Source organism: Neodiprion fabricii, chromosome 1 (genome assembly GCF_021155785.1).
Source record: "Neodiprion fabricii isolate iyNeoFabr1 chromosome 1, iyNeoFabr1.1, whole genome shotgun sequence".
Lineage (NCBI taxonomy): Eukaryota > Metazoa > Arthropoda > Insecta > Hymenoptera > Diprionidae > Neodiprion > Neodiprion fabricii.
In genome coordinates this window covers 11,821,758-11,893,846 of record NC_060239.1, presented here as the reverse complement: position 1 = coordinate 11,893,846, position 72,089 = coordinate 11,821,758, and the positions used below count along the sequence as shown (strand labels likewise).

General features: G+C 37.1%; 1 protein-coding gene and 1 long non-coding RNA gene across 2 annotated transcripts in view; one reads left to right on the top strand and one right to left on the bottom strand.

The window, feature by feature from the left end:
- Nucleotides 1-4,590, top strand: part of LOC124182154 — a 9,870-nt gene extending 5,280 nt beyond the window's left edge. The window contains exons 3-4 of the long non-coding RNA XR_006870702.1: nt 4,055-4,172; nt 4,302-4,590. This is a non-coding gene — a long non-coding RNA (uncharacterized LOC124182154). The remainder of the gene's footprint in view (nt 1-4,054; nt 4,173-4,301) is intronic.
- A 10,940-nt stretch (nt 4,591-15,530) lies between these two features.
- LOC124179831 (neuropeptides capa receptor-like) lies at nt 15,531-69,302 on the bottom strand. The gene is made up of 6 exons (XM_046564619.1): nt 68,465-69,302; nt 40,134-40,224; nt 38,169-38,368; nt 34,856-35,098; nt 31,664-32,012; nt 15,531-19,387 (listed from the first exon to the last, which is right to left on the bottom strand). Exons 1-6 carry the CDS (start codon nt 68,736-68,738, stop codon nt 19,147-19,149), a joined length of 1,398 nt encoding a protein of 465 aa, XP_046420575.1. The 5' UTR covers nt 68,739-69,302; the 3' UTR covers nt 15,531-19,146.
- Nucleotides 69,303-72,089: the final 2,787 nt, after the last annotated feature.

Genomic DNA, 72,089 nt, shown 5'->3' with positions numbered 1-72,089 from the left:
TAATTGTTAAGACTGTGAAAAAAGACAAATTTTTTTCAAAAACGCACTTAACTTCAATAGTTGTTAATCAGAACAACGTCAAGAAAATGCACGCTGCTATAACACTGTCTTAGTCTGAAATGTCACGAATCCAACAGAAGAAGGCAGTAAAATGACCATTACTGTTTTTTTCCACAGTAAATACAGATGAAAAAATATAACCATAACACGTATTAAAGAATAAAAAGGCAGTACTTATATATCTCTTTCAAAGGATAAAAGCAGTACAATTTGAATATTACTGCTTTCTTACTTTGAGAAATAGACTTGCTGCTTTTATACTTGGGAAATGTAATTGATTCAAAATATTTGTCCCACTTAAAAAAATTACTATCATATTGAAATAACGTTTTTAATGGAATATTTTATCACTCATACATAGGAAATCGTTAAAAAAACAGATTAGCACTGGAATTTTAAAAAAGCAGTAAGTGAACTGTACTGCCTTTTTGCTAAGTACGGCAGTATAGCCTATAGAAATCTATATCGCAATTTTCTTAAAGTGTAAAGAAAAACCGTTGAAGGTTCTATTCAGTAAAATTTTTAATATTGATGAGCGTATGAACATTTTTTTTAAATTCAATTAGGATGAAAATAAGTCTTGTATATGGAAATAGGACGAACGATCGTACGGTATTAGTATTTTAGAATGGAAAATCGAAATTGTGACATTTTTAAAGTTGTTTTACAAAATCATTATCCGCATAACAAAATCAATCATCGAGCATGTCAATATTGATAAGTATTAACATAAAGAACAAGAATATAAATATTTAACGTCGTGTTTACAACAAGGTAGTTATAGCATTCCGGCTTACAGTATGTAAGGATTATTAAAAATCAGGATCAAATAAATCAAGCAGGACAGAGATGGTAATGGTAAATGTCGTAACAATTATCCCGACGTTCACAGTTCGGCCTTTCCTGATAAAAGTCCGTCTCGGACGATACAGAAATTCCTCTTTTCAATAACACACGGGTACATAATTTTTTTTTTTTTGTTTGTACAATAGTATTCGTCAGCATACAGAAGTATTTTACAGCTTTTACAATTCGGGTGTAATTTTTACGGAAATCTTTTGCTAATACAACGTCGCCTGCTACAAAATTTGTTACATTAGTTCCTTTGAAATTTTCTATTTCTTTTTCTTCCTTTAACGTTACAAATTCGTCTACGTTGGGGCGTAGCAGGTCGAGCGGCGTTCGCATTTCGCGATTGAACAATAATTTCGCTGACGATTATCCGGCAGTGGTAGGTATGCTTTGAGCTACGGTACACGAATAAGAATTTTTCAATTGCAGCTTGAATATTTACATAATCCTGATTTACCATGGCTTTAATTTTTCATTTGAAAGTTTTTACAAAGTTTTCGGCGGCGCCGTTGGTCGCTGGATGGTAAAAAAAACTAAAAAAAACGCGATTTTTTGCATAAAATTGTTAATAAAAACGTTACAAATAATAAAGTCGAGTGAAAAACATCTCACTATATCATATGGAACTATTTTACAAACAATGGCGCAGCTGGTTTTCTTCTAACACTTTTTACATGAAAAAATCTCTGTAGCTTGGCCTGAATACCTATGTATCGTAACTGCACGGAAAAAAAAATTCAGCTCGTGGAACTAAATATTAGATAGTTAGTTGTAAACAGTTCGTCGAACTAAACGTTCTGTTATTGGAAGAGCACTGCATGGTTCGTATAACTGACTGTTAGTCAGCTGTCATAGCTGTACGTTGTTCAGCTCTCTCAGCTAAACAGCTTCGTTCGAAGAGCTAGACCAGAATTTTTCGGCTCCGCTCACAGCGCTTATTATTAAATAGTACAATTATATTGCTGTTAGTATTATTTTTCATCATTATTATCATTATTTATTCAGTGTCATTTACATATTTCAATGGACTATTCAAACAATTATCTATCAACTGTATTTAAATCATACTCATGAAATTTGAAGGTTATGAAATATGTCAACGCACCAGAGCACAGCGCAACTTACAGCTCTTAGAGCAAAACCATTCAGCTGTGAGAGCTGAACAACTCTTGCAGCTATCAGAGCTGACTAATATATAGTTGCTGTAACTACAAGATAGACCGTAGAGTGCGTATAGTTACTGGAGCTGTAGAATACAGCTCGCCGAACAGAATTTTTTTTTCCGTGTGCTTTGCTCGAATTGTCTACAATATACTGCACGCTTGTTATAGATTCGGGCAAAGCAGTTATCATGCATAGGTATTTGAGCGAGTCGGCAAGCTCGACGTAATTAAATATGGCCCCTCGCTGGAAAAATGCTACATGCAGCAGCTGCGTCAAACCTGATGGAGGTATTAAAAAGAACTCTCCTCATTCCGATATACGTGTCTGCGAAAATTACTGTATCGTCCGCGTATGCCAGTAGTAACACCTCTGGCACGTGATAAATTTAGTCTCCTCTTATATTCTTTCCCATCGGGAACCTTCCAGGATCTGCCATAATACAGATCGGACAGTAGCGGCGAGAGCATTTCCCCTTGCAAGAGACTGCATTTGACTGAATATCAAATGTCTAATGTCGAGATTCGAATGTAAAGAGCTGGATGGCTAAGAGGCAGATCGATCTGCCAAGGTGAAGCTTGTACTTTGAAGCAAACAACACGTTCAGTCGAAATAGAAAATCAATCTGGTCGAGGATTGGTCCTCGGATTGATACTGTTGTAATGTCAGTGCCCTTCATTGTCGATTCATTGTCGACAATTTGCGATCAACTACAAATAAGTTGAGCGTACCATTTTCTGAATAATCACTTCGCACTGGCTGTTTCTGTGTGCGGATCGAGTCACTCAATTTAGTAAAAATTCTAGCAATATCTACGGGAATATTCGATAAGAAAAAAATAAAAATAAAAAAACGTTGACAACGGCGAACATCGTTCAATTTAGAGTAAAAATTTCCTAAAAAGTGTTGCTTCTCATGGTTCTGAATGTAATATTTGGTTGCCAGCAGAGCAGGAATCTCATATTCAGTGGCAAATTTTGTTAAAAAAAGGCTTTCATTGAATTGCGCTTTGATTACGTAATACGGAATTATCGATTACGTTGTCGTACGAATGTAAGGATTGGATGAAAGAATTCCGGTCGGGTCTCTATCTTGAACCAGAGAAACCTGCTATTCCTTCGAGAATGTACGGGTGGCGTAACATCTGCATGAAAATTTAAAAGACGAGAAGCAACCGTTTGAGAAATCTCCGGCAATGTTCCAAGCCGACAATAGTGATCACGAATGAAGCCTTATTGCCAAACGGGTCTAATTTTATTGCTAAACGGGACCCCGGGACGTACATATTAATGTTTTTCGGTATCGTAAGTCAGAGAACTTTGAAAACTCGTTTACGTTTCGACACTTTGAGGAGGGGCCTTCTCAGAAGCTAGGCATACATGAAACTTGAATCGAAGAAATACAGCCTTAGAACCAAATGATGTCCTGGAAGAATATTCATCGTCATTGATGAATTGGTCTCCTAATAGTAACTAATAGAACCTATTACTCGTACTAATTCGGCTGTGAAATTTGTGTGCAGTACACAGGCATTGTGAAATTAGGAAGTGGTATCAAAAAGTACGATTCGTTGCCAGGCATGAAGCAGTTCGCGGTTGGATCGTCGTAACATTAAGCACAAGATTTTTATTTTCTTTCAAAGCGTAACAGGTCGGATTTATGCCAATTCAACAATTCAATATAAGTTAAAAAATGGCTCCGCAAATCTTGACCTCGGATCTGAAAGTACTTAATTTTGTCAATAACATGTCTCATGTCGTGATCCAAATCCGCGGTTTTACTTGCGATACAAATTTACAGGACTGGTAAAGTTCCAAGTACTTTATTTGAAACTTGAATGGGATACCTTTGCCAGCGACCGCGGTTTCGCCGACTTCGACTCTGATACTTATCACTACACTACGCTCTTTCTCTTCGTCAAATATAATCGCATATTGATATAAGAACGATGTATATAATCACAGCTTCTTTCTATCCACAGCCGTCGTTGTGAGTGCCTGATACCGGAAGAGGACTGCGTGAAAGACAATAAACGCTTGAATTCTTCTATATGTGCCTGTGTGTAACAGAAATTTTGGATAGAGCGGTAAATGAAGCAAGTGGGTACCAGGTTTTTGGAGTCATTCGTTTATTTCACACTTGTCAGCTCTGAATGAAAATTATATACTCAGCGAGTTAGTACCGACAATGAATTTTTTGATGACTGAAATTTTTCCTTTTCTTTTCAGTATACGTTATGTTCCGGAAGTCACAGATCAAAAAAGTCGACGGTTGGCAGCCATTTGGTGAGGTGAACTTGATTTTGGGAACATTCCATATATTGTCGAGCCACGATTGAAAAAAAATTGCCCAACCAACTTGACGTTGATATTTGAAATGGTTAAAAAGGTACTAACAATAGGATAACTACTACGAAGGTTAGGGATTAGGTTTGAAAAGGGCGCAACCAGCGATTTTTCGACTAAAGACAATCCTGCTAACGTGTCTCAACAGTTTTAACATTCGGGTGGCATACTATATATACAAGTAGGTATATTATCCAGTAACTTTTGTCCAAATAAAATGTAGGTCATATTTTTTGTTCCGTAAGTGTTGAAATCGATGAATTCACTTTTTTTTCTACGCATGAAGCTTATTCGTGTTATATGAGACATGTTTCAGCACTTGCGACAAATGCCTCTCGATGAATGTACATTTTTGCTCAATTAAAACCAGTTACGCGTTCTTATTACATTGCATCAGCGTGCAGCTCAAGTGTTTGGTTCAACAGCGAATACAGTATAATGTAAATGCTTTATAAGGTACTGCTAAGTATTTTACTCCACAGATGCGTATTTGTATTGCATCAAAACTTTTTTCCTTTACATCGTACCAGGTTTAAGTTGAGTACCAGTTTAATTACACAGCAATAATTATCATAGAATTTTATTCTCGAATGATACATTATGACTTTTTCGGAGCCCCCTAAGCCAGAGAACTGAGTTGATGTTAGTTTCCCATGTCAATATTTTGACAACGTTTCAGTCTCACAAAAATATATTTTCTCTACCCAATTCTTCTAAGAAATACAATGTTCAAACAATCCTTACCTACTTCAACCCCTAAGATTTGTACTCCTTCACCCCTTATTCTTAAGCTTGGCCAATGGTAATATTTTTAAGAAACCACAACAAATATTAAATATTATATTAATTGTATTGATTAAATAATAACATGGCATAATAATTATTATTGTAAACAATTTTTTACCACTACTCAAAATCCCTTCACAATCTCATCGTCACCAATAACAAAAACTCTCAGCAATTTTCAATACAGTCGTGCAAATAAGCATCATCTCAATTTTTTAATTTAAACATTTAATCTTACCCAAGTACTTCTTGTAACATCAAGATTTTGAAAATTAAAAATACTTATTTTTTGCATCTATTTCAATACATCCATCCGCCAACAATACTATCGTGAATCCGTAAAAATGTTATTCAATATTTAATAATTTCGTAATATATTTACTACTCTAGCACTATCGTGAACCGTCGATACTTCAGAACTTCCGCCCAACTTGGTTAACGATGGAGTGGATGACGTAATGGTCTGCACCAGGAGTCCAGGGCTGTTACTCAAATACTCAGCCAATCGTATTCACGATCAATCCACCATTGAGTTACCCAAAGATACCAATGTGTTTTTTGTAGGCTCAAAAGGTAGGCAGAGTCGAATTATCGTTGGTAATTTTCAGCTGTAAATTGCTGTGTTCATTCGAAAACGAACACGTCACTGGTATGTTTGGTCGATAACGGTAGATCCGCTCTCTCTTTTTAACATATGAACTCGAGGAGAGCAGAATATCGATAGTCGGTATGTTTGTCAGCTCTGCCATTAAAATAGATCGCGTACTGATCTGTTATTGATAATTGGCCTGACTCAGTAGGTAATAATAATGCCGATACCAGTAAGGCCAGCCGGTCAGTATGGATTCTGCAGTGCTGATATGGAATATTTTAGTCTTCTCTTATCTCGTGCAACTCGTGCTTATGATGGATAAAATAGTAAATTTGGATTTACCTCGGACTAAAACCTTGCTATATCTCCTTTAATCAACCGTCACTGCCGAGACCTAATCTCATGCAGCGAACCCCTCACCCACTCTCCAAGTTGCCTGGTTTGTACAAAATATTACTTCAAGCTAGTGTTGATGTTCGAACTATAAACGCATTTGTGTATATTTCACTCACTGAAATGAAGAGAATGGATGTCACATAGCGAGTTATGTTTTAACCAGTTCATGACATATATACCAGTCCAAGACACCAAGTTCATTGATATCGATAGAATTTAATACATATTACTATTTTGTATCTAAGTTTTGCTTGAAGTGGGATGCATGTAACAGCAATCGTCTAAACCGATTCCAAAAAGTTTTGTTCATATCACTTTTACTTGCTTTAGTCAACGAAAATCAATGGTTATCTAAAAGAATATCTCAACACGTATGAACACGTGTAACTGTCAATAATAAAAAATACTCAAACAAGTTTTGGTCAATCTCCCTATTTTTCCGATCCACTAACAGCAATTATACAGGTCTGCGTTTCTTTTTTTATTCTAAAAATTCTTTTACTGGAATGTTAATATTCGTGAAACTAGTTCTGAACTTAATATGAAAACGATATTCATATGATATACATCAGGTAACATTCAACAGATTTAGATGCAACTGTCTTTAAACGGAAAATGGGTGCAAACTTACACGTTGAATGAAATAAAACTACTTATATCTAAAGTTTTGATAACATCGGTCAATAGTGGTTTTTTTTTGCCCTTGATATTTGAATAGTTTTAGTAAGATTTGATGACAACGACTGTTTGGTGACTGACGTTTGGATATCGCGCCGTAGTAGTTTCTCAAGATCGCCGCGTTCTATCGGCTCATGGCAGCACTGACGCCTGATTTTCGCGGACAAGTGCGCAGGCGCGCGAGCGAATTTGTAGCAGTCGTCAGACCGACGCGCTTCGGAAAACACGTTCTCGACAAGGCCTAAGGCCGATACACATCCAACCTAACGAGCTTGACGAAAACAGTTCTTGTCACAGAGATCGAGAGAACGGCGACGGCTCGAGATTCTCCGATTCTTTGACAATGAACTTCTGACCGAGGGGACGGCAAGAGCTTGAAATCCCCCGGTACAGATACACGAAAATAAAGCGAAAAACAACGTATCATATACGCGAGATTGCGATGGAGTGAGTCAGACGAGCGATGTACGTTTACATCAGGTCGATTTGATATCCGTTCGCGCGGTTGGCGAGAGAGGGTTTGAATATGCACGGTTGGAGGAAAAGCGCAGGGTGGTAGATAACTAATTCCACCTTCGGTATTTTCGTAAGAAGAATAACACTTTTGTTCGCAAAGACTGATCTCGATTACAACGTGTGTTGAGTCCGCAAGCGATACGCGTATCGTCGCGTAGCCAGACGAATCGTATCTATCCGGTGTGTGAACGAGGCACAGAGAGTCGAAACCGAACTCTCCTATCGAATGGGTGATCGGTTAATCACCCATGAGTAGACTAGTGTAAGTGTGCGACGTTGCAAAATATCGGCGCACGGCCCGAACAATATCATGTAATGATAGGATGTACAGGTAAGGATAATATGTGTAAAATAAGATCGTTAGCACGTCATGGGTTTTTATGCCTCAGGCTTTTCCCGTATGAAGGAATAAATGATATTACGGTTCGACAGCTCAATCACTGCGAGTTCTCATTCACAATAGACCTAGAACTCCCATCCTTGATCATTGAAACCAATACGAAAATTCGAAGTAACTTCAAATTGAAGAAGCTTCCACCATACAACGACCCTAATACAAGAGTGAGCGTAGTTTTTTGAAATCGGCTTTGGTTATTTTTTTCATCGAAAATTTCATACATGATTTAAGAAAGCAATATTAAATGAAAAATTCCTTTTTTTTATTACCTAAGATTTGTCAAAACAATACTACATGGGTCAACAAAATTTTTGTTTTTCTCGTTGCCCGGAATTTTTTCTCGAATATTGGTATTTGAGAACGTAGAATTTCGGAATAACATCAGGATCATATTAGAAACTATCCCCCCCCCCCCCGTACAATACAACGGTTATATGAAAACTAGCGCCAATCTAATGTAAAGTGAACTTTCAGACTTATAATATGTACAGCCCAAGTTTTTATAGTTGCTTAACATTTCTTGGACAATATGTTTATAATTATGATCTTTAACGTTGCCTAACAATTTAGAAACAACAGTTTTGAACGAATTCCAGGCATCCTTTTCTGAGTTAGCCATGACATTCTCAAAGTCTGAATCTTCATATCAACGAAGTAGACATGGATTTACTATATATTAAACCTTTGAACGTGACAAAAATATTTATTTTAATAGAGTTATTCTGAGAAGCGTATCTCTCCGTGTATACATATGAATAACAAAAAATCATGATGTGATACGTGAGAACGGAATTGACATTCTGAAACAGCGGACCAAAATCTATATATACATGCGATTTACAAGTATTCAGAAAACCTAGTCATCGCGGATCTGTGTTACAGTTGTAGTGTTCTAGCCAAATTTTAAGGGAAACGAAAAATTGTTGATGTACTTCGTAGGCAACAACTTTTACTAGTATATGCAAACTTGAAATTTGCAATATCTTAAAATATGATTTTGTTTCAAAATTTCGTTTGTTGAGAAGATCGCTTCAACTCTGCCAATAGGCTTTAAAATACCTGACGCAACAAACTTTAGAATTTTTTTAGTAACGAATCTCAACTTTATTACCGCATAAGCCTCAATCAAATCCATAGAATCTATTTGATAGTGATTTCACGTGTCCAACAACTGAATAATAATTTATATTATGATTCAAATCAATGCTCACAAATCAAATCTGCTCTAATTAACCTGCAATAATTTTGGGAGATTTGTACACCGCTTTTGACGCAATTACGTAACGCAATCTCCCGTAATTTTGCGAATGGATCAGTATTGAGACACTAGCAAGATCCTATTACAAATGCGTTCTCGATAGCCTTCGGCGATCCAAGTCAGCGCTGGTACATCAAATCTGCGCATTGGTGTCTGATGGATACAATTGTTACCCAGGCAAACACAGGATGTACCTCGAAATTAGAACCCCTCAAAGGGAAATCAATTACATTATGGCGTATTTGATTGCGGATGTAAATTATGTAACAATACGATGTGCAAATGCATATGTGCTGAAATTGCTTGCACAATTAGAACATATATATATATAAAAAAAAAGAAAAATCAAATCTACTGGTGTCACTGTGTTGAGTCACACGATAAATAGCAGAGAAATATTTTGCGATTCAACGTTTTTAGTCGTCTATAAAAGTACGAAGTCCTGAGGCCAAAGGAAATTTTAAGTATTTGCACCGCCGCCTGACTCACATGTGTGTGAATTTCGTATTTGTGGAATATTAATAAACCACGCTCTTTGATGTCGTCCCTAATTTTTCACGCTCGTTTTATTGGTAGAATTCATATTTCTTTACCAACTGCAGTCTCCAAATTTACGCAGGAAATTTTTTTTTGTCCAAGTTTAAAATCCCGCGAAGACGCCAACGACTTGAAGCCACGCAACTGATTCGAAAGTAAATACGTCTACCGTATCGAACCATCGTGCACTCAGGCTACGTAAGGCATAAGATAAGGATCAGAGAACGTGAAAATGGCTAACATCGCCGACGACGAAGACCAGTGTCAGTGAACAGGGCGATTCGGCTAAGTTAGAGAGCAGCGCATAATTAGACGATCCTTTGAAATCAGTGGACTCAGTCGGAGCAGCGAGTTAGCACAAACGAGGTAACTGCGAGTGGGTAACTTACCTATTTGCGGCCAAACTAGACGAGACTGGTACGCATAAGGACAGAGGCCAGACAGGTAAAGCCCTGTAGCGTATTCTGAAAGATATGTGTTTGAATTAACCCGGGATCTATGAACGTAGCTACTCTGGTATATTTTTTTTTTGTTCTTATTATCCAGTTGGTATAATTTCACGCTTTCAAGCAACGTTGGTCTCAATTGATAGACAATGTTTCTGTTTCACTTAACGAATCAATTAAAGCTCTACACATCTGTTTCAAGGCTGCTATTTTCAAATTTAACAACATCAATTATGCTCAAACTTTTGGTCTACCTATGGGCTCACCGCTCTCTCCAATCTTGTCTGATTTGGTCATGGATGATTTAGAACAACATTGTTTGAACAGACTTGAGTTTGCGCAAGAAAGATGCCTCAAATAATTGTCAGGGCTGTACTATCGAATCGAAATTTTTATTGCTGATTTACCCAACTGGCTTTCAAATCTTCGTAGTATAATGTTTTAGGTACTTGACATGTTAATTATATTGAAATGAATTCTTTCACGAAGGAACAACCACTTTGGACTTGGGCGTAAGTCCTTCTTCTCCATTTCGTAATATAAAAAATGTTAATCGCCAATTTGATTTACAAAATACTACGTTCAGAGATCAGAATTGATAATTCCAATATAAATTTCAGAACAATAAAATTCGGGAGTTACACTCGCGAGACGAAATTCTGTTCAAGAATTGGATAAAAAAAGTTTGTTTTTCACTTCTCTCTAAGATTTTGGCCATGTAACAAATAGTGATATTAAGCTCATCTCTGATATATTCCACTTCGTATAAAGATTACGTCATCACGAGCCATGGGGCTTGAAAAATGAGTTGTAAAGTGAATTGTGGAGTGAAATTTGATTATACGCACATCTATCACGCGAGGCGCTAAGCGAAAAATAGAGCTAGATCTACACGTATTGTACGTCGCTCTCTTTCGGATTAACTTCCCCTGTTATAACCGGAAAGCAACAAGAGAGTGAAATGAAATTCCGGATAACGTTTCCTTCTCACTCAGTGACGAGAGTCATATGATTTCGACGTAGCTTCATCGTATGAAAATGTGAGCAATCAAGCCGGTTTCAATATCGGTTGTGGTAACGCGTTTTATTCGTCGCTAATGTTCCTCTGTTTCAGAGTGCGGAACGAAGTGCGATAAGCTTCTTCCTGTAATACGCAAATATTCCTCATAATTTACCAGGAAGATATCGCAGTCTAGCCTTGGGACTGGATATTAAGTTTCCCTCCGATTTAAGTACAGGAACTTTATACCCGACGGAGTAATCGATCCAGCAGTTTTTAGAATTGGAACCTCGAGCAGTTTCACTCGAATTCCGCGTACGTGCAACAACGACGTGGGATTGATTGACTCGGAAGGCAACACCATCTTTCATTACGTTCTTGTAATGTTCTTAGAATTTTGACGAGCAAACTCAATGTATCCAATCGTCATTCATTGGATCGTATGAATTACGGATGGAAGACTTGCGCATAGTATGCTAGAAAATTGAATGCGCGCACAAAGTTCTTCAACATCTGAAAGCTCTCGGTGTAAGCGTCAGTTTCGTCGGATTTAACTTTATCAGACATGAACCATATGACCATATACGTTGTGATACACATTCGAGTGTTATTCGGAGTTCACGGAGAATTAGGCAGCCATGGAGATGCATCAAGTATTCCGCTCACGATCAGTATTAACATCGTTTCTCTGGATCCACCTCCCTACTATCGGTCCAATTTGTGAATCCAACCAGCAAAATTCAACTGCGTTATCGCGAGAGCCGGAAATACTTTAGTCTTCGGAGGATAGTAGTGTTGGTGTGGAATATCTGCTGGATTACATGCATTGATTGGATATTATTTGCTACAATCATTCACCCGAAAATTTTACCGTGTTATGGAGTGAACAAGGACTGATATATTTCAAATTTGACTATGAGGCGGTGGTGAAATCCGAATGAATGATAAGTGAACTCGAAACTACGGGACGAGAGATAGATGAACTTCGAAAGATGTTGAAACCGAGAGAAATGCGGATAATGGCTTCGGTATATGTCTCCAGCGACAGCTTAATGCAAGCTTCCATGAATTTTCTTTCAATTTACTAATGATGTGTAATAATATTTTGAATACCGATCCTCATGGGTATATTTGTTTTCTTGTGAAATCTTCGATGAATATGTTTCGATCCGTTTATGCATGCTTTCCGGTTAATAATGCGATTGCTTACGTTGAATTGAATCGCTCAAAAAGTTGCGTCAATGTATCTCAACCGGAAATGCATGCGTTCTGCAACGCAACTACGAGTGCAATGTTGCAACTCCACAAAGTTCTTCCATATGTTTCCATCCCGTTGGAAATGGTTGTTAGAAAACATTATCGTACCCGAAATATCTTATTATCACCCGAACTGGTAAGTATACATGGTATACCGCAGGATCCAGCCTATTTTCAACCCCAACTCCAACATTCCGGGACCACCGTTACAAGGATGATTGGTGGAGCACTTCAAACGGAAAAACTTTTCCGTATTTGTTGGGCGAACCTTCTGCCTCTCTTCGTGGTAATATGTATGGTAAGTATTCGAATTCCCACCAAACATATTGACCTCGTGGAGGCACAGTTGGAAAATGTTTTACGCGGCCTCAAGAGTCCCATTTTCGAGCATTTGAGGAACGACATATATAAGTCCAATGCTATGTGTTGTAATTTTTCTCACGTGGGAAAAAATAAATGTAGTAATTTTATGCGATGCTTATAATTTTCATACGCCTTATATATATATAGTGTATATTAGAGTGTTTCAAAAAAACCGCCTATTTTTTTTTTTTTTTTTCGAAGAACATTGAAAAATCTTCCGAGTGTCCCTCAAAAATGACCTCGGTAAAATATGAGCTCTTAATATTGATATTTAAAGGTGGCGATTCTCAATTTTCTATTTCCCATTTAAATGACATGGGAAAATTATTTTAAAAAATTTATAACTTTATTGCTCGAAAACGAATCAGTGTGATGATATAAACAAAACATATTCTCGTAGGAAATTTTACGCTCTACAAAAAAGATCTGAATAAAGATTTGCGTAAGGTAATTCGTTTCGGAGTTATCAGGCCTCAAACATCGAACCGTTTGAAATAATGATGTTATTAATTTATAAATGCTACAGCGCTCTCTTTTTTTTATAAGCTCTGAATATTCGTGACACACTAACGTGAAGTAGACGGTACTACGATGTAGCTTTGTAGCTTGTAGCTCGATTCATAGCTTTGTACCTGGCGGTTTTCTAGTTAAGTTTTCATTAATCAGCTTAGGTAACAATTACAATATAATAATCATTTTATATTCATGATCGATAAAATTTGTTTCTAACCAAACACCATTGCAGTTTATTGATATATCACCCACTACTATGTTTTTAAGATCGAGTTCCGGACGTAAAAGTGGGTCCAAATTGATTGCAGAATTTTAACAGGGAGAAAAAATAGTTGACAAAGTCAATTGCACGAAAGACATTTATCTCTCGAACCATAACTTTAGTTCCCACATACATAATTTCGACCACGCACAATATAATTGTAATCTTTCAATTGCAATTTAACTTCAATGCCGTCAACTTCTTTCACGGTGCTTTTGTTCGCGCTATGGTAACTGTGGATTCGTCAATCAATTTTTAATCAATCATTATAATGATTGAATGCCGTTGTCATTAACGGGGGCTGCTTCTGCGAGACGTTCGGTGAAAGGCTGTAGAGAATTCGTGTACATAATCAAATATGTTGCAGGCAAAAGCTCTTCGTGACCTATACTCATCCGCAAGTGGGCTTGCAGACAATAGCGTAGATAATACATTTACTCTTCTCTTAATAAGTATAAAGCACGCCAACAAATATACAATACAAATGAGGGTAAATTTATTTCAAATTCCGCGGTTAGTTTTTCGGGTCGGAACATGATATCCTTCATATGTTGTTGGTCAAAGCTTAAGTTGAACCAGATCAAATAGGAGGCGTCAGGATCGTATGACGTCATCGTCATGAACATGTATTTGAAAAAGAGTGCATTGTAACGAAGAGAAAAAAAATTGACACTTTTATGTACAGATGCAGCTAACTTTCTTAGCATTTTTAACGCGTAGTTATAATACCAGACACTCCGCATGTTTGAATTTTCCACCCTTGTGATATATCATCGAACCACTCGACGCACCTTAGGAGAGCGTATGTGGTCTGTGTTGTTTATTTTACTAGCACATTGTTCAGAGAATATCAATATTTCTACATTTTCATCGATAGTGATTAAAGTAAACGGAGTTTTAGTTGACACAAGTTTTTTTCGTAAATACAATATAAACACCAGTGCCATCTTCACTAACCTTATAGTTCGCATGCAAACGAAAACTGTGACTGAAAGTTGTGCAATTGTAATTCAGATCCTGAAGACTGTAGATAAAGTTATCAAAATACGTATGACGATATCTTTTATCGTTATTTTGGCATCAACTTTGGTTCTGAAAAAACTCGAATTATTTTTGTTACGAAGTTTACCGCGATTGAGTTGAGTTGCACCTACAATTTTTTTTTTTTTTTCAACCGATGTTTTTGTAAACTGTATACGATCTCAAACTGTTTCGTTTCCTGTAAGAAAATTAAAATCTCTATTCACGGTGCTCGTGGAGGTTATTTAATTTCAGATTATATCTTGTTATTAAACCTTCGTATATGGGATATTCCACGCCACCTCGACCAGGGTCTGACCCTTTGATTTGGTCCGCAGTTTTTTGTATTGAAAAGCACCGCAAATTTTTTCCAAATATTTTTGAGTATATTACTTATGATTTTTGAAAACCATCAAATCTTTGGATTTACTTGAAAAATCTGAATATAATTTCAAATATTTTGTTTCAGATGTGAAAATTTTTAAGCTCAGACCCAGAGACCGGTCTTCGCTTCTACTATTTTTACAACTTTTTAGAGAAAAAAATTAGGAGAAATTCTAATCGACAGTCTTTTGTGAGTTTCTGCTTAAACTTTTTATACGTCAACACGGATTTTCATGAATTTCTGCAGTTTTTCTTCAGGTAGTTGATATGTTTTTCTTCAATTGTGCGTCAGACAGCTTCTCGGGCATTTTCGACATGCTTATTTGGGTAGCCTCTTAAGGATTAGAAAATGTTAATAATATGAGACTGCGTAGCTTTTTTGTTTTCACTCGCAGAATACTTGGCAAATAATTATTATACTTTACCTTTATGTTCACAATTTGTTGTCGACTTACCTCTTTTCACATATATATGAAATTCTAGCCACGATGTGCTGATATTAATTGTTGGCAGAAATTTTGTTCCGAAATAATACCGTTCAATTCATCCATTATCGCAAATCAGTTGTACAGAAACATTTCGAGCAGATATACAAATCGACGTATTCAACAGTGAACGCATAAACTTGATATTGTACTTATGGGAATATTTCAAAATATAATCAGGGGATCAATGGTATAAATTACTTAAACATTTATTGAGCGAGATTCATAAATACATATCATGTCAACGTAAACAAAGAAGCAAGACTTCGCATATCGTTCATACATCAATTTTTACTTCTCTTAAAACGTACTGCCTAGTATTTTATTTAATTTTTTTTTGAAAGTGAATCACAAGCGACGTCCGTTAAGAATAACTTAACTAGTAGTTGAGCATATTTTTCGTGAATAGAAATTCTCGTATTTAAAAATTTTCCATTCCACAAGCAATACTTGCAAATCGTCCCGCATAGTCTTCACGAGAACCGTCTTTCGAACGAATTTAACAAGATCTTCCTGGTTTGTAGATCAAGTAGTGCTACTTAAAGTTACCACAGTCGACTCAGGTCGATTTGCTGTTAAAAATTTGACGGTAATTTTCTGACCTTTGTGAGCTCGTAGAACTGAAACAGCAGTTCATAGAATCGATTCGTAACAATAGTGAGCGACTCTTGGCCAGTACGACATGATCTACAAATTCGAAAAATTTGCGAAAATTTAACCGAAAGCCACGATCCGTGAGGATTGTGCGAGGCCCTCGACAGGATCGATTATCACACATTTTAGGTATATTCTTGGCGTCTGATTGTTTGGAGCAATGGTTTGTTCACACTGCAATTCAACGTAGCATGAAAAATATGTATAATGCATGCTACATTGAACAGTGTTTACAACGTCGTATCTTCTGGATTGAAATGTTTATGAAGCATGATCGTGACCTATGATTAGAGTCCGGTAAGAAGGTGGCACCAATAACGTAACCACGTAGGTACGTATTTTATTTCTCGCACGTTTCTGTTATCGTATAGTTTATGCATTTCATGGGATTTGAAGGGAATCACACAAACTCCACAGTCTGAAATCATGACAAAACGACTATTTGCATACGGTTATTCCGAATGAGATGGCCATCTCATACCTATCCTTCTGCATTCAGAAGAGAAGCAAGCCTGGAAATGACGTTGAAATCGTGCCTCAGGGTCAAATCTAAGGACGCCATTGAATTCGTTGTTGAAAATTGAATAAGACTTGATCTTGGTAATTTTTTTGAGATCACTCTTACCTAACTATTTAAGTGTTTCCATAATTTTTCGTCATCCTGTATATTCGTGCTCGGGAATATTTTGACAAGTCGGTGAATCAAATTTTCTCCTCACATTTTGCGTGAACCAAGTTTTTTGCGAGTATTCGTATATGCTACATATTTACAGGTCCAATTTTTGTTACTCTTGGATATCTATGAAAATAATCAGCCATCTTGATAGTGAAAATTCACTCGTCATATTATTTTAACGCACTATCGAAGAGAGAAATTATCAGAAATGGTAAATGAAATTTTTATGTCGGATGGCAATCGATGCTTAGCTACTAGCTTATTGAATTTGAACACTTTATCAACACCGCAATGCAGCTCTTCGTTAACCCTCCTCGGTAAGCAATCCCATTGCTATGTGCGTACAAAATGCCTCCATTACACTTCAATAAAGTTGCTTACTGTAATTTTACTTTCAACATTGGATAAACTTCATCAAAGAATCAGCAATATTGAAAACGACAATTTTTCTGTACGTTCTCATTTCATCATTTACATATACAATTTAGGTAAATAATCTTACAAATAACAATGCCATCAATATTCTTCTATTTGAGATGTAGTTAGCTTTACTGTATTTTGAGTCAGTTATCTTTATAGCAAAATTAGTATAACCATTTCTGAGGGATTTGCAAAAATATTTAATCAAAATCTTTCTATCCAATAATTTCATTTTCGCAAGTGATGAAAATTTTGAGGAGCGGCTGCTCAGGCATGTTAGTTTTCTTCTGCCTGTTCTGTAATCCAAGCTTTGGTTCAATGTCTAAATTTTTTGAGAGCTATTTGTTTTTTTTTTTCATTACTAAATTAAAAAAAAAAAAAATCGAGTTTCACTAAACTCTTCCCTTGATGTACATACATTGAATTATGTGCTTCGTGTTATTTCTAGACTCAAACTAGTTTCTAAACAAACAAATTTCTAGTTTCAAACTCACGTTTAGCACTGGTGATCGTGTCCACCTACAAAAATATTTAGGAATGCTTCTCTAATGACTTTTTTAATCAAATTTGATTAGAGGGAGATTTTGGTGAATTTTCGTTGAAAATTACCAGAAATTGATTTTAATACTAAAAAGAGTTGAATTAAGAAATCTACCCACAGCAATGCAGACCATACGTGTGAATACCTAGGGGGAAAAAAATGTTCAATCAAAAAAAAGTTTAAGTCATCTGAGTGCGGCGGTTACGGATGGTGAAATAAATGTTAATCTGTGAGTTACGTGAATTGAATAAAAAACAGTTCTCTCAAACGAATGACTTGTTAATTTTAAACATAAGAACACTTAGACAAGAAAACATACAGTTCATTGAAATGGTACAACGTAGCTGATTAAAAGATCATTTCATTCATCTTATTTTTTGTTCCATCAAATGTTTTATTGATAAGAAATCATATTCAGTCGGTTTCAAAAACGTCTCGATTATATCGGATATGTTCATCCTAATGATGAAAAGCTTGTGCAAGGTAACATAAAAAGATTCTATGAAAAAATGCAAGCATTTCAACAGCATTCTAACAGTCTGAAAGCAGTGAAAGAATAGACGAAATAATTCAGTTGACGAATGAAATGCTTCCAATCAACGTAATATTTATTCGATATAAATGTTTAGCTTATGTTATCGGGAGTTATATTACACAATGAAAACTTGGATCTGATTATTTTTATATTTTTCCAGCTGCTTCATACGTTGGACCTTTGTTATATTTGTTTTCGACCAACAAAGGATTCAAATATAACTGAATTTATTAGCATATTCGTGATCATAGATATAGATACATTGGACCATTTTAAATGGTGCCAATTTTCGTTGCTGTTTTATTGATATACACATTTTAATCGTTGAAAATATTTTAAATAATATAAAGTTTAATTCCATTTTCCACACACGTACGTACTTATCAGAACTATAAAAGTGATAAGTAATTAACTTTTCTTTCGAGAACCTACCTTAAGAATAAAGTACCTAATTTTGTTTAAACTATCCATTACAAAAGCAATTTGCATTTCAATTTTTTATAATCTCACGTTATAAAACAACTTCGCAATCACAATATTTTTTTATTACAATTTTCACAATACTGCAGAGGACACACGGGTTCAAAACATCAGCAATGATGCCATAATCGAAATTACAACAATTATATTGTTGCGATGTATTTTTTGAGGTTGACAAAAAATACGCAAGAAATTGATTGACTAGCTCCACCCTGATGTTAAGCTCCATAAGAATTTTCGACGTTGTCCCCATCAAAACCTTACGTAATTTACAGAAATATACTTCAAGCCGCAGCAATTCCTTTACTCAAACAGGAATTAAAATAACGCGGGTAGAAAACGTGTTTTCTTCAAAATCACAGTTTGCAGGCGACTGCCTCTTTAATCCACTGTTACCGCCGTGAGTTGGTCAACTATTACAGATTCATTGTAAGTGTCGGATGGATCGTTGATCGAGTAGCAAGATAAAACTTAAAATATACATCAGGTCTCAAACAGTCACTCTTATAGTGAAAGTCTCCTGAAAATGGGATCAGATGCAAGTTTCATCCGGTGGTACGTAGACCTCGGTAGTGTGGCACTTTGGTTTTCCATTGCTGGCCTGGCTGATGATTGATGTCTTTTTGGAATCAAGTAATGGCTCAGTGTTTGAATTTTGCAAATGGTCGTCGTTCTGAGAAGCATTCAAATTCACACCGTTACCATTATCGTCTTTATTACACCTCGTGTGACTCGGAGAACGTAAAATATCTTTTGCATGGTCCAGGGTACATCTGCAACAGTTATTCCCAAAAATACAATTGTTTGAATTAATCGTTGCTTTTGATAAGAATCAATCTCTGATAGTTATTTTATTGATATAACGACGAGTCGTCGGAATACTCAAACACGCATGTAATAAATAGGTACTGAGAAACAGCTTCCTGCTGAAAATGAATCACTAGTGAGATTTTCTTGTCTGCTCTCCTCTCCTCTTTTCTATATTCCTCGTACAGACAGTTACAGAATTCACAAAATCGATAAACTGCGCAAACGTATATTTCAGAAGATAATCTGTGTCTTTAGTCAACGCTGAAACTTCGCGACAGAACGAATATCGAAAAAACCGATGTCTACATATCCAGTTGGAAGTTTGCATGAAACTTTTCTACAAAAAAGCATAAAAATTCTGTAGCAGAAGACAGTTGCGTTATTTCATGAGCTTTAAGGTAATTGGAAAATATTTTTCAATCGACAAAAAAACTCTAATACTACTTTTAGTCACAAGCAAAATATCGTATCATTTTTTTGTCAAACGGCTCGCGGAACGGACTGCAAAATAACGTTTTGAAGTTTAACCATAGATTTCTACGATTAAATACGTAAAAGTACTCAACTCTTCTGATATATCGGAGCTGATCTCGTATAGGTATGCCCCCAATCAATAATGGTGTGTAATGAAAAATTGAGAGGAAGCGCAAAATTAAAATGTCATAAGCATCATCAGTCATGCTTCTTCTAAACCAGCCCCAACTAAGACACTTGATCTTAAAAAAAAATCAAGAAGAGTCTGAGTCTGAGTCGTCATAACAATGACGCTACATATGCGAAGCACATCTTATCAGGGAGAAACGGTAAATATTTCAACAGGTTTGCTGATGATGAAAAAAATTATCTGTGGGGACGCGTTTCGGGAGATATCCCGAGATCAGCGGTATCCGGCGATACACTTGGAAGATGGATCAAGTACGACGGGAAAGCCGAGGTGGACATTTTGTTGGCCGTTAGTTCAAGCGAACTAATAGCATTAGACGGCTTAGTCTCTTCCAATGAGATCTGATACGAGTTAAAGTCCCTGTATCAATCAAGTGGCCCTGCGAAAAAAGTAACCCTTCTGAAAAAGTTGGCGTTAACACGGACGCAAGAGAACGATATCAAGAAACACCTCACGGAATATTTCGAAATGGATAAAAAGCTCGATGAACTTGGGTCGGTGTTTCCAGATGAGCTCTTGGCGATTCTTCTGATTCGTTTGGCATGTTTCGCACAGCGATGGAATATCGCGATGCTCTGCCACGAATAGACGTCTCGAAGGTCAAGATATTAGAAGAATACGAGAGCAGGAGGTTTCGAGACCAAGGCGCAGAGCAGGGGGATTTGTACGTGAGAAATAAAAGATATACCGGTTCGCAGACAAAGGTGGAAGAGAGAAGTCGAGATAGTGATGAGCCGAAAAACAAAAACATGATTGAATGCTTGCGGTGCCACCGTTTCGGACACATAACTAGAACTGTCGGTCAAGGTACGTGCCGAATAATAGACATAGTGCGCGATGGTTGGAAGAAAAAGGTAGCGAAGCAGAGCAAGCATCGAAAGATAAGAGCAAGGTTTCGATGTTCCTGACCAATAGGGAAGAAGTTATGTATGGGAGCCAAAACAATACTCATCGTCAGTGGCGTATGGACAATGGGTGCACAAGTGACATGTGTGAAGAAAGAGACATAGTTCAATAGTTTACACGAGTGAAGAATGAACTAAATTTGGCTAATAGTGAGAGTACTTGATAAATGACACTTTGTAATTTTCATAGACGATAAATTGCGATGGTGCGAGGTCTGTTTTCTGAAAAACAAAAATGAGGCTCTCAGTATGTTCAAAGAGTACAAAGCTGAATTAGAAAATTTCGCGGGAAAGAAAATAAAAATGCTGCAATGCGATAATGAATTCGACGCGTTCTGAAAACGAAATGGGATTAACAGACGTTTAACTGTGACGCACATCCCCCAACAGAACGGGGTGGTGGAGAGAAAAAATAGAACGTTAATAGAAATAGCGCTATGCATGATACGTCTAGCCGGTGCTCCGCCAGTGTTTTGGGCAGAAGCTATGAATAACGCATCATATGTGCGTAATCGGTGTTCAACAACAACTCTGAAAGAGCAGATACCCTTCGCGACGTGAAAGGGGAAGCCCGTACAGTGCTGTTCATGTATGCAACCGTTCCGGGAAAAAGTGTTCGTGAAAACAAAAGATGATAAAAAGGCAAACAAGAATCACCTTCTATAGAAGTTACCTTCGTGGGGTATGACGTGATATCCAAAACATATCGCGTGCACATTTCAGCGAGGAGAAAAACAGAAGTAAGCCGAAGCGTGAAGTTCACGAGTAAATCAGCGTTTCATTAGAAATAAACACAAATACACGATGAAGAGGAAGACAGTGGTCACAATGAAATTGTTGTCGGTTCAAACCTACCTGGTACTAGCAGTGGAAGTAAAACATTATGCTGAAAAACAGCATCCGATAGTGCCTCCTGCTACTACAATCTCATGGGAGGAGGTGGTACCATCCCTAAAAAGAGGGAGAGGTCGTCGGAGACTAGTTCATACCAGATTGCGTGGAAGACGACGTAAACAGTTGCTTCGGTGCCAGTAGAAATTAACGATGATGTTAGAAACGACGAAGATGCAAACGAACTGTTGGAAGGTGACGATTTCTACACATGGCAAGAGGAAACGGAAGATACAAAAGCCTGGCAGATTGCCGTGAAAGACGAATATTTGGCGCAAATAAAAAATTGCACGTGGGCAATCGTGCCACGACCAAAAGATGTAAAAGTGATCGAAAACCGTTTCGTGTTTCGTTGCGAAAAACACAGGTAGAAAAGAGGAGAAGAAAGTGAGGCCAGCTGCAAAAGGGTGCTCCCAACGACCAGGGGAGCATTTCTACGAGACATATTCACAAGTTGTGAGATCAATGTCGATCCGACTACTGGCAGCGATATTAGCAAAGCTCCGCCTCGAGATACATCAGATTAATGTCGTTACGGCGTACTTAAACGGCGTATTAGAAAATAATGTATATATGAAAGAACCAAACCAGTTACGTGAAGTGCTGTGTAAATTAAATTCAGCTGAGAAGGTTGGTTCAAAAGCTAAAATGTACGAGTATAGTAAAAAAGTGGCGTGTGAGACAGCCAAGCGCTAGTATAAAGGTTTAAATACAGAGAGAGACAGTGTGTGTGTTGGTGACGCATACCAATACAGAAACAGAAAACAACAGCTGAAACTAGTGGTTTATGACCTATAATTTCGTAATCGGCCGTTGCCACAGACCATTATTGCCCCATGTGATTATTAAGTTATAATCCGATGTTTAACGCGATCTCAACCTGAGAATGTGTAAAAAATTAAGAAGTGTACTTAATAGCACTACACTTTGACGAGCGTTACTTGAAACCATACGTAATAACAGAGTGGTATCGTAAGGCGAGGGGGTGAACGACCGCGATAGATCAGCTAGAGATTAGTAAAAGGACAGAATGTATTATAATACCACGATGTGTCTGTGAATGAATCCAAGTACGCTAATCTCACGCACAATACAGCGAGTGGTCAACAGGACAATACAGTCCAAGATTCAGAAAATTCCCGCTAGAGCGAGCGAGACGAGAATATGGAGAAGAATCCAAAACCAGATCAGTATTAGTCGAAACTCGGGAGCAACAACACGTGAGTCTTGTTGACAGTAGCTCGTTATGTGTGCGAGAGTGATACAGTGAATTGTGTGAACATGGGGCTATCAACTCGACGAATCGAGGCTCATAATCATCGATTTCATTGTTAAATGACGTTGGGATCCTGTTTCAAATATAGTTGTGATCGAGTAATTAGATACAAGAGCAGAACTGGGTAGAGCCAGTTGGGGATTCTCACGCTGGCCTTGCCGGGGTCTCATGATTGAGGTTTTGACCCGGGGTGGTTGGCACCTTGGGAAACCAACGTGGTTATTACAGTACGCGGGTCAGAAATACGTGAAAATAAATAATAGATCACACAAAATTGGTGTAGCCGCGTGGGCTGGCCTTGGCGGGGTGCTAAGCTAAGCTACCCCGGGGTGGTTTCCGTGTCGGGAAACCGGCGCGGCTTGCAGCCCCCGGTGAAAACAGTACAGGTACTGACCAATGATTTAGGGTGAGATGGTACCTGTACACGTCATCCTCGGGCCTACTTTGATTCTGCTCGTGACGATACCCGTGTTGAACGAATACCTAACCGTTAGAAAGTTACCCAAGTTGACACAAGCGTTGAATAATTACTATGTAAAGCCTGTTCAATAAACCCTGAAGTACAGTTTCATATCTGGTGGCCATATTATTAATCGTTAAATCGACACTGAATGCACCATTATCGTTTTGAGTCTATCGAGAATGGTAACTGTAAGACCTATAGCTAGTACTCGAGAAAATTTGGGTACTTGTAGTACCTGGCTGTGAGGTCTGTCACTGACAGTGTGCTTATTAAAGAAATCACCGTCGACATAAAGCAATCAGGTGTGCAATGGCACAAGAAATTGATTGAAAAATTGAACGAGTAAGGTTTAAAATCGCACAAGACCAATGTTTGTTCATGTCACAGCCACGCGATAAAATTATGCTATTCGCAACATACGCAGACAACATAATAATTGCTACGAACGATAATGAATGGATGGATGAAATTAAAAAAGAAACTGTCAAACTCATTCGAAATGAAAGAATTAGTCAACATACTGTGATGCTGATTTTTACTGCACCTCGGCCACCCGGAGAAGTGACCGAGAACTTACACCGCGCAAAATACTTTTGCAGCCTGCGATGTAAGCTGGAAAAATTTAGATCTTAAAAAAGATATCGCGAGATTCTGTTGGGCGTTTGGCGTGGTCAACATGCCTCGACATCTTTATCTTCGCTAAACATCGGATAATATTCTTGGCAGCTTAGTACCGCGGAGAGGGGAGGGATAAGTTTGAAGAGAGTGAAAGAGAGACATTCGACAGCAGCACGTTAGGTAAACAAAATGAAATAAAAGAATATATTCTGCAATAGCGGTGATAGAAAAACAAAAAAAAAGTCAATAATCCAGAGTTCGCTGTTCGCGATATCGAAAATAACAAAAAAAAAAGTAAAACAGAATCAAGAACAATCATCTATCCAGGAAACCTTAATCCTACTTGCGCTAGTCGCACTCTTAATAGTAAAAAAAAGGGCAAAAACCAAAAACAAAAGATTACTCGACACGCTAGAGGCGACAAGACCGCGTGCAGCAGAATTTGGCCGCACGCAATTTAAAAACGAAATGACTCAACTCAAAACGGTGACTACTCTAGATTTTCCATAAACAAAATTGACTCTACGCGTTGTCGTGAAAACTCAAGCTACGGTCATCAAGCAAAGGAATTGGCAAACGAATTTCGAGCACATGTTCGGCAACGCAGATCCAAAATGGCTACCCGTTACTCGGCCAAGCCTTTGCTCTATCAACTTCGAAATTTGATCACGAGAATATTGGCACCGATTACCGTTCCGCATCCAGAACACAAGCCCGCCAAGCCCCACGTAATCTCTTGGGTAGACCAGACCATTCTTCGCAAATCGTCAGTCCACAACAAAAAGAAATCGCAAACTTGCTATCGAAAATTCTATGTGACACGACTATGACCCCATGATACTGGAATCTAGGGTGCATGAATTATAGGAAGTATTTTTTCCGATAGAATCAATAATTGTCATTTTTTCGTTTATTCAGCATTCATAATGAGGAATCAGAAATTTTCACGTCAAGTTGAACAAACAAATGTTCTTTAATTCGAATATGCTAAGTACATTGAACTTTTCAATTTATGCAATGAAGACAAAAATTATATACATTACGGAATTGGGATGATATTCACACAAAACCCTGCATTGGCCTTACAAAGTGGTGAAAAACTTTCACGTAAAATCGAACTCACTATGAAGGTTAAGCAGATGAGAAAATAATTTAAACAATTATTGAATCTATTGGAAAAAAATGCTACGTATAATTCATGCACCATAAATTCCAGTGCCGTATCATCGAAAAATTTGGCCTCGATCGAGATGTTACGTTCTTCTAAATTTGAGACGTCATGTTCTTCCATACTGCCTTTGATTACTGTTGACGGGGTGAAGGAGGCGAGGCTGCGACGCGTCGGCCGTCAGCGGAAATCGCGTCCGTCTTGGGTACCTGCGATGCAGGGTTCTTCGTTGGCTTCCCTCCGCAGCCTCGACATCCTTCCTTCGAAATCGTCGGTATTCCGCCACTCCGCAAATTCGTCGAATTCGTTGCTGGCTTTCTGCTTGATGCCGTTGAAACTCGAAGAACAAAAGAAACAAAAAGCCTGAAATATCTTATTCGCTATTCGCTACAGTGTCCCCTCTCGGAATTTCGGATGCGTGACTCCAGTTCTGGCGCTCTTTTGCAAATATTTTGTTATTCGATACCGGAAATCTCGTACTTTTTTTAACGTCTAGGGTTCAGGGAGTCGTTTGTAACGGGCATGAAAAATGCCACGTTGAAATACATAGATGCTTGGGAATTGAGTTCTCACGCGATAAACATCAACGCGTATACTTGAGTCATAAGATGTATGTAGGATTGGTGAAATTATCGAGTGTTCCGACGAAAGGGACGAGAGTTGTTTGATAACAATTCCTGCTATGATTCTTGTCAGAATTATCATGATTATTTTCGACGAAAGTATGTGGTGTCGTGTGAATCGAGAGACGACTCTGATTGGCTGAGATAGTCGAAAGGAGCGAGAGTCGTGCGAGCAAAGGCCCAAGAGAGTCAGTCGAAATCGGGAAGCGGTCGAAGCACGTGTCATATATTTTCTTTTTTTTCAATTTATATTTCATTTCATTCTTTTCTCACCTGTGTATTGTTGACAAATGCATTTAATAATAACTCCTGACTTACACCTCAATCCCCACATCGTATATTCGACAAATTGGAGGCTCGTCCGGGATTGAGGAAAAAGTTAGTCAAGGCGTTCGGGTTGAAAGAAGAGTATATCGTTAGAAGTACGACGGAGATTTCGAATTCCAAAGACGTAAAGCAGAGTAGAAGACGACACAAGAGACGTAGAAATGGAAGACGCTAAGCTCGTGAAAGTTGACGAACTGCGACAAAGGCTGGAAGAACTCAACCTGCCGATTTTCGGCGCAAAAGCCGTGCTGCAACAAAGGCTAATCGAAGCCTTGGCGAAAGCCAAAGGAAAGACGAGAGATGATGGTGTTGCGAGCGCCTATGTTCGAAGGCATAAAAATGCAAAAGACGACGATGACTACGATATCAGTTCCGAAAACGATGGCTTGGAAAACAGCGATGCCTCCGATGAAGGAGACGGTCATTTCGATAAGGAATTGACGGCCAAGGAACTGGAAAAGCTCAAACGACGAAAGCGGAAATACAGACGAGAAAGCCGAGCTCGGGCGATGAGAAGCGTGATGGAAGAAGGTAGTGGAGACGAAGATAGCCACCCGAATAGAGACGAAAGACGAAGAACCACGACAAGAGTAACCTGTGCAAACGAAGATGGACGCCAAAATGGAGGCGAGAGACGAAGAACCACGGTGGGAGTAGACCGTGAGGACGAATATGGACGCCAAGATGGCGACGAAAGTCGAAGGCGTTACACAATTGATTCGAAACACCCGGTAATGACTTTCAAAGACGTAGAAAATGCGCTCGAGTTTTTCTCTGGCGAGGGGAATGAGAACGTTGCCCACTACATCCATAGTTTCGAAGAAGTCGCAGACATGTGCGAGTAGACTGACGTACAAATGGTGATGTATGGTCGTAGGTTGTTGCGAGGCTCCGCGAAGCTGTTCGTCAATTTTGAGAGTGCTGCAAAAACGTGGTCGTCTATGAAGAGGGCGCTGTAAAAAGAATTTTCGAAAACGACGTATTGTAAAGCGATTCATCGAAGGTTGTGCGTGACGAAGAAGAAGAACGACGAATCATATATTGAGTACACGTATCGCATGTTAGAAATCGCGAGTCACGCACCCATCGACGTCACGTCCCAAATCCAGTATATTATTGACGGAATACAAGATGATGAAGCCAATAAGGCGATGCTATACGGCGCGAGTTCGATCAAAGGACTAAGAAAAAGGCTGTTGCAGTACGAAGCATCGCGAAACGCCGCGACGAGAAACGCAAAAATAAACAAGACGACGGATCACGAAAGGACGAAAAGAGGACAGACGAAGAGTGAAACACCGACGAGACGTTGTTTCAACTGTGGAAGCAGAGACCATCTGAGCGATGGCTGCCCCGACAAATCGAAGGGCACAAAGTGTTTCAAGTGCGGTAAATTCGGTCACGTCGCGTCAAAGTGTAGCGACAGTGCTCAAGGACAAACGACGAGAACGACGCGATGCGACATCGCGACGGCCAGTGACAAAAAGACATATAAAACGGTGAAGATCCTTAAAAATGACGTTGTTGCCGTGCTTGATTCAGGGAGTGATCTGCACCTCATTCGCGCAACGTTGTACGTGAAATTGGGTGCGACCACACTCGAAGACGTACAAGTAGCGTTTGACGGTATCCGTTCGAAAGGTGCGAAGACTCTTGGCAGGTTCGCGACTGCTGTGATGATGGACGGAATTTCTTTCAAACTCGTCTTCGATGTGATCCCCAACGAATACACCGGACACGATTTGCTAATTGGTAGTGAACTATCAGATTTTGCCGAAGTGAAGTTTAAGCAGAGGCAGTCGACGCTAACCAGATTGACAGAAATAGCCGAAGACCGACTAGATCCAGGTTGGCGCGCAGTGTTGTACATAAACGTCAACAATGGGGAGTCAAAGAAAGAGAATGCCGCTATCTCGTTACATCGTGTGAAGGATCCCGAGATAAAACATGAAATCCGACAAACGATCGAAGAATACCAGCCGAATAAGACGAAGAGCACCGGTGTCAAAATGAGAATTATTCTCAGCGACGAAGTCCCAGTGTTCCAGAGCCCACGGCGACTTTCGTTCGAACAGCGTGCTGTGGTAAATGGAATAATCGAAAAGTGGCTGAAAGAAGGTATAATAAGACCAAGCATATCGACGTACGCGAGTCCAATAGTTGTGGTGCAAAAGAAAAATGGTGAGCCAAGACTGTGTAGACTATCGACGGATAAACAAAAAAATCGTGCGCGATCGTTATCCTTTGCCGGTGAACGAAGACGAAATTGACAAATTATCGAGCGCGGTAGTTTTCGGTTGTTTAGATTTGAAGGACGGGTTTTGTCACGTGCCGGTTGAAGACGACAGTATCGGTTATACCTCGTTTATCGTGCCCGATGGGCAATACGAGTTTTTGCGTGTATCCTTTGGACTGAGACATTCGCCCGCGTGTTTTCAGCAATTAATACGCGCAGTGTTTCGCGACTCCCTTGCCGACGGAACGGTTTAGGCGTACCTCGACCATATAATCGTTCTCGACGAAGACGAACGCGACGGTTTCGAAAAACTGATGCGAGTGCTGAAAAAAGCGAGTGAATACGGTTTAAACATGAATTGGCGATGAAGTCAAATCCCAGTGAATCGAGTTGAATACCTCGGCCACGTGATCGAGAACGGTGCGGTGAAACCCAGTGGACATAAGACGACAGCTGTGATGAATTTCCCCAAACCCACAACGCTGAAACAGATACAATCCTTTCTCGGGCTCACGGGATATTTCAGAAAATTTATTCCGAATTTTGCGTTGATCGAGAGACCATTGTCTAAGTTGTTGAAAGCCGACGAAAAATTCGAACTTGGGCGCGAACAAGAGATAGCGTTTGCGACGTTGAAAAAATCGCTCGCCGAAGAACCCGTGTTGAGCCTATATCGAGTGGGAGCTCCTACAGAGCTTCATACCGAAGCGAGTATACACGGTCTAGGTGCAATCCTTTTTCAGAAAGATATCGACGGTAATCAACTTCACCCGGTGTATGATGCGAGTTGGAAAACGACGCCAGCAGAAGAACGTTACACGAGTTACAAACTCGAAATTTTGGCGGTCATTAAATCTCTAAAGAAATTCAGAGTTTATCTACACGGTGTTCGAGTGAAAATAATAACGGACTGCCGAGCTTTTGCCTTGACGATGGCGAAAAAAGACGTTTGTTTACGAGTTGCGCGATGGGCGTTGGCAATAGAGGAGCTCGACTATACAATCGAACACAGACCAGGCACGTCGATGAAACACGTCGATGCGCTCAGCCAAAACCCCGTCGATGTTATGACAATACAGTTGAGCGTTGATTCCGTAAGTGCGAAAATTCTAAAAGCTCAAGAATACGATTCGAAGATCGCGAAAATAATGGACAAAGTGAAAACCGGAGACGAGCGAAAATTCGAAGTAAAAAACGGAATTTTGTACAGAGTGCGAGATGGTGCGACGCTGTCAGTAGTGCCAAAAGTGATGCGAAACGAGGTGATCGGCAAAGCTCACGACGGAGGACATTTCAGTTGGAAAAAGACAGAATATTTGTTGTCACGTGAATTTTGGTTCCCGCAAATGCGCGAAAAAATTTGACGGGTGATTAGCAGCTGTGTGAGCTGCATACTCGCTGAGAGAAAGGGAGGAAAAAGTGAAGGGTTCTTAAACCCTATGGACAAGGGATATTCGCTCTTGGACACGTTGCACATCGACCATCTGGGCCCTTTACCTTCAACGAATCAAAATTACAAACATTTGCTGGTGGTGGTAGACGCTTTTACCAAGTTTGTTTGGCTCTATCCCACCAAAACAACGACGTCAATCGAAGTAGTTACGAGATTGGGGAAAACAAGCGACGATTTTCGGAAATCCGAGGCGAATAATATCGGATCGAGGAACGGCCTTCACGGCCAATGTTTTCAAACAATATTTCCGAGACGAAAACATCGAACATGTGTTGATTACAGCCGGCGTCCCGCGCCGAAACGGACAAGTAGAGCTCGTAAACAGAACGATAATCCCAATTTTGACGAAAATGGCCGAAGAAGATCCCCCCCGGTGGTATAAGTTTGTCGACCAGGCGCAGCAAATAATAAACTCATCGTTCCAGCGAAGTATCAATAGGACTCCGTTCGAATTACTAATCGGTCGAACGATGCGCTGTAAAGAAGATATAAAACTCAAGAAAATCATTGACGAAGAATTTTTGACTGCATTTGACGAAAATCGAACCGAGATGCGAGACGAGGCGAAAAGGAATATCGCAAAGATCCAGAGCGAGAACAAGGCTCAATACGACAAACGGCGTAAGAAGGCAACAAATTACAAAAGTGGTGACCTTGTAGCGATTAAAAAAAACCAGTTTGTTCCAGAACAGAAATTCTATCAAAAATTTCTCGGACCGTATAAGGTGACGTCAGTACTGCGTAACACAGATACAAAGTCGAGCCAATACCTGTACCAAAGTTTAATCGGCGCATTGATGTGTCTAGCTGTATCCACGAGACCAGATATTGCTAATACTGTATACTACCCGAGCCAATTCAGTACTAATTACGATGTAGAGCATTGGAAAGCCGCTAAGAGAGTGTTGAAATATTAAAAGGCACGAATGATTATGGATTGATGTACAGGAGAACAGAAATGCATTTGTATTGGCGGGTGCTTCAATATGTTGGGAGGCACGCAAACAGGGGACTGTTGCATTGTCCAGCACCGAAACAAAATATACGGCTACATCAGAAGCCACTCAAGAAGCTTTCTGCCTACGCAATATATTGAATGCTGTTGGTATGGACAATGAATCCGTGACATTATTCAATGACATCCAGGATGCGATTAGACTTGTAGAAAACAGTTGCTGCCAGCCCAAAACGAATCAGATAGACGTTTGACATCATTTTGTTCGCAATACTTATAGACAATAGGGATTATTGATGTTGAGTATTTAGCTATCGAAAGGATTCCAGCTGACGTGCTAAACAAAGGTCTGAAAGGCATGAAACATCGCGGATGTTTAAACAATCTTTGTATGAGAAATGTAAAAGAGGGGAGGTGTTAAGAGTAGCGAAGTAAATGAGCCTGAAGCGACACCTAACGTTTAATACATTGAACGTGATCGATTTATATATGTCCGGCTTAACGGCCGTCATGTTTAAGCAAGAGGTGTATTATTATATTGAGTAACAAGTAAGTTTGTACGAATACTATAAACTGACGTGTTTTACCCTCTACAATTCTAACACATAATCTAAACCAAAATTTTGAGGAAAAATAAACTATACACAATGAAAATCTTACCTTACAGTCCGAGTGTAACGGAGACTGCGAATTCTGATAAGCTGCATCGAAGTAGCACTGTCGCATCCGCAGATTGTGGTATCCCTCATACTGCTAAGTTCGTCCCTGGTGAAGGTCGGACTTCCTGTCACACAGCACAACGTCTCTTTGAAAGCACCTCGGTATTTTGCACTCATCACGTTGTAGAGAATTGGATTCACCGTGGTGCTGAAGTAATAAAGACAGCCTCCCAGTGCGTAGAGCCATTCGTTTATTTCTACGTAGTAAGCGGAATTCCTCGCATACACGTAGAGCAAGCGTTGCGCGTGAAAAGGGACCCAACAAATGAAAAACATCACGACGACAGCACCTTTTGAGCAGAAAGTTATTTTATACATTTAACGCGAACATGTTTTACGCGTTTTTCGTGCATGTTTTCTATACACAAAGTCTCCGTTTCTATGACGGTAGAGTGCGACCGCGAATGCGCATGCGTAGTGGGCTTTTCTGCCCTGCGCGCATGCGCAGTCACTAACAAATCTAACATTACGCGACTTTAACCTCAATTTCGCGCTTCGCGATAGAACGCGTAACATACCTACTCTTGTTATGTAAAGAATCGTGTGTAAGAATGACGCAACGGTCTTTTCGCCTCACGTATTTTGCAATATTCGTCTTCGGCGGAACTACGACTCATATTGCAAAGTTACGCTTAGCTCGAAAATACCGAGTTTGCCTACTTGTTGGAGAATATACTATTTTCGTTTCTTTTAGAATTTTTCATGTCGTCGCGCGGTTAATAATTAAAGGGCCCAGAAGAAAGACCGCTTTGGTACGTAGTAATCTGTTTACCTTCCCAACCAGCAGAGATACCATCTTTTTCAATGAATTTCATGAAAACAAATTGATCAAAAAAAAAAAATATCTGAATTGTCAAAATACAGATTTTTCTCTTTCAAATCAATTTTCGGTAACTAAAACGTGATTCCAAAATTTTTACTTTACTTTAACCAAAAGTTGGATTCAAAAAGAATTTAATGATCACGGTTCTTTTTTAATAAGTCTTTCCAGTTCCGAGATATCGTTGATTGAAAATACTCGAATTTTAAGAATCGTCAAACTTTGGCTGCGAAAAACTGTGGAACGGGAATTCAAAAAGTTTTTAGAAAATCCGGGAAGGTTCTCTCATTTGTCGTAACCAAATTCCACAAGGGATAAAAAATCATAGGTGTTGAGGTCTGGAGAGTGGTGGGGTTACTGCGAGTTTTTTTTAGTCATGGAAGATCGATTGAGAATATCTTTGGCGAAATGAAAATCATCTTATCATACGCCAAGATATCATATTTCCGATTCATCGTGTAATAGACAATAGACTACACATAATGAAATTCAAACTTCACGCTATGTAGTCCAAAATTGTGTAACACTTGTTTCTTGGGTGCGAATGAGAAGCAGAGAGGTGAAAGAATTGCTGATCTTCACAGCCTCCGGTCAACTAATACGAAAATCGATAGATCTATCATTCGATCCTCGCCGAAGTCTGCTAAATTTATTGTTCTTTCCATAAATTAAATATTGGTCATCAAGAAGAAAAATTTAAGCTCATAGTCCGTGATGTTACTAAAATTGTTAAACAAAAATTTACGAACCCTTTTGGGATTTAAAATAATTAACATTCAACGGAAAGTAGAAAGATAGATTGAGCTGGGTGACACGATGATGAACAGAACCAGTAATAATTGACGTACATACTTATAAAAGTTAATTATAAGTTTCAACTATCAAATTCACACTTATATACATATTTAACCAATAATCTTTACGCCCTAATTTTATTTATACATATTTACATCTTGATTTTAATTTTATTGCTGAATGAATGATGACGGATGAATGTGAGTGCAATTGAAACAATTTAATAAATGTGCCTGAAATAAAAAAAAAAAGAACCTTGGTTGCAAAGAATCTTAGTTGCAAATTATTTAACGGATTTTATTCGTTAACTTCTCCACATCGCAATAAAATATCAGTTTTTAAGAACAGAATCCGTTATAACGAGATTGAAACCGTCATGACAAAATTCCATACACCACGAGCCAAGTAAGAGACGTTGAAATATTGAATCTGGTATTAATTTGAGCTCTGCATGTGTAGGTGTAAAGAGGTCATCCATAAATTATGTACGGTTAATTTCCGACCCCACCCCTCAAAAAAGAAAAAAAAACCCACGCAAATTGTTGGTGACCCCTGACAGTGAATATGTGTGAGGAATCCGTGAAAAAAGTAGGTACGAGAGAATTGAAAATTAATCAATCAGCTTCACAGTTGACCGAATATAGCAAGTTTATTACAGGTCTCTGTATTCAATTGAATTTCTAATCTTCTCCAATCGACAACTGTGCCATTTTTTTCTGTTCAAATTCATCGAGACCATTTCACTCATTGATTCCATTTTTATGGATCCGACAATCCAAATATAAATGTAGAATATAATTTTCAAATATTGAATGTGGAAAGTATGTTTAGTTAGTTAACAGTGAATTCGATAATTTGTACGAAAAAGGGGCTAATCACATAAATTTAGCCCCACAATCTCACCCAAAAAGTACGGCCCATGATTGAATTTTTTTGCTGCTCCATTTGTTTCCAAAAGAGAATTGAATTAAATCTCATATTTCTCATTAACGCACATCGCTTCCCAAACAAATTTCAAACAGAGAAGTGAATTACGTTTCATATTTCTCATCAACCCACATCGTTATTCCCAAACAAATATGACCTACCGGAAATCGATATTCTGCGTTTCAATCACAACTGTTAATATACCTTTTAGCACTTAAAGCTGTGAGCTTCAAAATTACGGATGGATGCTTTTAAGTCAATTGCGAGTACTTTGATTTCGAGTACTTTTCTGTAGGCAAAGGTGGAAATACCTAGCCAGTAAATACCCAACAATCAAAGCTAAAGCTGACAATGCTTGCGAAACTCCCAGCGAGTATTTAAAGCCTCACTTTATGATGCTTCAGACCATGAATTCTAGTGAAAAGCTTCACTTTACAATTATTTATCAATTTTACGGGGCTGCTTAATTCAGACAAGGAAAAATTTCTGGAGCTTATATTAATGAGATGAGCGATTTGGTTCTTTATTGGCTTATCAAGTTTAACGGTCAGGGCACCGTGAAGGCGTTATATATTTCCTGTTGAAACTTACTGAGCATCCTGATGATCGCTTTTCTGGACTGCACTTGCCTCGTTTCACCGTGAACAGATCCCTCGATACTTCGACCGAGCGACGTGTTTCGTATTTTCAGACCCATCCTGACGTATAATACCAAAATTAGAAGCATGGGTATGAGAAAGAATATAACGCAGCTCAATTCGTAGAGTGGAAAAGGTGGCATGTTGTGCTGAAGCATGGCGCAGATCGCCGAATCCTCGACGTGACGTTTGGATCCTGTAAAACGATTAGCACTCATGAATGTGAGTAATTGTGAGCTTCTTGTCTTTTCTCAGTGACTGGGAAAATTGATCGCGAAAAATCCCGAGTTGAGTAGATACTCCCTTCTCGGGGGAAGATGGATGATTTATCGTAGGCTTAAAATAATAAGAAGAAAGAAAATTTTCGTTTGCAAATAAAACCTCCTCACTCATGGTGACCAATGAAAGAGTAACAGTTTTTCAATTTTATAAGGGCTACAGCTATGCTGTATTTATGTGACAAAATCGGTACGGGGAGGGATTAAACTATGGAAAACATAAAAATAGAAGGGCCGTGATATCGAGTTTTTAAGAAAGCAAAATTTGATTTGTGGAATTGTAAAACGGAGAAAAGTCGAAGTATGAAGAGGTAAAAAAATAGAAAGATCAGAATATAGAATGACAAAATGTAGGATCGTCAGAACTTGTTTCGATAATACAGAATCATATGCAGATTCTAGATTTTGCCGTACTATGATTTGACACTTTTATATTTGCAATTTTCTGTACTTGAAATCTGTAAATTTTGATTAGATTTTCGTGTCTTTGAAAATTCGATATTTTTGTACTTCTTTTAATCGACCATTCTAGTTTTCGGTACCTTATCATTTCCAATTCGGTAAATGTTTGTCACAGGATAAAGTACAGCTTGTAGGGATAAGTAGCGAATTTCAACGATGCGAATGACTGAACATTTGCCGTCACATTAACTCGAATAATCTGATTTACCGAATACATCCCCGACACACATCGTCGAATCCATACGAATAACGAAAATTGATCGAGTACGCGAGTCGTGTAAAATTAGCTAAAGCCAGGCGGATATTGGAGTTGGAAAATTAACTTGTTGCAGCCCTCACGCGCTGTGGAATAATCCCTGTGTGTTAGGAAGAGTCTAAATAATGGCATTAAATTAACATTTAATCTTGAATTTGAATTTATTGTTCGGTAATGATTAGTCACTTCGCTTATTTTCAGCTGTACGAATGATGCTTTGCAACTTTGCCAGCAAATTAAATGAGGTTAAACTTGTTGAAAACTAAAATCTCCACGGATATTAGAAAATATCGATACTTGCATGCCAAAAGAGAAGGTACGAAGAATATTTCTCTCCAACACATCTAATAACAATAATAATAATAATAATAATAATAATATTGATGCTAATAATTAAATTGAATCAATAAAATTATATCTATGACATTCACGCATTTTCCGATGATTTTTCACTTTGAAAATCACATCGTTCAATTTTATACAAATCCGGAAACGGCTATTTGGCACTTTTTAGTTTCAGATCTCAACATTACCTTACATAATACAAAGGCCAATAAAATGATTAAAAACATGAAATGTGGACAATTACATTTAATTTTCAAGCTATACGTAGCACACTGTTTATACGTTTTAACGTGCATAATAGAGACTTGTAATTTGACCAATTGTTCTTTCCAAATGTTTCATTTAATGCACGTGTGACATGAATAAGGAAAATGCATTTTTCACGAAGAATGTTTATTATATGGAATTCCTGCACCTCTGGTGAAATACTTGAAATTTTTAGCCAACAAAAAGCCGGAATAATTTTTGCTAAACCGTGTATAGGTCTGTTTCAAGCTTAGGAAGATCATTACGTGGATCAAACTAAACTGACCCGGTTAAGGACTAGTCATTAACTAACGAGCAGGTATGAAGGTTATAATTTGCAGTTAGTAATTTGTGTTCTGCTAGAGAATCTTGACTGAACTTTAAATAAATTTAGGACTCTTTTAGCATGAATGCAAAATGCGTTCAGAGAAAATGATGGATCCGACTGTAATTTTATAAATATTATGTGTCTACGAATATTTATTTCATTGTTTCGTGTACTTAATTGGCCATTGATGCTGAGTTTATTCGAGTAAAATTGATGGAATTTCGTATCAAAACAATTAAGAATGGTGAAAGTGATGTTTTCATATTCTTATACTGACGCAAGCTACTCGATTCATTCACAGCAATATCACCAGTATGTCCTGAATACTTAATTGCCCAATCTAGGCAAACCTTTCAACGGTATTTTCAAAGTCCGAGAGGGTAAAAGTATTGCAATAAATATATCATTGACACCCATGCTTAATATATTGAAATTTATTAATTGATACAAAATTCCGAAAATTGTCATTGCAAATTCTATTTCCACGCTATCTGTATTTTTTACGACAAAAGAACGAAAATTCGACGACTGAGCCAATGCTAATCCGAGAGTAAATCGTACAGATTTAAATTTAAAGCAGAATAAAAATGATGCGTTCATTTCGAACTGTGATACTAAAACCTCAACGATCGATATGACTGTATTGAATTCGTTAGTAGATTTCTAGAACATTCTACAACTTTTCTATTGTATCACCTGCTGTAGACTGGAAAGTCCCGAAATCTCCTCACTGATAACGGATCGTCAAACTTTTGCAATTTCAATGATCAATAAAGTTTCGTAAAACGATAACTTCCAAAAATGTTTGGATTGATTGTATATATAAGCGTAAAACAAAAGTTTCTATTCAATTTACAATCTGATGATTAAATATCAAATTAGGCCACTTACTTGCGATTAACAATATTCACATTAATTTTAAATTGTGCCAGTTAGATATAACATTCTCAAATGTTTATTGTATTTTTTTCCCAAAATTATCAGCATAATTCGACAGCTTTGTTGCTCTATGCCAGGACCCTTTTAATAAACACCAATTCAAAAAAATACTTGATACAACATCCACGGTCATGTCGGAAACAATCGATCCAAACTGCTTGTTTTGTGAACCCAGATTGATAATTGAAATTCCATGTCGAACCTGAAAGTTTGGAGTTCTGATATTGTTACCCCTTGAAGGGCAGCAGAAACTTAAAAGTTCTTGATCCGTTCGCGTGTAATACTTGAGACTTGAATAACCACGTCATTCGAGATCAAAGTCATGCCAATTACACTCAAACGAAGAGAATTACCCCTCAAGCAGAGTTTGATCTATAATCAAGTCTCAATATAAGATTACGGGAATAAATACCTAGAGGAAATTCGACGTAGTAAACCGTCGTGTAGACCGCAAAGGGCAGAGCGCAGACGAGAGCAACCACCCAGGCAGCCAAGATGAATCGAATTGGCCTCTTCAGTCCACTCATGGCGTACAGATGAAGGGGATGACATATCGCCAGGTATCTTTCCATCGAAAAAGCCACGATTGTCAATACCGAGACATAGGAGGACCTTAAATTTGTTAATTTATCATTTCTAGTAAATTCATTCGATCGGGTTCACTGTTACATCCACCTATTTTCGATAAACATATCACAGGTAAAATGAGAAAAAAAAAAATTTCTAGAGTTTTGATTTAAATGAGTAGATATTGGTTTGAATAAAATCTTCATTTACTACTTGTAAGGTTTGCTTTTGTCTTTTTTACGTTGATAAACAAGTCTTGAAGTTTTTGGTTGATAGCTAATATGAGTTCCTATTCAGAAGAACAAGAACAAGGAAAACGTTTTCACCAAGATGTGGTGGAGTTTGAACGACGTTATCAGAGGCAGTATAATAACAGCATCGTCGGAGATTACGTTTGGGGTTTGATACAAGAAGGTTCGTACAAACGTAGAAGTACAAAAACTATTTATTTTTCACCTTTTTTTATCAATAACTTTACATTTGTAGTTTAGTGCTTATTATTATTTTTGAATAAAAGAGATTTAAATCAGATGTGAAACTCAAGTTTGTTCGGTTGTTATTTGCAATAAATGTTTGAGAAAATAGGTAACTTTTCCTAAAATCCGAAATATCGCTCTGGCTTCTACAAAAGCAAACTTTATCTGATAAAAGTATTTTTTCTTTATTAGTTACGTGGAAGAAATCAAAATTTGATATCTAGAACCCAGACTCAAAATTCGTGTTTATCAGTATAATAATTGCTTGTTGAATTATTAATTTTCCATCTAAATAAATTCGACGTAATGAGTTGTTATTTTTATTTTCACTTTCTTCGCAGTGTGTTATTATTCGATTTTGAGAAACCGTAAGAAAATTGGCTGAAAAAAAAAAAATTCACCTCTAACTGTGTCAACATGCTTGAAATGAAAAATTAAAATTCCTCTGTCAATGATGAAAAAACCCAGAATCTTATTTGCGAGATGTCAAAACCATTATTTTATGTCATAGAATTCGGATAAATTTTCTTAAAAATTACATGATGAAAATTTTTGAGATAGCTTAATTAATTTTCAACACCGAATGGTTGAATTTTTTGCTTTCTTGTTTTAGCATGTCTCGGCATTAGGACTACCATGTAAAAAAAATTTAATATGTTTAAGGCCATGGACCGAATGAATTGACATCTAATACATTCCACAATCAGTATAATTTTGTTACATGTAACGTTCTCCATCTTCCAAATTCTATCTCAGTTCGAGTGACATCGGAAATTCAGCTTTTTATCGTGATATTGGAAACGTATTTCATGCAAGAGACAGGTAGGACGTAAAATGTAGCAAAGTAGCGAGATGACAGTTTTCCATGAGAAGGGATATCGCAGCCACCGTTCTTATAAGATATATTCTCCGTGGAGGGGGAAGCTTTTATTGCTTTTGAATTTCCAACAAGTTTGCAGGGTGTCAAATTCAAAGGAGGGTCATCAAGACCCGTATCTGCATGTCGACTGGTGTAAAAACCTTTAAATATACTTTAAGCGTCGATTTTGGATTATCACTACCAAGTTTAAGAAATTGATTGAATTGGATTATAAGTAAGCTCAGATTCTCCACTTTACAAGTAATTAGCAATCGTGTTCCACACTTGATTAAAGTTTTATTTTCACTAACAATAAGCAGTCTGGTCAACTTGTTCGGTGTGACATAAAATAAACATTCGTCCTAAGCATCGTCATTGACAGGCAGTACAGTTGACTGACCACTTTAGCGAAGCTGCTTAGCAACATTTATGACTTTACTTTCAATGTGCGTAATAAAATAACGTTACGACTTACATCTCCGACACAAAAGCTCTGATCTTGCACAAGCCCAATCCGAACGGCCAAGGATACTGTTGCCAAAAAACGCTCAATTCGTTTGGCAATCCTAGAACATAAATAATAATACAAAATAGTTATGATATTGCGATCGCCTTTTTGTCGATGCTTCACTATAAATCACAGACGAATTGTAGCTTATGATAATTGCGGTAAAAAGATAATCATTCTGTTTTCAAATACGAAAAACCACAGAAGAGTATTTGAAAAACGGGACGGAGTTGAATTTCTGAATTTGAAAATTTTCGAAAGCGCCTAATTCCGAATTATTTCGTGGTGAAACTTGAAGTAGAGAAATTAAACTTTTACGAAACAACGAAATTTCGAGTGGTGGGAAACCCAACGGCTCAAAGTTCTAAAATGCAAGACCCCGAAAATTCAAGTTATGATAGAGCAAAGTTACGAAAAGTAAAGTTCCGATAAAGAAAACTCCCAAAAAATAAAGTTTCGATGGAATAAAATTCCGAAAATTAAAATCTACTCACACAGTGTAGTTTACTCAGCGAGTGGGTGTAAACAATAAAAAAAACCGAAAATCAGAATGACCAGGATTCCAAACGAAAAAATATCGAAAAGCTAAAACAAAGAAAGATCAGAGTGGTGAATTTCACCAAGCCAGAAATTCCACAGATCTGAAAACCTTCGATCATTCGGAATTTCGATGTTTCAGATTGAAAAATTTTCTCATTTTTGCACTTTAGGAATTTTGATGTTTGATGATGAATTGAAAATCAATTCGAAATTCGGCGCTTTCGGAACTTTTCGAAATTGGCATTTCAACTCCACTGTCGAAAAACTAGTGAAGATTGAGATATCATTTTGAAAGAGATATCCTTTATGGAACACCATATCTCCATGGCATTTCTACTACCAAAGGCATTGATCCTCCAAGTAGATATACTGTAGCCTGACACGGAAGCACCAAAGTGCACCCTAACACGTTTATTTCACGTACATCCATGATATATATCGCCACCCATTCTTAAGGGAGGACCACTATTGGACGGCAGGAAGAATTACGTGGATGAAATACAAATATGAAAGCCTCGAAGTATCAGAACGTTATACTTGCGGCGATTTACCGCGTTGACGTGCGTAAAAGTTTGGACATTCGAAAAACGTTTCGTATACCTTAGCATCGTTGTTTGACTTCACGACAATAGGAATTCAATGGCAGTAAAAAGATTTGAAAATCACAACACGTGACTTCGAGTGTCTTTTTTTGATTTTTATTCACGGATTACGACTATTGCTGATTTTGCGTGTAGGAAAAGCTTATTCGTTGGTTTACAGTTCGTAAATTAGTTCCAAGTTAATTTAGAGTGATTTGTAAATGATTGATTGATAGAAAATAAGTTGAAGTTTGATAAACAAAGCTTTTTTCATGGGATTCTTGGAAAAAGGAGAAGGGTGGAAATGGAGACGTTTTATGAATAGCAAATAAAGTTACGTACGAATTTCATATCGCTGGTATCATCAATTGCACTGGACTAGTTTTTATTTGAATTCATTTTTCAATTTAAGTCGTTCTACCTCTGTTGTAAAAGTTCATCAGAGAGATTCTGGCAACTTTAGTTTATCTAACTGGAAAAGTCTTCCAAAGACCTAAGGACAAGGATTTAAACACCAGCTAAAGATTTCAAAATTTACGAAACTTAAACAGAAACTTCTTCAACAAATCACCAATTTATCTCGAGATAAATTGATGAAACTTCTCGTAACGAACCAAATAATTAAACTCAAAGCCATCATCCTTCGATTTATTCACAGGTATTATTAATTAAGCTGTAAATTTCACGATTACATTATCATATCGTTTTAACCGCGTACAATCCAAAGCTTTCTTCTCTTTTTTTCCGTTTTGCTTCCATCATTTCATTTATTATCATCATCTCATGAGTCTTTTCACTTGTCATTGATACTAATAATTATATCCTGAAAAGACAGTTCACCCAATTTAAAAAACAAAAAATATTATACAATATAATAAGAGAACGTATAAGCTCTCTCGCTTATTTGTAACACACTGGTAAATTATTTCAAAGCAAGATACGGAACGTATAGGTGGACACAGGGTAATTAACAACTTGATGTGATTGTTACTTATTGTACGCCATCAAACGGTGATTTTTAGTCATATTCGACAACATTTCTCAAATATGTACCTACGTCTGGTTATGAAATTGCGCGTACCTGCAGAGTTCAGGTCTAGACCACAGTTAAAACGTATAAATTTATATTCGTTCCCTCGTGTCCAGTGTCTGGATGGTAGAAACGTATTTTTTTGGCGTAAAGAGAGAATCTGAACGGGATTAAAGGGAATAGATCGTTCAACATTCGTCTGAGGATCTAACAAGAGAGACTGAGGTGAAGTGGAAGAAGTCAAAGATTTGACGGAAAAAAATGCTTACTTTTTTAAAGGAGCAGATTTGCCGCAGAAAATTAACGAATCCAAATTGATATTACATTTTTTTTTTCACAGTCCAAAAGTGGAATATTTCCGATTATTATAATAGAAGGGAAGAGAAAAAACTGTAATTGCACTTCTTCTCTACCTGCGTTAGCAAATGAGTATAAGTGATTGAATTGCGATTCTGATTTTAATTGACGGTAAATAAATCTCTTGAATAAGTCAATAGAAATTCATTTGAATTAAAACAAAAAAAATGTCCAAGTCCGTAGGTATTTTTTGAGATTAGAACCACAACTTGGACAAATTGAAAAAATTAAGAATTAATACTTACTCGAATAGTTGGCCGAAATCCGTTCGATTTAAATAAAATACCTCGAATAAATTCAAGGGTGGCGCAGAATTTCTCGCTAGAAAATTCAGGTTATATGCGTAACTGCAAATATTCCCTCAAGGACCTTGGATATTTAGTTTAAGGAGTAATATAAGAACGATCAAAGTTCACAACTGAATTCCGTCCTACAATTTTCGTATTTTCGCGACCTAAAAGTTTTCAGACATAATTCAATCAATTTGATCGCAGATGCCGAGAACTTACGACGGAAAGATACAGAGAAGGATAACCAAAGGATTGGGATATTGTTGACCGACAGTAAAAAACATCATACAGTATTTGTTACATCATATTATACATAGTTTCGCTCTGGACTATAAGCTAATTATTTTGCTTAAACTTAATTCGCAGTTTTGATAAATTCTGGTTGTGTCAAGGGGCGGTTTTTGGTATGTTTTTTTTCAATGGAGAAAATTATATTTTTCATTTCTTATTATGAGAAACCGGTTCCGGTTGGATTCTTTAGAAAATATTATGTTCTTGTGGGCGAAACTGCTGAATCGTCAGTTGACATGCCTAACTTTGGAGGGTGATTTTACCCCCTTAAAGTGTTCAATGGCAGATGAAAAAAAAATACGTGTTGCTTACTTTTTAGTCTACTATAACATATTAGAAAAGAAACAAAATTGGACAGATCGATCTGGGATACCTTTGTGGTTAGTCTAAGTTGACTGATAATAGTTGCTTTTTCATCCTGATCCAAACTAATAATGAGCCGCACTGCTGTGAAGTATTTTACATGGCTGTGGACCACGTGCTTCCAATTTCAAGCCTCCTGCTTAGTATTCCGCAGCCACTCATCAAATATATACTGCGTGTCAGTTTTGCAGGTTGATATTCATTACCTTGGTCTCCTTACTTACCCAGAGCAGGAAAACTTGCCGATTCGTACAATGTGATGGATGGACATGAGTGAAACTGTTTCACAGACGTTAAGCAATCGTAGAGAAGATCGAATTTTTACTCGATTTAATGGATGGTCTGCTGCTCGGATGCTACAAATCTCGTAGTCGAGTACAGAATTGGAATTGAATCGGAAGTAATGGGGGGTCGGAACTTGTCACTACCTTTGTTCCCGTTCGTGACTACCGAATCCTTCCAAAATGTGAAATGAATGAATAACGAGATTCCTTCCATCCTATTTCCGTTTCATTCGCCTCTCGTCTGGTGCCTCATGTATACTAATTTTTTTTAGGGATTCCCCCATCAAAAGCAAACCCTGAGGAACATTCTCTACAACCACGAGAGTGTTCGAAACGACGTAAGAAACGAGTAGATCTACTCCAAAAAACATAACAATTTTAACAAGTATGTACAAGTATCTAAAGGTGAAAAAATATATACGAAAATAAAATTTATGTAACAAAAACTTGGTACAACGGCCTGAAAAAATTCGTCGACAAAAATCAGCTTACTTCGTCATCAATAAACTCCGGAACCTCCTTGAACAGTAAGAAAGAAAAATAAAAGCTGAATAAGAGAAAGAAGTAAAATATTGTTATTATATTAACAAGAGACTAATCACAGAAAAAATTGTCGAATTAAAGTTGAATATGGACACTTGTATATAATAAGGCGTATTTTAATCTTGTGAATGAACGCCCCTGAAAATAATTAATACGCACAATTTCATACATACAACTCTGTACACCTCTGACAATGAGTAATTTGCCGTCACGAATTCCCACTTAATTGTCTACTCAATATTTGGCATCAACCATTGTGGTCAGGAAATTGGCATTGGTGTGATTGCGATTGCACCTGCATACCATTGTTGTTCGTAAGCATAGCACAGCTGATACTGATGGGGACGATTACTAATCGATCTGAGCCATTAATGTTACTCTATTACTAACTAACGACTGCATTTTTTCCAAAACTCTGTTAAGCTTGATGCAAGTCTCACAACGATATTATACATTGAATTGCGGAACGCGTTCGCAACTTATTGCAAACTGTAACGTCTAGTTCCCAAAGTCAGCAGGAGTTAACACCATCATTACTGCGGTGAACGGGGTTACATCCTCCCATCGGTAGTCATCCACGAGAGAAAATTAACTATAGTACTATCGTATCGAATAAATCCCGATAGAAGGATTGCACGGTCATATTGAATGGTACGAAATAAATCGTAAAAAACTAGGCAACCTTGACATAGAAAGGACAACCCATTTGCGAAGCAGAACGCAGGCAAAAAGAAACGTTGTAGAACATACGGTGGACCTTGACTATACATTGAATTTTACAAATGCATACCTACACTATCGATAGATTGATCTTGTACTTGTACATCAAGCATTTTCACAAACAAATTTGTAAGAGAAATATCTTCGGACTATCTTGAACGGTAATTCTCTTTCCCAGAGGGTGATCAATCTGTTGGTAATATTAATACTTTTTATACTACTTTTGTAAAAGGTGTAAGAATTTCATTATAAATTACGACAATGTCAGCATTTGCTAAAGCTAGTATGATTAGGCCATAATTTGATCAATCTTATCTCCAATAGCGTCTCCAGATATTTCTTGCACAATATTACCGTTCCAAAAAGATCCAACGGAATAAGGACAACTTCAAAACGCTTACTTTTAACAGCTGTGCAAATGAAAATACTGATAATATATAACAATAACGGTACTAATGTCAGTGTCAGTGCCAGTGCCAGTATCAGTACTACCGACAGTGGAAGTAACAATGCCAGTTCCAGTAACAAGTCCTGGACATTCATACGTTGAAATATCTACTATTTCAAAGTCGTAACGAAAACTTTCGTCCAGTGACAAACTGTGTGTCTAGACTACGGCTAGCGGGTCCACATCTGGCGAACACTCGGACCCAATAGCCAAAAGAATCCGACAAAGCATTAAAAAAAACTTTCCCGGTTGTGCCACTTTCACTTTTTTTCAACCAATCAGCATGGCCAGCCGGGGAAAACAATGAAACATTTCACGTACAAAAAGTTTCCAAGCCTCCAGAGTCACCAGAGACCGACCAATGACGAAACGGATGGAAGATGGTGCCCAACTTTGCTGCAAGACGTACAGCGTTTTGCTGTTTTCAGTCCTCACCAGGTGCCCTGTATCCTAAAATGAGTAGTAAAAAAATACCATATCGTCCTCTACTTCTGCGTCTCAATTTTCCCTAATCCTTGACCCGTGCTCATCTTCGGTTCTTTATCTCTTTCGCCCGTCTTATGGCGTGTTCACTCGCCACGTGTTCACCTTCCGGATCATCCGGAGTCCATGGTACCTGCTGCTACTTTCCACGCTTTATACAACACATCAGTTCGCCATGGACTTGCGCTTCAATTCCCTTAGGGAAACCCGTGATTCATCTCCCTCATCCCTCTGTCAGGATCACCGCTCTTATCACTCGTCTTCTCCAATTCCCGAAACAGTCGTGCCCGCACAAATCGCAAAGACTTGAGAGTACTGCACCCATCAACATGATAATCCACGATTTATAGGCAACCCAGAGCGCAACAAGTACGGTACACGATTCAACGTTAAGCTCAGAGTATTATTCAGAATATTACTCTGAGTTACATTTTAATTTTTGTTTCAATGAAATTTATTATCTTTGGTTGCTGAGTTATCGACAGAGTATACAATGATACGCTCCGTCATGTACCAACCGACTCACGAATTTACCGTACTAGTGCGAAAAATCCAACCTTCCTTTTTTATTGTAGTATCTTTCCCTATTAAACTGATCTCTGGCAGCCGCATATTTTAAAAATTTATCTGTGAATAAGAATTTAGAAAACCGTTTCTTGCAGATGGATGTATATTTTTTACATATCTTTAATTCCTTCTGCATAGATTACAGTAAGTGAAGGTTTTGACGTAACTTTGTTAACGATAGAAATCGATAATACAATCTTTTAGCAAACCTTGAACCGGTTTTTCGTGTCGAATATATCAATGACTTTCGTAGTGTTGTAAAATTACTCGGCAAAACACTTCAATCCACCACGAACTGTTGTTTGAGTTTTGGAAGTTTATCAATGTAAAATGACTGTAGGTATAACGACCCCGACAATCCATTGGAAACTTAGAAACCAAGTATTTTTCGTTTGGAGAACTCTCGTTAAACTTTACAACTAAATTTCGGGGCCGTCGACATAAGCCCTGAAATCTTATAAGTCTAATCCTCGAATTATTATGCATGAAGCTAATTGCCTAAATACCATGCTAACTAATCATAGTTGCTTGCCAGGTGATAGCAGAAAAGTAATTTATCATAGATTACCAAACATTTTTTTCTTATTGATTCACTCGATAAACAATTAAGTCATTCAATGCGATACGTGAATCATTCTTATACAGATCGTAATGTTACAAAGGGTGAAATCACCCGTTTTGTCCCCTTTTTAATGATCTAGTAGTCATCATAGATAAAAGACGTTTATAAACTTCTTACGTCTTTCAGAAAAATAAGGTTACTGCGTCAACCAACATTATTGTAAAAACAGTCTATCTCGAGACTTTAAAAGGAGAGCTTCGTCACAAAATAAATCCTTTTCTTCTCTCAATTTTCCGCTTTGTAACAGTATATTCCAATTATATCCGTGAACGAACATTTTGATCCAGTTTGGTTTTATTTTGTTGTCTTTTTGCGACGTACACGCGTGTAATGTGAACATATTTCCAAATGTGAAAGAAATCGGAAATATATTTTGGTTACTCATTCTAAAAAGTGTAGTTCAGTATATTTACAATTATGCCAACAAAAATTTTGTTTCTCAAATATAGCATACTTTCACTTTCGTGAATCGGTATTCTTCCATCCACAAGCTACTGTATTCAAACCTCATGTGCTTAAGCTTTTTATAAATTTGCCGAAAGAGACATTTTTCTTTCTCATGAACTTAATTTAGAAGCTGTTGACAGTTTAAATGTGTTTCCATTTTCGAAGGTTTTGATAAAAAACTGATTATAGAATTCAGTACTCTTGTAGGTAATAAAAAACGCTCCAATCAATCGCACTATTAAAGAAAGAATGGAAAGGAAAAGCAGTAGAAAAGGCAACATTACCTATAAATATGTACAAATATAACTTATCAGAATAGCGTGAAAAATCGTTGTATATGTAAAATGAAATAAACCTTTATAATGTCTTTCTTTGAATCTATTCCGTCTATTTTTCTACTATGTAAAACCAGAACAAATATATGAAACAATGGAAACACATGTTTTTAACTAAATGAAAACCTTTTGTATCATTTTGTATGTTCGAATGAAAAGCAATAAACCTTACAGCTACATTTTTCTTCCCTTTACACATTCCTTGTGAACTTTCTTGAAACGTTCCGGCAATTTTTTAGAATCTCCTCAGAACATCGAAATATCAAAGAACACTTTTTATGAATGATTCCAGATTCGTAAAATGATCTTTTTATGAAGCCCACTGTTGGCGACGCGTACCGATACATAGACAAAAAACAACAGCTGAAACTAGTCCTTCATAACCTATAATTTCGTAATCGGCCGTTGCCACAGACCATTATTGCCCCATGTGATTATTAAGTTATGATCCGATGTTTAACGCGATCTCAACCTGAGAATGTGTAAAAAGTCAAGAAGTGTATTCAATAACACTACAGTTTGGACGAGCATCACTTGAGACCATATGTAATAACAGAAAGGTATGGTAAGGCGAGGGGGTGAACGACCGCTATAGATCAGCTGGAGATTAGTAAAGGGACAGAATGTATGATAATACTACGATGTGCGTGTGAATGAATCCAAGTACGCTAATCTCACGCACACTACAGCGAGAGGTCAACAAGACAATACAGTCCAAAATTCAGAAGATCCCCGCTAGAGCGAGCGAGACGAGAATATGGAGAAGAATCCAAAACCAGATCAGTATTAGTCGAAACTCGGAAGAGATAACACGTGAGTCTTGTTGACAGTAGCTCGTTACGTGTGCGAGAGTGATACAGTGAACTGTGCGAACATGGGGCTATCAACTCGACGAATCGAAGCTCATAATGATTGATTTGATTGTTAATTAAATGACGTTGGATCGCGTTTTCAAATATAGTTGTGATCGAGTAATTAGATGCGAGAACAGAACTGATTAGAGCCGGTTGGGGATTCTCGCGCTGGCCTTGCCGGGGCCTCATGGTTGAGTTTTTGACCCGGGGTGGTTGACACTTTGGGAAACTAACTAATAAATACGAGCCTGAAGCTGGAAGCCCGAATCGAAGGTGAGTACTGCAATTACACGAGCATTAGTGTTAACGCAATACTCGTTTTAACTCACATTGCAAACTTCATACTACTCGAAAATCGGTGACTTTCCGCACTTGTAACACAATATACTATTGAAACGTATAATTTTGAAAAATTAACGACGGAGCCAGGAATCGAACCTGGTATCTAGCGATGCTTTACCGGAGCCTTACTCCACTAGACCACCTAGCCGCCCTGACTCTGTTGTCGTTAATTCCTCTCATCACCAGTAAGTTCAAATTTGTTTTCTTGTGCTGTGATAGTATGTGTGAATATAGAAAGTGTTCTTCCTCTTCGAGACACAACTTGTAAGAATGTCTGTGTGTTTACATTTTGGAATTTTACGCTTCTGATGCGAAGCTCGTAAGACAGTCAATGACCGTCTAATATTGAAATGCGGATATGCATCATCAATATTAATATTAATCACGAGGCATTTTTCATTGTTGAAACGTATAATTTTGAAAAACTGGTGAATTCGAAAAATTAACGACGGAGCCAGGAATCGAACCTGGTATCTAGCGATACTTTACCGGAGCCTTACTCCACTTTTATTAAATTATACGTTTCAACAATGAAAAATGCCTCGTGATTAATATTAATATTGATGATGCATATCCGCATTTCAATATTAGACGGTCATTGACTGTCTTACGAGCTTCGCATCAGAAGCGTAAGATTTCAAAATGTAAACACACTTACAGACATTCTTACAAGTTGTGTCTCGAAGAGGAAGAACACTTTCTATAGTCACACAATATACTATTTTTCGTTCACTACCAATATACCTTTGATTTCCTTCAAACTTTGAACAAATGTTCGTCATCCTAAACAAAGAACTGGCATTAAACTTTAGGTGGTGGTAGCTCGAGATATTCTAGTTTGAAAAAATGGAACCAATGCAAAATTGAAAAATGACGGAAGCTTACAAATAGTTCAAAAACATACGAACTTGTGCATTGGAAAGAGAAGATCTGATGACTGTACATTTCGTACCGTATGAAGGATTCAATTATTTTAGCGATTAATTATCCATTGATTTAATTTTTTTACTTTTAAACAATTGGGGATGTAGCTTCAGGAAATCAAATGAGTGTGCTATTCGCTGGAGACGACACTTTTCTACAGATTTCGGTTAAAAAACGGTTCAAATGTCGTTGATTAAATGAAACATCTAATGACCGAAAACTGAAATTTTTAAATTTTACACTTTATTGATACAATTCATGGTTTTTGCATTCATGCTATTTTTCACTAACAATTGACTACCCGGAACGGTTCAATAAAAAAATATTTTCAAAATGATACAGTCTTTTTGAGTGGCATCATGATGTAGGATTATTCAAACAATTCCTGTAAACATTTTGCGAGAAGTTAAGTCCACTTGACAGAGAATTTCCTACATGCTTAGATGATGTCATGAAGCATTCTATAGGAATTACATATCGTCACCGATTTCTGCGGCAGGATTTTTCACATGGAAGTTTTTTTCCTTAAGAAAATTTTTGAACTTTTATCAAATTTATATGCGCAATTAGATATGATAAGCGAAGCGTTCAAAAAATTAATATCAACTTATAGGTCATAAAATGCTTAACCTCCATACTGAAAATAACCAGAAGTCTCTTCTTTCCGCGAATAATTCACATTTCACAAGGAATCGTGATTTTAAAATGTTGGAAAATCTACGTTCCATGAAAGTATATCCACAAGCGTCGTGAAAGCAACCGCTGGCATTCGAACCAAACACTTGTCCGAATAGGCTTTCCCTTTGACCGAAGTATTACGGACTTGGCTACATAGCAGCCTTGACGATATACGTTTGTATAGCTACTACGCCGGGTAAATTGTTGTAGGGCGAGTAAATACGTATCTGTTCCTCGCCGACGGTCCTCGAATCTCGAAAAGGGATCCTATGGAAGGATTTGAGCTTCGCCGGCTCTCAGAGAAGTATCAGAATATACCAAGAATAACTCAGAGGCTTTCCCACGCTGTAATACGATCCTATTCCTAAGGTCTAATATAACAGCCTTTGAAGTAAATAATAAAATACGATAAGGTTTGGGCAAAAAACACCTCCGCAGAACATACGACAATTATTGCCAGACTGGAAAGTATGAAAGATTGCCACGTGTCTACATGCCATGCGTTATTTATAGAAGTGAGATGAGTAATCGATGAAACACATATACTGTGACCTTTATCCAACGAAAGCTCACGCTTTTTGAAAGTTGTAGAGACACGTCTAACATCCGTCAGAATATATATATATACATATATATATATATATATATACACACATACATATAGATAGATGGATAGATAGAAAAAGAGAGAGAGAGAGCGAAGAAGGGATGGAGAGAAAGAGAAAAAGGAGGAGGAGGAAAAGTTGGTAGAGTAATGGAAATCCAAGATCTTTTGAATAATAGTTTACGACGTTGACTCTCGGCAGCACAAACCAATCTGGAACTGAGCTGTGTGAACGGCAAGAATGCACCCCTTGAAAGCTTTCACCGCGATGACTGTAAGTAGTCATGTAGTCTCCAACAAGCGAACAGTACTTTGTAATAAAACTTCCAACGCTTGTCTGTCCGAATAAAACTTCAGCCAGAGAGGTTCGTTCTTTTTTCAAAGTTTCCACAGTGGAACTTGGAAGGCTTTTCTGAAATTGCTTGAATATTCTTAAACACTTGACGGAGTACGCAACGAAGCTGTTGTTCTGGAAATCTGAGTACTTTAGTCTGGGAATGTACCTCTACTTTGCAATGAACGGTGTCGGAATTCTGAGAATGAAATAACATTTCACTGACAGTTGAATTTATCAGCTTTACACGCATTGGTAACTTATCCATAATCCTGTTGATATAATTTTCAGTTCTAAAATTATACTTTTGTTTAGGAGATAAACTTCTGTGTAGAATAAAAACGCTTTGCCTCCACCGTTTATTTGATTGTAACGACACTTGAAAAATTCAATATCTCCTTTGTGAAAATTGATTTCATTATTCGTGTTGAAATATCCGAGGCCAAATAAAATTTGATACACTTGCACAACTCTATTTTAAATCAAATTCTTGCAAGTACTTCGTTTCTTGATAAATCAAAATCACTTCTTCAACAGATATAGGATGTAGCTCTGTGATAACTCATTCATACCGTATTTTTTGTCAAATTAGACATATTTACAAAACAATAAATATGTCGATCCTTTAATATTCTACACTCACTATTTTATGGTTACAGTGATGCCGTAAGATATTTCAATTTCAGTATAAACACGTGAATACAAATGTAATGTTCTGACATTACCAACAAAATTCATTACACAAATTGAAATTGACAGTGCATTTTCGTACAGAACACCTTCTAACGTATCGTTCAGTGTCAATAAACAGGCACTGCGTATGGATTTGTACAAGAAAAAGGATTAGATCAAATCGAATGATTTATTGGAGCCTTAAGTCGTTCCATGAACTTCAATTTTACGGTGATCAAAATTTAGAACACCCTGGATTATTAGAGAGTGAACATTTTAAATGATTTCGGAATTCCGGTAGATGTTACGAACTTCATTCAAAACTTTTTTGAAGACTGCTATGATTAGCTGAATGAGGTTGAAATGTAAATATCAGGTCAAAACGGTCCGAAGGCAGCGTACCAAAGTTCAATGATATTAGTAAATTTTGATCTATTTTCGATATGATTGTTGAAAAACGAATTAGTAATAATATTCATTCTAATCCCAATCAATTTAATAGTGACTATACAAAGCTAGTACATTAAAGTCATTATTTAAAGCTAATATTAGTAGTTACTACAATTTTATCGTTGCTATTGTGTATCAGCGCTAAACATTAGCATTCGACAGTATTCTTTTATAATATTCTGAGACCCGATCCGATTGATAATAGCCGGTGTGTCCAAGAGCAGTCCTGTTCTGAACACAGTAAAATATATTTGTAAAAAAATGTATATCAGTCACGTCATGTCTGTACCAGGTCATACATTCCAGTTGGTTGATTATACGTAAACTGTAAAATTGCTACATTTTTTCCGTTCACTCGTTTCCGAAGATTATAAGTCAGCTACGCAACAAATGATAAACGTTTCTTAATTTCACGTTCCTTTACTTGATCTATTTTACGCCACGACGAAGATACGACGCTTCGAGATGCTCCTGACAATGCAATCTTGTAGTAAACTATTCGCATTTATTGAAAAAAAAAGTAAGAAAATACGTGAAAAAGTAAAGCAACAACTGTTATAAAATTGCATTTCTACGTTCTCTCAATATTTCTATTACGCACGAAGTTAAATGCGATATTTGTAGATTCGCCGGGCATTGATATTGTGGTTTAATGGTTTCACATATTGCAATCATCGTAGTCAACAGTGCGCCGTGATAATAGAGAAGATGCAGCTGATATGTGAAAGCATTTTTGGAACTAAAGCAAGTAGAGACCGAATCGATATCGTCTGTTTTCCCGCTTACGTGGCCCATTCAAGCGAGTGATCATAAAAAAAGAGGGAATGGAGGATACCTACAAAAAAAAAAAAAAAAGTCAGTCCGCAGTAAAACCGACAATAAACTAACGGGGAAAAAAAAGCTTTGCTACTTTGCATCAGTGATGGCTAGGAATTCGCTTACGCACTTACTTATGTTGTTGAGAATCTACGCTCTGTGGTTACCCAAAGAATGTGATGTCTCTATTCCAGTACTGTCAAAATCTGAGTCACCGGCTTTTCTTTAGTTGAAACTTGAATTACTGAATTCCAAGTTCCACATTTGGTTTTAACCTTTCGTTAGGCGCGTGGGGATCGTGGAGACCGAAGCCTTCTATTTTTTTTCTCCGCTGCTACAAAAGAATGTTTCTGGCGCTATCATTATCGGTACCTCCCAGAAACCTTCCAATAAAGTCATTGTACGCTTACTGATCGTGATGTATTAATGAGAACTATACGTAGAGTCATTTCCTTTTTGTATCAACTGAAATTATATCGAAAGTTGAAGATCATATTAATGATATAACGTTGGAAATTGATAAATATTCATTTAGTTTGTTCATCTCATTACACGTACCTTTACGTCGATCGAAACATGTGCTTTTTCTAGGTCAATAAAAACTGTAGGTATTCATTTATTAAAAAAGTTTGCGCCATGGATTGTTTTGCTTGTTTATATCTTCGCTTAACAACTGTGTTAAAAAAGAATCATTTTTATGCGATATCGTCCTTAGTGGTGGAATTTTTCAAGTTCTTCGACTTCTGAGATAAGATATTGTTTATTTATGATAAGCAATAAATTTGAAATGTGCGACCTGTAAATCCTTATCGCCGGACGCATAGACCAACGCAATTCTCAGTATAAAACCCAAATATTTCTATTCCAGATGAAAATATTTAATCAACAAAATGGGGTCTCCTAAGACTCCAAGCGCTTACCGACGCTACGAAAGTCGACGCGCTCAACGAAAAGTCATGTACGATAAATAAATACTGACAAGTATTACGGTATTTAACACATTACGGACATGCAGGTATACTTGTTATTTTCGGTTTTTGAGTGCACCCTTACGAATCTGACGAATTACCGCAAAGCGTTAGATCTGATTTATTTGATCTGACATTAACTTCGGTAGTTTGGTTGATACGTTACGTGTTTTACGCCTCGATTGTGTTTCACTGGAGTAGCGTGACGGATGCGTTAATTTCATTGGTCCTACAGGGGGCTTCCTCAGAACAGTATATCACTGTAACTTAAGGTTGTGTTATACTTCTACCCTTATTGACTTAGGAAACTCACCCTTTTTCTTCCTACAGCAAATAAACAAACTAACGGAAAAGGTTCAAATTTAAACGGTACATCGCTCTTTTGTAGCGGAATTCAGTAAACTTACGTCCCAAAAAGACTTGAAAAATTTACGGTTTTTTTGACACGTGTTACTATTCCCAAATTTCCCGCATTTCAAGGGCTAAAAAGTGCACAACTGAGATACTTTGCGCAATCCGGAAAGATTCGGGAGTAAAATGAGCCATCTTGAGACTGTTTTCATGAAATATTGAGGTCGCCAGACGAGAACTAAAAATGACAATAATTTCGTGAATAAAAGATGATCTCACAATCAGCTGGGGGCACGGCCGACCGTTCCTTGTTTGCTCGGTCGGTAAAGGTAGGAGTAGTACATGACCTTAAGATATGCCACAGTACAGGTATGGAAAATTTTGCATGACAATTTTTGATCATTATGTAAATCGAGGGTCACGGAATACCAACAAGGCCGATAAACGAAACCGCCGCAGATTTACCAGATCCGATAAATTGTTTACTCTTCGCTTCACGTACGAAGGACGTTTGCTTTTCCCATGATATCAGATAGGAAGAAAAAGAGACAAACCACGGTATATCTACGACTTGTGTTTCATCCTGAATACATATTGGATACGTTTCTCCTGACTACCAACCACGACAGATATTCTCCCTGCTAAACTCAGGGATGAGATTAGGGACTCAACTGACTTGAAAGTTTCCTCGACCCGTGTAAATAACCTCAAAATTCGTTGTGCCCACTAGTGCAGTTGTACAAGATCATCCGAAGATCGGATTACTTTTTCAGCGAGTATTGAAGTTGGCTGTACCTTTTCACATTTATGCTACAGCAACACAAGTAGAGTCGTTTTCCTAACAAATATTTCTTGCCGCATGTATTGAGGGAGAACGCAAAAAATCAGATACGAAGTTAATGAGAATAACACTGTGTTCAAGATATCGCTAGAGATGGACACAGATAAGTTAGATCCTGTAGGCATGATGAGACCCCAAGGGAACCAATTACAGACGAAAACGAAACCCGAAAAAAGATGATTGAGTTAATTTAATTTCCCCGTTACGAAACTTGATCGTGTGATTGCACTTTTAAAGCAGTTTCCTGTAGAACTACATGTCAGTTTTCTTGTTAAGGATAAACGAAACATTTCGCAAGACTTTCTTTTCATTAAGTTGTTATACCTATATTTGTGATTTTTTTTTTCGTCATTTCATATATTTAAAAAAAAAAAAAAAAATATTCATTACAAAAGATAAATAGTCAGAGATATGACAAGTTTCGATTTCTGGTCAACGTTCATGTTGGAGGCTGAACTGAAAATCCAGCAAAAACTCGACTATTTTCAATCTGTTTCTGATCAATCGTGAAAATGTGGATGAATGAAACACTATCGCCAGCTCGTAGATTGTAGTATTTACTCCAAAATTCCGTTACCTGAAATATCACGCATAAATCCTTGCAGCAAAGTTACTGCAAATGGTCAAAGTTTCTATCGATTCGAGCACAAGTCTTTCTACCAGACTACTAGGACATTGAATTACACTACGATTTTTTCTTTCAAGCGCATATTTTAAGTGATAACAGCGAGTATTTAAAATCACAATATGCAAAGAATAAAGTTTTTAGTAATCAGTGAAATTAAACTGAAGCTAGAATAGATATGCTACTACAAATCGCGTTCGTATCTCTTTGAAAATTCACAAAATGCGTAAAGCGTGAGTCAACTTCTAAACTAATCAAATATCTCGATGGTTAAATTCAGAACGAAAAATTGTCGGCGTTATCAACAAAGTTTCCAGTGTCGTTTACGACTTGGCAAAGTGCCCCGAATGGACATGAAATTTACTTTCCGATACAATAAACCATTTATTCGCCTTTGATATAAAAGAAAAGAACAAGTACGCGAAATGGGAAATGAGGTGGAATCGCCAACCCTTTTGAATGACATCACAGCCACTTTATCGTACGTCGTGCAATTACGATTGATAGACGTTGATCGATTGCAGATCTGCAGTTTGTTCTTTGAGAGCTTCGCTGGGAAAGAAGTACTTTAGGTGAAAGAGTGAGAAATTGCTGCGTTTACAATTCGCCGCTCCGTCCATTTCTCGCCTCAAAGCAAACACAGTTTTATAACCTTGACGTAAGATTTATCAAACGTCATATAACGCGTTATGTATCTGGTTTGTGCCCAGCTATTTTCTCGTTAATTGTAATTTCTGGCTAAGTTCATGGTAGAAGGTACGTAACATACATGCAACAATGTTACATTTCCAAAATCTAATGCTACGATTCTCCGATTTAAATCTCAACTTGAATCCGAATCCATTGATAAGTATCCGAGTACAAACTGGAGCGAATATACCCAGAGATTTTGTATATGCACCGGACTTTGGTTCCTAGATTCTTTTCAATGGATTTAAGCGAAGCTTTCTATATGTATTTATAATACAGCACGTGAAGTTATCAGCCAGTATACGCAAGGGTGAGAATGAGGTTAGATAGGAACCACGGTATGTGGTCCAGGAAGTAAATGGTGATTTTTCTATACGCAAGAGGAATTGAATTTATCGATTTCACATGCGAATCGACAAAACGGTCATGATATGAAAATACGTGATACATCAAGTGCGTCCCACTTCATCGGATTCCATTAGCGACAACAAAGCGACGAGACATCAAAGCATTTTAATTAATCTGAATTAATTTCTGTTTTTCAAATAATGATACAATATTCATCTGTTCATACATTCCACTCTTATCATATTAGCATTTCATGTCGAAACGTTCAACCCGTGACCCTCGAATCGCCATTTTGAATCCTTTTTTTTTTTTTAATTAACGACAGTCTTTGTCCAAAAAACTATAATTTTTTTTTTTTTTTTAAATCAATTTCTTACAAACAGTTTTTGTTACAAGCTACCAGGATATATCGAGAAACATGGTGATATTATTTTATAATAAACTGTATGTACAATTTCTATCATGGGGTAGCTAGTCGATGATTTTAAGGGGACCCGTAAGTGGAATTCTAGCTGCTCCTAAAGCTGCTAAAAGGCTGCAGAATTTTTTGGTCCGCGGTTCTGGTTAGGAAATGATGTCCGACGTCAAAAAATAATTCGGGCAAAATCTTTGCCATGTTCGAAAATGTTATTTTTTATTGAAAAAGAATTTCGCAAATATCCATACTCGAAGTTGTTCGAAATGGTCAATAGAACATGTGAAAAAATCGGTGAATCTTGACATCAAGTATCGAAGGAGGGGACACGTTTTTAAGTAACTAAAAACCACTTATCTTGTTTGAAGTACCGAATTGTTTCTATCAACGAACGTGCGATTTGAAGGAACAATGCATAAATTTCAAATGAAATGATATTCAGTCGATTCGATTTCGGAAACATATCAAAAGGTTCACTCGATCACGGCAAGAAACGCTTTTGTTGAATCAATGAATCTGCTTGACTAACATTAAGTCATTTTGACACACTGATTAAATCGAAACTGTTGAATCGAAGCAATATAATTGTCAAAAAATGAGGAATACTAGATTGAAGCGAATGGATTTGAACAAAAATTATTCTGCTGGTTCAAGAATTCCTTTCCATCCGTACGCCTTGTTCGTAATGCATAACAAGACTAATAATTGAGGTCTTAACGAAAACTGTATACCATTTTCGAGTTCTAATGTTGCAAATTGGTATAATTTTCGCAGCTTGAGGGTGGCAAATGGGCATGGGGATGGGTATTCACTGACATTAGCCTTGTACAGAACAGGCTGCTTGATAAAACGCTTGCTACGATTCGAATAATCCTCTTAATGCCGGTGTGATCCAAAGACTAAAGAGCAGACCACCAATTATCGTAAGTATAACGGCCGCAGCGTCACGCTTGTGTTAAATTCAATTCTATTCGGAATAATTCATGCTCACCAAAAGGTATACGTTAAGTAGATCAAGAAAAACCGCGTTTATTTCACTCTGTCAGGATTAGTACCTTCCTCAATAAAATTAAACTTGTAATGAGACTGGAATGAGCAATCTCGTAGGCGTGTGATTGGTGTGAAGTAAAAAATATTGGCACCATCTAAAGCGATAAAGACTCGGTGTAATTAGACGAAAATGTTTTTGTATAAAATTGCAAGGTTACGCTTGTTTTTTCTTTCGTCATTCTTATTCAAGTGCTAAATATATGCGTACCATTTGCAATCAGCCGTAACTTAAGTTATAAGCTCCATTTATGCAGGCAAATGAGCTGTATTTATTCAAATCCCATCAAATTGACTCAATTATTATTAGAATGTATAATCGACGATTGAGCTCCGACATTATGATAAAAGGCGGGAAAAACATTTGCAGGGACACGAATGGTGCTTGCCGGAAAAAAATTATCATACAAAGTGTAACGGCTTTGCTGCAAACTGGAATATTAATTAATTCTTTTACGCCTCACGATTTTTTAGAATCCTCTGTTCAGCTCATGTATTTTAGCTAATCACTATAGAAAATTCGTGCCTGTTCTGATATATTCTCAATTTTAATCCCCCCGATCTATCCCAGAATGTTTTCCTGGTTTTAAACTTATGATTATGAAAAATCCTCTGTTTTTAATCAAAAAGTTCTCTGAGTGGATTCATCCAAGCTGACAAATTGTCCTTGTCGACTAATGGGATGTTAATACATTCCATTTACGCGTAAAATTAAGTAATTTGAAACAGTGATTCACCAACTTGGTTCTCCCTAAATTATTCGCTTTTCATGTTCGCAATTAGTATTCAGTACACCTTGAACTATATGTCCAATTTCACCAATTATCAGTATAGAGTCTGACCATTACGAATAATGGCTTTTATCGTAATTCGGACATGTTAGCGCGCATGTTGTCATCTTACTTTATCTTACCGACTTATTCACCAAACCGACCGCCGATATACGATAAAGTAGTAAGGTCACCCAAAACTATAGTACACTTCCTTCCTACTTTTTCACTCTCTCTGTTTTTCAGAAACAGAATAGATAAATTTCAGCATGCCGACAAACAAGCTAGAAAAAACTTTTAAAGTGACAAGACTCAAGGACGAACTAATATTCAGCAATGGATCTTGATAAGTTGTGCATTCTAAAAATTATCCAAACATTTTGTGTTTTTTTTTTACTGTTAGTAGCGAACAGTGCTATTTTGACTTGTATGAACATTTGTTACATAGATTGAAAAAAGAAATTTTCAAGTAATATTGACCGAAACTATTGTTCAGTAGTCTGAATAAACAATCGGCTATCGTATATTGTCAATTCATTTATCCATTATTCACAAAATCGCAATGGCTTTCTGAGTGTCATTCTTGAAAGCTGTATACAAATTCTCACCGCGAAATCTAGCCATCAAGAATGTAATTCGTTGGCCATTCTCTCACCGTACACTATGTAATGAAAGACGGTGAATCGAGATCGGTATAATCGTAGTCTTCTGATCTTTGAATTTCAAATCAATCGGAAACATTGAAAAATGCGTGCTTTAAATGGGTAAAAATACAAAACTTTATTCTGTCATTTAACTCTCGCCATAGAGAAATCGCAATTGTTTTTCACCGCCCTTATTTTTCCTGCATTATAAGGCCGCTTAAGGCTTACTACACAACAAAGCAAACCCAGTAAAATTCTCATTACAACATCGTATGCGATTGAAAATAATTTACGGCTTCTCTTGCCTGCCTGATTAAGTTGTACCTGTAAAATCCACGTATCTATAACGAGCTTCAGACGGTCGATCAGCTTACAACGCGGCTTTTTTGACTGCTCAACGCCTTTCACGAGCTGTTAATGAGCTTTCGACATTAATCAAACGAGCAACGTCAAGTAATTTCAACGACTGCCACCCACTTTAAAGAATTGGTATCAATCTTTCTTATATACTGAATTAACCAGTGCAATTTAACTTACACGGAGGGAAAGGATTATTTGAGTCAAATGATATTCGTTTGATTCAATTAAATGCCATAATCGAATCCAGCGAACACGATACTTACTTAATTCTACAAGATACTTTTTTTCTATGAAATACTTATGCTTACCATGAATTTATGCAAAATAACACGGCGTGAGTTCCTTGCAATAATGTGAATTTTTTTTTTTTTATCAAGAATACGTGCGACGGGAATGATTAAAAATTTGGTTGAACGCACCGTAATCATTTTGTTTAAAGAATATGAAATTTTTTTTTATAAAAATAAATTGAGCTTGTTTTAATACATTTGAAAAGCAAACAAGCTTCGGTCAAATCAACAAAGTACGACATTCGATCGATGTAAAATTTTTTTTTGGCTACGAAGTCTTCGTATTTGGAACAAATAAGGGATACTAGATTATAGCGAATGGAGTCCAAGAAAATCTGTTTTGTTTGTTCAAGAATGCCTTTCCTTCCGTGTATTTTACAAGAAAACCTGATTCAGACGCGTCCTTTTTCCCGGATAAATTGGACTAGGCTTGAGTCTGAGTTTTGTCAGGCGTTTCTGAAATTTCCGTGGGCAAAACACGATCAATGAGACCTGAGAGTGAGAAAATGGGCGCCAAATTGACTTACAGCTTGCAATTGAATGATCTTATCACACCGAATATTGTACGAAATTTTGTACGCACGTATCCGAAGGTCAGGTGACTCGTTTTTCATATCTTCGTACACTTCATTGCCTTTAATGCCAACAGGAAATTAATCCCACCGATATCTATGCCCTGGACGCGAATCTAGTATATTGAAAATTGCAAGCATTCCCGACGCAACGTGCGTAATCGATTCTATCGGAATTTTACGGGCATCGAATTCATCTAGTAGACAGATTTTACTCTGCATGCTCGAAAATTGTTGACATCATGCGGAATGCACAAATAGTAGGGTGAGACGAAAAAACTAACCTGTCGAATCTATGGTCTTAAAAGGACCTATTTACTGAGAAAAAACTCTCTCGTTTGGAAAAATTTTTAACTCAATTTCGAAAGGTGTCGATGGCCATTTGAAATTTCCCATTTAAATAACACGTGATAAAAAAAATTTTCATTAAAAATGCTGTAACTGTTGAACCGTTTGAATTGAAAAAAAATTTCAAGCGTATTCTTGCAGGGCATTAAATTCTCTGGAAATGAGACCCTGGAGTTGATTTTTTAGACTCATAATTCGTATAATTACGGGTCGTGAAAGTAGAAGAAAAGCGAAAATATGCAGTATAGCGTTGATACAAAATTGTAATCGAACTTTAACGAAAAATGAAGAACAAAAACAATTTACTTTGCAAGTAGTGCAATTACATCGCCAGCAATATCTTAATTGTAACAAACAAAGTCTTATCAACAATTAAAAAGAATATTAATGTTTAAAGGTGTAATAAAAAATAAATAAATGAGTTAAAACTCTACTCCTTTGACAAATGTTGTTTATAAACAACATTTTCACACACCTTATTTCATTTTAGTTTAAGTTTTTTCATTTAGTATGGATATTTTCAATCTCAGAGCCCTAAAACTGCATATTTCTGCTTTTCTTCGACTTTCACGGCCCGTAAGTATGCGAATTTTTGAGTCTAGAAAATCAGCTCGGTTTTTTTTTTTATAGAATTTAATGCCCTACAAGAATATGCCTTGAAAGTTTTTTGATCTCAAACGGTTCAAACGTTACAGCATTTTTAATGAAAAAAAAATTTTTTGCGTGCGATTTAAATGGAAAATTTCGAATGGCCAGCAACACCTTTAAAAGTTAAGCTGAAGTCGTGTTATTTTCTTCTACCTTGCAAAATAGGCATAAAATTTATTCGTAAATTAATGAAATTAAAATAAATCTGTAATATTCTTATAATACATATTTTGTCATTTTGAAAACGTACGTATCCAAGCCATAGTGATGACGGATGATTCGAAAAAGTTGTCGGTATTCATTTTTATAAACTCTGTATAATAACCGTTAGCCAAATTAACACCAAATTTACAAACTCACTGTCTCTTTGTGAAAAAATTACTCAAACCAAACACGGTTGTCCGTCAACAGACAATTCGATTGCGATGCAATATGATACGCAACCGTAAATACCAATCAAGATAAAGGATGGAATCGTCAAGGACTCGGCGAAATATGGTAGAAACAAATGAAATAAAAAGCAACGACGTTATCTCTCAATTGTCAGCAATGGACAAGGGAGGAACGAAAATTGCCGTAATTTATTTTCAATATTTTTTCATCCAGTGAGATGCGTCAATGGCATTACTCTCCTATGGACCTAGGTTTCCAAGACTTTTTTATTCTCCGCCTGTTTACTTGCCCGGCAGAATAAGGGTGAAACGAATTTAGCTTGAGTGGTAGAATTTTTTTTTTGATTGATTTTGACGATCAACCACCAACATCGTGCGCCGCATGCGGAAATTCAATGCATGTTTCAGTTGCTAGAGGAAACTAATATTCAATGGCTTTTGTTCCGGGTTTCCATTCATCAAGTTTACGCGCATAGAAATGCAAGAGATCCTATGTATCCTGACCTGAATCCCAACTACGTAGGTATTGATTCGTGAATGGACGCGTTATTTCCATGAAGTTTTTCAATTCACTATTGAAAAACTGCGATCAGAAGTTTTGAATAATAACTGCATACTGCTGGAAAGATTGACATCTGGTGAAATACCGCAATATTGATTCTGAAATCGCAATAATCCTTCAACGCGAAAATTACCGTCATTTATTTCTAACAAATGGAAATCTTTAATCGTGAAATCCTTGCCCTCTACTCCACGTTTATATTTGAAATATTTGAGGAGGAAGAAATTTTTTCAAAGTTTTTTAAAACGAAGCGTTAAAATTTGTAGCCGAAGGAAGATTCTCCAATCTTCTGATTACGTATCAGTATATAAAGAAGCGTGAAATGAACACACGTTCTTGAAGTGTCTAGAAAATAGTCATCTGTTTCACATAGTTTAAATCATGAAAATATAATTTCAGGTGAAAACATACGAGCTGAACATATTTATTCATACATTGAACATCACAGAATTTACAAAGAACGATGCCTGAAAAGTTGTAGTTAAATTCAAATTCAATAAAATTAATATGGTAGAAATTCAGGCTACAGAATTGGCGCATAAATTTCCGGAATGCAATATCCGCATGTCCCAAATTCCCAGGTAACATCCGTCAGTATCTGTCTTTAGATTTTCAAAAGGATTTTTAGATTAATCATTGGTGTACATTGAGTTGACTGTTTTACTTATGCTTAGAAAAACGAGAAGCTAAGTGATACATTTTTGACCTGGTCGTTATTGTTTTAATTCTGTTAAATTATCTTCAAAGTGCATTTAAAGTATGATTATTGAATGAAATCATATAATTTTAAACAAAATACTTAAATTAAATCCAAATAACTTTACGTGATTTCAATCGAGTTCGAATGAATGAACATCGTTTTAATTTTCAAATAACTGTCAGAGCAATTTGATAAACTTGTGAAAACAAATATTTCCACTCAGTGTAAGCCTAATTGTAAGTTGAATTCTGATTGTTGCCTCGCTGAAATGTCAAATGTACCAGTGATGATTTTCATCGAAAGAGTAATTTGTGATTTTACGTGATATTACTTTACAGCGTTCAATTTGCATAAATTATTAAGTGTGAAACTGTGATGAGTAATAAGCTATAATTTATCGATTACCTGACAGGTACAATTATGTATTATTTAATAGGAACCTCCAGAGACCCGCACCTACAACTTGAAAGCAATTTTTGATCTTTGAAAAAGTCTTTGACAGCTTCTTACAATCGATATTGCATGATTTCAAGGGAAAACAATTATTTTCACAATTTGAAAATGCAATCTGCTGATATGGTTGCAATTGAATTACATGTTATTCGTTTATTATCAATAGATTGTGGATTTTTTTCACGCAGATACACCGAAAATTTCAATAAATTCATAGCAACTTCTCACATTATATATTTTTTCTCTATTCTTAGGTGGAAATACCCTTTTCGTTTTTTTAAATTTTATATTGTACATTTTTTCCGGAATCATAGTTTATAGAACATTTCAATTTGCATCAGAGTACAATGAGTATCACAGACAAAAATATATTGAGAAAATGTTTGATTAAACCGAAGAATGTTGTCTTGTGATGTTTCGCTTTCATTTAGTCACGTGAAAGAATATTGATCACCGGACAATGTAATTGATGGTTATTCAATTAATCGAAATTTATTTACGCGGACAAATGTTCTTAAAAAAATGTAAGAAATGTAATTTTTCATCTGATGAATGTAAATCACGTTGTGCTGAATTCCAAATTTGGTCTTTAAGCTTTACATGCATCGGTAAATAGAAATGGATTATCATCTCAGTTTTTAGATACTTCTTTTTTTTTCATTTCGGTACGAAAGACGACAGATAAAGAATTGTGTTTTCGTTGCCATTCTTGTTGTTGCTGTTGTGTTTAGTTAATTAACATCATTTCTTTTCATTGGTCATTTTAATATTCTTCTTGTTTTACACGAGGCCTTCATGTTTAGGCCACTGTCATAATTGTATTCTATTTTTGTTCGTTTTTTTTTATCGTCGTCACTTTATTATCATTATCACACTTTTTTATATCACGCTTACTCTCTTACGACCACGTAATTCAATATTTTATCATAATACACTACCCGTGTTCAGAAATTCTGTGATGTTCTCTTCGACTGACATATATTAATTCGTTTTAATTTTTCATTCATATATGTTTAATAGTAGCATATTTCTCGATTGTTTGTAGAATGTGTCTTCTTCCTAAGAACTGACGTTAGCTAAAAACTATTATAAATTATTTATCATCGTCGCAAGCTTTACGACTAAAATGTACGAGTTGATCAGTTTCTTATGCTGCAAGTTGTCCGAAAACTCGTCTGTGTTTATCGATATTATTTTTTTTTTTCTTTTTTTTGTTTGCAGATCGAAGAAAATTACAACATTGCGTGCAATCCATCAGTGTTGGAAAAAGTAAACTAAAAGCGCACCCCAATCACTCCTTGCCAGTTAATGCGTACAACGATCTTGATATCACTAAAACCGTTGAGGGTTATCTTGTAAAAGTCGAACACGATTTATCCAATGAAAACGTAACGTAACAAGCGGCTCTAGGCTAGCCGCGAACGAGTCTTTGATTTTTCCGTTCCAATTCGAATTTCGAACTGCAAATTCAGAATCACGATTAATGATATAAAAACCCTTATGTACCATTTTGCGTGAAATCACTTCGATTTTTTTTTTATTTTTAACCACTATAATAGTTCCAATATTACAAATTTTCGAAGTCATACCTTGGATTCGATATCGGTAACCTAAAAAATCTCTTCCTACTAATTTCTACCTGAATCCGAATAATCTTTGGTTCTTATTATCCACCATATTGGAATCGATATTTTGTAATTCACAAATCTGACCTCAGGTTCGTGATCAGCAACCCAACGAACCTTCGAGTACTGATTTTTATTGAAGTCCAAACTTTTTAAGCTTTTATTTGAGTATATCGAATACACCAAATTTAAATTTTGCACATCTGACTTTAGATTCGTAATGAGCGACCCAAAAAAGCTGTCGATACCAATTTTCACTCAAATCCATTCATCCATTCTCAAAATATTTTAATTGAAGCCATACACTGAGAGAAATTTTTAGTTACGATTACCGCTCAGTCCTTAACTATTTTCATTTTTTACTACAATCGAAAAATATAGTTCCAGGTACAAAATGAAAATTAGTTTTGCAGCTATTACCAGAAAGTCTAGTATCTGTTACCGTTCTTTCTCATTATGATCACTGTTACTATATTTGCTTGTAACTATTGCGAAAATTTAATGCTTGTGCAATAAATTGATGTTAAAGCCTTATTCAACTAAAAAAGTACAGTTGAAATTACCAAAAAAGGATCAACAATAATGCATAATGGTTACGCGTACCTCGATTTTCGTAATTCCAAAAATATTGAAACTATTTTTTGACGATACCTGTTTTACTGAGTTTTTCTAGTTACTGTAACAAATGAAATTTTTCTCAGTGTAAAAAGACATTTTTCTACGCTTTACTACATTTCACAAGGTTCCTTATCCTTTTCTTTTCGATTTCTTGTAGAAGGGTTAAGATCACTCAATTTCAAGCGAAGTTACAGGCTGGCAGAGTTACGCAATGCGAATTCACACCTGCGTATAAACCTAGAGATATCAAGCGTCTGTGTAATTAAAGGACCAACTTCATTTGAATAACGTAACGTGCGCCTAAATCATACAGTCAGGATTACTTCGTTTTGATAATACCTCGCCTCAGTGCAACGCATGGAATTGCCAGATACTAATATGAATGAAGAATGTACGATCCAACATACTGTGCCGGAAGTTTTCAGAGAAATCGATAGAATTTATAGTTAGACACCACTTTATATACAGAAAAACTTATATTCTTGTTGATTTGAATTGGAGCAATTGTTATTCCATTGTAAAACTCTAATCATAATACGAAAAATTATTGTTAGATTTATCGTCCGATAGTTTTTTATCGTACAGCATTTCGATACAAAATCGTACAGAATACAAAAAGGATTCGGAAAAAATGTAGTTTTTTTAAGAGAAGCTTACGCTAACCGATTTCAGAGGAGTAAAGAAACGTTTGACGACAAAGTTTTAAGATTTTGATATCGTGTCACGGTTGTTTAAAAAGAAAATCAGAACCCTTCAGAATATTTCGGCATTAGCCAGAAAGAAATACAAAGCCATTCGGAAATACTAACGAAAAGACGGAGTTGGAAAAAAAATTAGCACTGAACATCAGAAAAATTTGTATGAATAAATCTATGGATCTATGGATTGTGGATGAAAAAAAATCTGTAGAGAATTGAGTAGGTAAGTTTTCACCGAGGGAAAAGTAAACCGCTAAGTCACGAAACGGTAAAAATGATCGCGGCGCTATTTCAATCTTAAAAAACCATAGAATATAAAGTCGCAGTAATTACAGGCTGGCCACAAATTTTTGAGATAAAAATTCCATGACATTTCCACGTTTCCCAGGCCCGAAGACCTAATTCCCCCTGACATTTTCCCAGGTCTAGTAAGTTACCGAAACCTAAATCGTTCAGCTTCTCGACTCTGTATTTGGTTCAAATTTAATTCGAAATGAAAAAAAATATTGTGTAGAAAAAAGTCATTCCAAGCCATTTTTTTTTTCTTCCTCGAGACAAAAAAGTTAATTTTTCACATCAAAAAATCATTTCTAATTCCCATGATAGAAAAGTGATATTTTCTAATTTTCCCGTGGCCAGAATAAAAAATTCCTCGACAATTTCCGGTCTTCCATGACCCTTTTGAAATTTCTTCATGTATTCAGATTTTAGAAATTTCTCAGGCCTGTGACAACCCTGATCTACAACCGTACACTTACCGAGCAATAAGAGGGTGAGGTCCGACACGGCAAGACTAAAGAGATAATAATTGGTGGCAGTTTTCATCACCGGATTCCTGATGATAACCAAACACGTAGCGACGTTCCCAAAGACTCCAGTGACGAAAATTAACACATAGACGAAGGTTACCGGAAGTACAATTCGTATTGACAGATGCTTGGGTCCGAGCATCTTCTCGAGGTACTCGGATTCGGTGCAATTGTCTTCGGAAAAATTTCCGAGCGGGCTCGGAAGAAGATTTACTGCTGCCATCACGGGGTGAAATTGGCACGCGGCTGCTGAACTTTAACAACGTGCGAAAAATCGGCACTCCAATATCACGTGTCCAATAAAATTTCCACTTATTGTTAATTATTTTTCCGTCCACTTTGTCCAACTACTCGCTCTCCCCTGCGGTAAACGTGTCGTTGAATCGCACGTCGAATTTCTCAGTCCCGTTTTTAAGTGAAGTTTCTCACCCCAGAAAAAATCTCTCCGAATTGATCCAATATACCCAATTTCAATCTGCACTGTCCGCAATACCGTTTCCATATTTTACTACCACTTCAGAAATAGTCGACACACCTCTCATTAATAATCGTTAAAATATTGCGCAAATCTCGTCTGCTTTCAGGATTGATTCAAAATACTGTCATATTAGTTCACCACCATTGCGAGTCCGATTATCGTGTCAACGGTTATCGATAATCCTCTCACATTACAACGCGATGATCTTTTTTAAAAATGATTACTTCTCACCGCGAGTTACTTCTTGATCTTCGCACGAGTCTTTCGTGTTATTGGATCAAGATTTTGGCGCGGTTGGGTGAAACTACGCGTTCAACGGACCACGAGCAAGTGAGAGTCGCATTGAAAGCATACTACGGGGTGCCAGGAGCACCGCGGCGGCGTAAAGCGACGCATCCGAATCAGCTCGATTTTACTTAGCCTGAAAATTGCTTCTTTCGTCATTAGTATGAAATCGGTCGGTGCAGGCGCGACGTTTACTCGAGTGAAGTAAAAATTGTTTACACACGCGCATCGCTGTCTTTGAATTTATCAAGTTCAATGACTCGTCTTTAGTTTTGATCGAGTAAATTCTCACGGAATAACAATTTTTCGTTACATACTGTTTTTCAAATTGTCGCCGTTTCGATCAGACTAAACACGGGTAGATTAATCGTATCCTTTTTCACGATTTCGAAGCAATGCAACAATTCGGTATCCTCGATCTAAAACCAGATTGCATATTCTCCTGAGAAATTTCTTTTTTGACCTGGTTATCTAATGTTTATAATCCAAACTCGTATTCCCTATCTGACAGCAAATGTATTTGCAAACTCTTCAATCAGTATTATCTTTTCCCTTGAGACCGTGAAAATTTCTTACAGGGTTGTCTAATCTCTTTTCGTCGCTAATATGTTCGCTTAAGGAGATTAAAGCTGACCGTCCTGTATTACATATAGCAGCTTGTGAGGTATATTTATAGGTAATGCAGCAATGATCAGAAATTATTTAAGTTATTAGAGAAAGAGATTGCTCGGTAGGTGGATCATAAAAACGAAGTAACAAACTAATAAGATGTTTATCGTTTATGACGAAAGCATCATAATCGAGAGAATATTTTATATAAGTCAGATTCGTTGAACAAAAATATCGAAATAGAAATTTAGGTGGCAATTCTGATACAGTTGAAACTGCGTAAACAGGAAACAAGCACAAGCAATGTATAAATAAAATTAATCAAGCGCATCTGGTAATAAACAAATTAGGCTATTATGTCGATATTTTAAACAGGCTGCTTTGAGAAATATGAATAATGTAGCTTACAGTCTCCAGTGTTGAGATTAATTAGATTCGGACCTGATTTCCGATGTACAATGACAGAAATACAATAAAATATAAGACGATCAAGGCGACTTACAATTCAACGAATAGCTTCGTACAGCTTTCGAAGACTAAGATGCGGAAAAATAAAAAGAGACCAAAAGATGCGGAAGCTTTCGTAGTTCAGCAAAGATCACCGTTGAATCGGATGATTGTAACACAGATGAGATTCGATGCAATCGGATAATTTCAGACAATTCGATGTGACGGAATGGTACGAAAGAATGCTAATTAATTATGACGAAAAGAAGGCATAATGACTGTCGATAAAATGGTAAACTGCGGTATTTTGTCAAACAACTTACCCCATTCAGGCTCGGTAAGTTAAATAGTGCCAATAATGATGAGTGAGATGCGTGAACTTTCATCTTCTTACAACTAATTGTGAGAACAGCCGTCATATGCACCAGTGGAACGTTTCGTTTCCTACGATTCTATGCTCGTGCGACCCAGAAGGAGAACCATGAATGATGACAGGTTTGAGCAGCAGTTGCTTCTCAAAGCGAATACCGCATACGTGAAATGAAAAAAAAAGAGATACAAACGAAAAAAAAATCGACCAAAGTAACCATTTACATTTAACCATTTTAATTACGCTTTTGAAAGCACTTACCATTTTTCATTTTAAACGGATCTATTCAAGTATTCCACCCTATATTATGTATGTACTTATACATATATACCTATCGATTCACGAATCAAGGTAGATTTCGATCCGTTACAAACTTTTTAAGTATCGGTAATCTACAAAGTGCGAATTTATGTTGAAAGGAAGAGAATAAACTAGCGCTATTCACCCAAAGTTGGCATTCAAACCTATCCTTCACTCGTACTCTCTGCGTATAAAACTACGTAAAGCTTCATGTGGAGCGATTTGCGCTCCAATTCACTCAAATTCTTTTCCTTCGATTGACTCATCCAATTTATATGTACCGATGATAGAACTCTACCGCTTCATATCAGAACATTATTCATGCTCATCCACTTCATACGTGGCTAAAGCATTTGAACTAAAGATTTTCGAATGATATTCCGGCACATTGAACCCCGATATGTGATTGGTTCCACCATATTCATATTTCGTTTACAGACCATCGTGGAGGGGCTGAAGTTCGGCTGTAGCTACTGCTTTACATTCGGAATCTTTCGAAAATGATGTTCTCAACCGTGCACGTTAATAGATGCAGGCTTTAAGGAATGAATTCACTCTTCGAATATTGGTGCCTTTGATTAACGCCACCCCTCATTATCGGAATCATTACCAATAATGGCTGACTGCTTTGGTTTCTTATTTGAAGGTCTCTAATTTCAGACATAGCCATAGCGTTTCCCGGTATAGGCCCTATAACTCATTCTTCTCTATTCGCCGCACGTTCCAAGCGAAACCATGAGTCAAACCGCTTGGAACGAACGGTTAATCACCTTTTCTCTCTAGCCCCGAATTATTAATGATTCTGAACCCCATTGAAACCGAAAATCAACTGTGAAGGATGGTATGGCTCAACGGCTGAAGACCCACGTTGCGAGACAACGGAATTCAGTTATCTTACGGTATGCCTCGTAGAATCGAAGAACTGTGGCAAGACTCAATGAGCCCAATCCCCGTGATTCTCTGCAACAGAGTTTCTGCGAAGATTCAACTGCTTTCGCATGTACGTTGTGATCCGTTGAGTCACTTTGAGCACGCAAATGCTTGGGCAGCGTTTGATTATGAATCACTCCAGTTCCATTATTGAA

Coding starts and splice junctions, on each gene's coding strand:
- LOC124179831 (XM_046564619.1), bottom strand. CDS start 68,738: ATGGCAGCAGTAAATCTTCTTCCGAGCCCGCTCGGAAATTTTTCCGAA. Junction 40,225..68,464: donor CCTCACCCTCTTATTGCTCG/GTAAGTGTACGG, acceptor TTTATGTTCTAG/GATTGCCAAACGAATTGAGC. Junction 19,388..31,663: donor CGTTACACTCGGACTGTAAG/GTAAGATTTTCA, acceptor TAACTGTTGCAG/ATGTACCCTGGACCATGCAA.